General features: G+C 37.1%; 1 protein-coding gene across 1 annotated transcript; it reads right to left on the bottom strand.

The window, feature by feature from the left end:
- Nucleotides 1-36,089: 36,089 nt before the first annotated feature.
- LOC150081683 (uncharacterized) lies at nucleotides 36,090-59,208 on the bottom strand. The gene is made up of 3 exons (XM_090379550.1): nucleotides 59,106-59,208; nucleotides 44,609-44,662; nucleotides 36,090-38,118 (listed from the first exon to the last, which is right to left on the bottom strand). The coding sequence occupies exons 2-3, from the start codon at nucleotides 44,609-44,611 to the stop codon at nucleotides 36,130-36,132; spliced, it is 1,992 nt and encodes a 663-aa protein (XP_090235676.1). The 5' UTR covers nucleotides 44,612-44,662; nucleotides 59,106-59,208; the 3' UTR covers nucleotides 36,090-36,129.
- Between the last annotated feature and the right edge of the window lie 12,881 nt (nucleotides 59,209-72,089).

The following is a 72,089-nucleotide window of genomic DNA, read 5'->3' as shown; positions in this document are numbered from 1 at the left end:
GCACCAAAATGACTCTTATTCTAATATTTTGTAACTGTATTATATATATAACTATAAAGTATAAGGGATTTATCTGCCTTTTCACGAAATCTGCTGCGAGTCCCTTCTACAGAAGAGAATTGTTATTTTTTCCATCGGAGACGACAGCAGCTTTAAAAAGGCTTTAAAAGGCTTTTCAAATGGGGGTTGCGTTAGTCAGTCAGTTGTTGGGTGGATGTATAGTAATTATCACAATATTTCATCCACTCCTTCTAGGTAGGACAATTTCAACGTTATGTTTGTTTGTTTTTTGGTCCTTAGGAGCATTAGCAACTAAGGCCATATTGCTCCGGGGATATGCGGTGGTCATTCCCTGACCTTCCCGCATCCTCCGTATTTGGTGGTGACGGGCTCGAACCCCGGTCTAATCAAGAAGCGTGTGCTACGCACTGCTGCTCCTGCCCACCTGGTTACCGAGGCGCCTTCAACGTTATAAAGTGTAGTAAAAAAAAGTATTTTAATTTTTTCAATTACGTGTTTTTATTGGAAAAATGTATTAACGTTCAAATCACTATTAAATTTTCATCTGAGACCTTTCGTACCTGCGTAACGAAAGGACCTTTCGGCCATCAAATAATCCCGGTTTCATAAATAAATAAAAATCCAAGTAAAATTTTTACCTAAAATAAGTTTTGGGAGTTAACAATGCTGTGTTGTACTCTACTAAAACCATCTCTTAAGGAGGAGAGGGTGGAAACCCTTTTTTTATGTAAATTTTTATTCCCGAGCTTGGTAGACCTAATGGTCACCTGCCGACGCAGTTGAACAACCAGTTGATTAATAAAAATGGTTATACAGTATTCTTGCAGCGATAAAATCCTTTATTCCACACTCTACCTTAAAATGTCACCCTTTGTGTAAACCTTGGTTTTCCAATGAATGTGCTATGGATGTTCAAGATAAGAATGCTGCATACATATTGCAATTGGCTTGTATCCAAATCTCCAGCTTCATTTTCCGCTTACACCAAAGCTCGCAACAATTGTAAAGCAGTTATTAATTGGTCCAAACTGGATTTCGAACAGGCTAAGAGTAAAAAACTTGCTTCTTGTCCAAATGGTAGTCGAGCATTCTGGTCTCTGCCAAAGCTACTTGGCCGCAACTTTTGCCCATCTCTGCTCCCACCTCTGTCCAAACCAGATGGTTCTGTTGTCACTTCAGCCGAGGATAAAGCTGACCTGCTAGCATCCTACTTTTCTTCTAACTCATGTATTGATGATCTTGGTAAACCACATCGCAAAATTCCCAGTTCACTCCATTTAATGCCTCCTGTGGTCTTCTGTCAAAAAGAATGGCAGAAGTATTTCAACAATCTCGAAACTAAGAAAGGTTCAGGTCCTAATGGTATTTCTCCACTTATTTTCAATACTTGTGCTCCTGAACTTATTCCTGTTCTGTGTCACCTTTTTTTTTTTTTTTTGCAAAGAAGATGTTTTCCCTACTGCTTGGAATTTGCCCATATCCACCCAATTCCTAAAAAGAATGACAAATCCGTCCCATCTAGTTATTAGTATTAGTATTAGTATTAGTATTAGTAACGGCCGCATGGTGCAAGAAAGCCTATGGCTTATGCTGCACCAGCCAAAAAAAAAAAAAAAAAAAATCCGAACAAAACAATGATAAAAACAAAAAAAAATAATAAATAAATAAATAACTAAATAATAATAATTAATAAATAAAAAAAATAAAATAAAAAGGAAATTAAACCTATCAACCTATGTGCTTCCCTTACCCGAAAGTACTATCCAGATGACCTTTGAATTTCCCCAAACTGTCGGCCTCTACCACCCATGAAGGCAACTTATTCCAGTAATTTATAACTCGCTGGCTAAAATAGAACTTCCTGCAATCCAATCTAAACATTTCCCCCCGTAACTTGAATTTATGTCCCCTAGTTCTAGCATCATTTATAATCTTGAAAATTTTGTCCTCATTCATTTTACTGATGCCTCTCAGAGCCTTAAACACCTCAATCAAATCTCCTCTAAGGTGTCTAGTTTCCAAACTCTGCAACCCACATATTCGAAGTCTTTCTTCATAAGGACGCCCTTTTGCCGATCTCACCAGGCGAGTTACCCTTCTTTGCACCCTTTCAAGAAGCTCGATGTCTTTCTTCAGGTGCGGTCTCCATACTTGAACACAGTATTCCAAGTGTGGTCTAACATAAGCCTTATATAATGGGATTATCACGTCCATATCTCTACTTGCAAAAGTTCGATAGATCATCGATAGGACACCATGGGCCTTCCTTGCAACCTGTTTACAATGCTCAGAGAATTTCATGTCTGACCGTATCGTAACACCCAAGTCCCTTTCCTCCAGTACTGGCTTTAGTTGAACTCCACCAAGTGAATAAGTTTTTTTGGGATTACTGTTTCCCAGGTGTAATACCTTACACTTTGTTGGATTAAAGCACAGCTGCCATTTTTCTGACCATTCCTGAAGTCTATCTAGGTCTCTCTGAAGAAGCTCAGCTTGACAGTGATCATTAACTACTCTCCCAATTTTAACATCATCTGCAAATTTAGACATCACGCCCTCTATCCCTTCATCAATGTCGTTTATGAAAATTAAAAACAACAGTGGTCCTAATACTGATCCTTGGGGAACCCCACTTCTTACATCAACCCAATCTGAGGAATAGCCATTTATCACAACCCTCTGCCTCCTGCCCTGAAGCCATCCTTCTATCCATCTAAGGATTTTCCCAGTGATTCCAACCTGTTCCAGCTTATAAAGCAACCGCTCATGTGGGACTGAGTCAAAAGCTTTGCTGAAATCTAAATAAACAATGTCGAAATTATTCCCTAAATCCAGCTCGTGAGTGACCCTTTCGAAATAGCGAACCAGATTTGTTAAACATGATTTTCCCTTTACGAAACCATGCTGAGTATCCTTGAGAATTTCAATTCGATCCAAATGATCCTGAATTCCACCCTTGATCATTGCCTCCATGATTTTCCCTACTACTGAAGTCAGACTGACAGGTCGATAATTTCCAACTTCACTTTTAGAGCCACCCTTATGTATGGGAGATACATTTGCACTTTTCCAATCCAAGGGAATCTCCCCAGAGTCTAATGATGCTCGCATAATTAGCCTCAATGGTTCAATGCACTCGCTTGCCGCCTCTCTTAAGATTATAGGGTATATTCCATCAACTCCAGGAGCCTTACTGGTCTGTAGGCTCGAAAGTTTTTTCATTAAATAATCTTGCGAAATTTCAATATCATTAATTACATATTTTTTAACTTCGCTCCCACAATTTCCCTTTGCCACAAAAGGCTTTTCATTTGTAAATATCGATGCAAAATAACTGTTGAGTTCATCTGCAACGGCAGCTGGTGTATTTATTACTATCCCCTTTCCCTTACATAAAGGTCCGATCTGGTTTGTCCTGCTCTTCTTGGCATTTATATATGTGAAGAATTCTTTATCCCCCCTCTTTGCTCTGTTTGCTAGTGATTTCTCATAAACTGCCTTTGCCTGTCGAACCTTTTCTGTGGCTCTATTACACATCACCTTGTAGCTGTTATAGGCTTCAGTACTTTTTATTGTTCTGTAACCTTTCCATGCCACCCTTTTCTGCTCAAGTAATGCGGCAACTTCACTAGTCATCCAACTTGGAACCCTCCTCGTGGAGTATTTTTTTAATGGTATATACGCATTCAAGGCATCTGTGATTAATGTTTTAAAAGCGTACCACAGTTCAATTGTATTCATTCTCTGCGCGATATCTACCCAGTTTATAGAGGCCATGTAGTACCTTAAGGCATCGTAACTTCCTTTTCTGAAATTAAAACCCATTCCTTTGCCTTTTACTTCTGCTACCTCTCTCGTCATCATCCACCGTAGAACTCCGTGATCACTTCCTGCTACTGGTTCCTCTACTGTCAGCCCTGTTATGTCATCTGATTCATGTGTGATGATGAGGTCTAGGATATTCTTTTCTCTAGTATTTTCCCTGACATGTTGATACAAATAACAGTCATCTAGTTGATTTAAAAATTTTGTTCCCCATGTCGAGTTTCCTTCCCATTTACTCCAATCAATTAGAGGCAGATTGAAATCACCCATAATAAGGCATTGACGCTTACTTGCCCATTCCATTTGCATGTAGAGGCTTTTGTCATAATCTTCACAATCACCTGGTCTGTAGATTACTCCTACTCGCATTATACCTTTGTTTCCAACTATCTCACACCATACAGACTCTATAGTAGCATGTGAGACGTCTGAATCCGGGAAAGCTATCGTCGCACTCAGGCTGCTTCTGATAAGAAGCATTACCCCACTACCCCTTCTATCTAACCTATCCTTCCTAAATACATTATACAAGCCGTACTGAAACTCATCATCCCCAATTTCCGGGTGGCACCACGTCTCTGTAAGCCCTATTATGTCCGCGTTACTTGTTTTAACCAGCAGTTCGAATTCGCTCATTTTATTGACGACACTTCTAACGTTACTGTATAAACAATTAAGATTTACTGTTCTTGTATATTTAACAACCCTAACACAACCCTTGAAGTTTTTTAGGCTCTCTTCCCTGGCATTAGCTACCCGCACACGTGAAACGTTTGTGCCCCCAGAACATCTAGATAATACGTCCAGTTGGGGTAACAGATAAGAACTCTTAAGGTATGTGCAAGAGTTACATTGACCAATATTATCAGATAAACGCGTGTCAGTATTACCCACATCCCCCCTAACTAGCAGTTTCCCTGAACCTTTAAGGTATCCTCAATAATACTGGCAAAAACTTTTGCACCACCTTTGTTTAAGTGTATCCCGTCTCTACAAAACAAATTCCTTCTACCTACAAGTGTGGGCCATGCTGATAGAAATTTACCCCCTAAAGCCTTGCAGATTCCTTCAAGTCTTGAGTTAATCCACAAGGCTCTTAACATATAATCCCTCCTATCGTGTCTGGGCAGAATTGCCGACACATAGACATTATGGCCTAGCTCGCGACATTTCCTCAGCATGGTCCTGTATTTTTCCAACAAATCGTCAGATCGTGTACGTTTAATATCGTTTGTCCCCACATGAATAATAATATTTTCTTTACCCCCTTTAAAATCTGACAGTCTGTTGGTGACATCATCAATAGTTGCTCCCGGCAGACATACCCTGGTTCTCCTCCACCTATCTTTATTACAAAAAATGTTCCCCGTTTCCCTGACAATGGAGTCTCCTAATAATACAATGTCCTTTTTAACCAGAGTAGTTTGCACTTGGTTTTTCTGTTTTGAGGCTCGAATCGGGTGTGCATCACTTGGTAGATTGCTGGAGTTTTGAGTCCCTGACGAGCTCCCAGATGCATTATTTTCGAGGGCAAGCACTCGTTTTTTCAGGGACTCAAATTGTTCCCTCAGTGCACCAAATTGTAATTTAAGATCGGTGCACTCCTTACATCGATCACAAAGAAAAGAATCCCCAGGTGAGGTAGGATTAGTCACCAGGTCGACCTTGGAAAACATTCCACAGGTTCCACAACGGATTAAATCATGACTCACCCGTAAATCGCCATCTGCTATTTCCGTGTGAGTCACGATACCCTGTGACGTGTTTAAGGCAGATCTCGTAACTGCCATTATAAAATTAAATAAATATCAATGAAAGTAACTTTAAAAAATTATATCTATAATATTATTAAAATCAAACAGTTACAGGAAAACCTATAACAAAATAATCCAACAATATCTAAATAAATCAAATATTTAAAAGCACTATCCAAAAGTAAACCACTTAACTGAGGAGCCCTGTCTAAGCGCGTCCGCTCACCTGGAATGCCAACCTTATCGCCCCATTGCACTTACAGTATTTATATTCTTTCTAAAGCAATGGAGAAATCAATTAACCCGTTTTTGTAATTTGCCCATAGAAGGGAAAAACTATCTAAAAACCTTCCATCTGATCAACGAACGCTGGTATGGATTCCGTCAATGTCGTTCCACTGGTGATATTCTGGCTTATGTTACCCATCTACGGACAAATTTAATATAAAAGTTTGGTGAAACTCAAGCCGTTGCTCTTGACATCTCAAAGGCTTTCGATCGTGTTTGGCATAAAGATTTTATAAATAAGCTTCCGTCTCATGGTTTGCCAACTGTTTTTTGTAATTGGGTATCCAGTTTTCTGTCTGACTGCTCACAGCCTGTAATGGTAAATGGCTCTCTGTCTTCTAACTTCTCCACTAATAGTAGTGTTCCCCGAGGTTCAGTTCTTTCTCCCACTCTTTCCCTTTTGTGTATTAATGACCTTCTTCCATTGACCAGAAATATTATCCATAGTTTTGCTGATGAATCATTATCGATCATCCTTTGCCCTGCACAACTAGCTTCAACTTCTTGAATATCCACTACCAATTCCTTAAACGCTGATCCCCAGGTAATTATCTAGTGGGACAAAGGTAACAGTTGATTTCAATCCTTCTGAAACTCATTCCTGACTTATATCTCGCAAAAAGGATTCTTCTCTTTCTATGCTTACCTTCGATGACACTGATTTCTAGGCAAGGTCATATTCTCTATTGGGGATTACCCTGACTTCTAAACTCTCTCTCTCTCTCTTGGCATATGCCCTTTACAAATTTTGCTTCCTCTGCTTCTAAAAGACTGGGTTTTCTCTTTTGCTCTCAGCTTTTCGGCTTTACTTTTCTTCCAAACAGCTGCTCCTCTGTACAAATTGCAAATCCGCCTACCTTGGAACAATGTTTCCACATTTGAGGCGGTGCCCCCAAAATCTACCTCAGGCTTCTAGATTCCATTCAAAAGAGAGCAGTTAGGTTAATTAATGATTCATCTCTAACAGAGTCTCTCCACTCTCTGTCTCATTAACGTTCTGCTTCTGCTGCATGCCTTTTCTATAGATACTTCCATAGGCACTGTTCTTCTGAACAGTGAAGAACTCTGTTCTTCTATAATTCCTGCTCTCTCTCTTGCAAAGCAGTCCGAACACGAGCCACAACTAGTCAACATCCTTTTACTGTCGAACTTCAAACTCACAGAACCAACTTTTCTTCTTCCTCATTTATTCATTCAACTTCCGTTTTTTGGAACGTATTTTCTGAAAATTATAATCTACGGAAATTCAAGTCTAATATCAAGAAGTATCTTCTTTCATCTTCTCAACCTTCAGTCCATGCACGGTTAGTCGGTCTCAGACGAGGGTAGCATAGTTTTTTTCCCAACTGTGGTTTTTCGTCCAGCAAAGCAGAAAATCGACCTTAGAACACACGTAATTCACAGATAATATACACGGAGCAACATGGCCTAAGTAGCCGATGCTCCTAAAATCCAATAAAAACAACCATGCACGGTACTGAGTACTATAGGTTCTAATGCCTCTTGAGTTTGAGGTTTTCATTAAAATAAAAAAAAAAAAAAAAGAAAGGTAGACAACTGAAAAACTTGGCTATTGAAATATTTAAGTAAGAGTTTATTTTCCAGTCCACCGTGCCGAGAAGACAGATGAAATGAAGGACGGACCTAAGATCTTCATGTTTAAAAGATTTAAAAAAACAAACAAACTTGTCGATACACGTTGCATCTATAAAGAAATTAGGAATTCCTAACTTTACATAACCCCTTAATGCAGGTGCTAAGTCAAAATAACAATAGATATTAAAAACAATGGGCAAATAAAAACATTTTTATTTTTTTATTTTGTTGATAGTATATGAACTGTGTCCCACAATATTCTTGACAGTGTTCGCCTCCGGACTCCAAGACCACAGTCAGCCCTAAATATTAATTGCAGAATTATTAGGTGATTCCATATTCATAACTGCGTTCAAAAACACGTTTGAAGGAGTCGCCTCTCTTTCTGTGTACATGATCTAAAAGATTGCTTCAGGGAGGGATAAAAAAAAAAAGAGGGAACATCAGGACAAGCCCAAGCTGGAGGCTACCTGACTCATTTACTCGTTGGATTTTGAAATCATTTGTCTAAGTCTATATGATTGTAAAAGGGGTTATGAGCATTATAATGAAGCCAATATCCTAGAGTTTCTCAGAATGGATATTCATTAAGGTCAGTTTAAGTAATTCTGTTAGTTTCGAGAATTTTTTAATGAACCTATACATTAGAAACAAGCTTTATCAACCTACCGACACAGCTATAGTCAGTGTAGGATACAATTGAGAAAAAAACTAAATGGAAGAATTTAAATATATGTAGTATTTTATTACTTGCGAAAGATAAACAAAATCGAAATAATATCAGCTATCCTTCATTTGGACAAGTTTGCACAAGGTCTTGATTTCTACGTTATTCTATTGATCCACTTCATCCACGTTACATTAAGAGAGATCTGCTTCATCTGCTGAAGTGGGACGAAATAAGCAATGACAATATTGCATTTAAACTGTTATAATTCCTTTAAGTTTTGTAGATATTTTTTTATAGATTTTTCAGCAGTATATCACATAAAGATGTTTAATTATTCATCATACAACAATGAGAAACTTTTCATTTTTTTATTACTACTTTTTGGCTTATTTTATATTAGCTTATTTATTTTTATACGATACTATAATAGCTTTCAGTTCTAATATTAATATTAAAATTAAAGTTTTATGATAAAACTTCTTTATTGAAATGGCTTAAATATTACACGGTTATACGGTTTTCGTACTAGTGAGTAGCACAGTGTGGGTTCGAGTTCCGGCTTGATAAGAACTTTTGTGAGCATTGTTTTACAATGTGGCCGAGTCAGTCGGTCTCCGAAGATGATCGCATAATTTTTTTCCTTGGGGTTTCATTCATAAAAATAGATAAATTGACCAACGAAAATAGTTGCGCAAAATGAGATAACCACAAAACAGCCATCACATGGTTCGTTCTGATTCCTGCTGAAAAAATCCAATCTGTTTTATTTAAATAAAAAAGGTCTGTAAGCTTAGATCCATTATTGTTCTGTTTTCATATCAGTGATTTAATACTGTTCAGTAGTAAATCCTTTGCACAAATGAATTCGCTGGTCAATTTATTTATTTTTTTTTCGGATGTTTTCAATAGGGTAAAAACTATGCACTCTTTATCAGATACCGACTAACTCGGCCACAACTTAAAGCAATAATTTTCTTCAATGTTACGGCATGCAGATGACTTCAAATAATTTTCAGCAGTTTATACTGCAGCATAATGTGCCGAATTGACTTACAATGAAATTTACTTTAATTAAACGGAAAATTATTTAAATACATAAATTTCTTTAAGTTCTGATTTGCCGTTGTATGTAGCACAGTTGGTATAATTATCATCTTTTTCAAGTTTTTCAAGGTCGTGGAAAAGACCTGAGTTTGAATCCCATGAATGACACGAGGAATTTTTATGGGTCTTTAGAAGAAAACGTTCAGTTTGGCAATTAAATCTTCAATGGCATTAAAAAATTTGACGCATTTTAACCAATGCTGCCGTTGTACCATGAAAAAATCAAACACCATAAAATGACAATTATTTCGAATATCATTGTATATGTAAATTATGTTGTTGTTGTTGTTGTTGTTGTTGTTCTGTAAACTGTGTGAATTCTGTGGTCAATTTGCCGGTTCAGTAGACGTAAAACTCAAGTTTCTGTTAGGAAAACTATGCAAATATCGCCAGACAACGAGTAATTCAGCCACATTGTGAAAAAAGTCCATAAAAGTTCTTCGCGTCCTTGGCGCGATTAGAACTTAGGCCTTTTCCACCTGGTGTGGGAATGGGACGGTTATATATATTGTGCTACCCCGCGGTTGGATATTATGTACGTAAAATATTTAATTCATTTGGAACTGAATAGCTTGGAGAATAGAGGAATCATTATGGGACTGAGATTTGTACAAGAAAATCTTGCATAATTCTGCAAATGCAACAGATTTATTTAAACAAATAATATCTCTATGTACTATATAGGCAGACTTATTCCGACAACCCTGGTCTTTGTTAACAATGCCCCATATTTGCAATCACGTATCACGAATATGTTGATGAGCAACTGCGTCACGTCAGAAGTAAGCAGATGAACGAAATGAGGCGTTGAGCTTAGCGACTTCCAATGGGGAAATTGTCGTAGGATGTCATATTAGAAATCAATCTGTTCGTGTCATTGTAGGAAACGTGCAACACTCTAGATGAGCGGTAGCTGACATAACCACCAGAGAGAAATGTGGTGCTATTACAGCTGTGAAACGTTCATGTGTAGACCGCAGTAAATGACGGAAAGAGACCGGAGGGCCTCAGAGTTCAAGTACCATCGATGACGTCGGAAATTTCTATGGGCCTGTTTCACAACGTGGCTGAGTTAGTCGGTCTCAGGGGAGGGTAACATGGTTTTTCGTCCAGCAAAAATAGAAAATTGACCTCAGAACACACGCAGTTTACAGACAGTAATGTACACGGAGCAATATGGCCTTAGTCGCTGATGCAACTAACCCCCCCCCACTACTGCTGTCACTGGAACGTTGAAAGGTTGTTGTATGGAGTGACGGATTACCGCAGGTTTTTACCAAATGTGAAGTTTGTCAGAGATGCTGTCACCTTTGGAGTTGTTTCTCACGGTTTGGGATTGGACCATTGGTTCATTTCTAGAACAGTGAATGCTGTGCGATATATTGCTATTTTGAACAATTGCGCTCTTCCTATACTGGGGAAGGCGTATATGGAGGCTCTCTTATTTTTCTGCATGACAATGCACCATACCATATTGCATAACCTGTAGTGATTTGGTTTGAATCGTCCAAAGTTTAAATCCATCCTACAGACTTCGCGGAATGAATGTGTTGTTTTTGTGTATGTTAATCGCCAAGGTAGCTAAGACCATGAAGCAACATCGATACATCTGATTTCATTACACAATATTTGAAATGGAACTGATTATTTCTTGTATGGTTCGTGTAATTGTAAGGCAGAGGTGTCAAACTCAGAAGTGCTCAGGGGCCACAGAGACAGTTCTCAAGTAGCTACAGGGACACACAAGCCGTGCAATATTTCGTTGGGTTGTTCAAATCGCCGACCTTAATCCCATTGAATATTTCTGGGATGAACTGAAGCGTTGGCTTCGGGCACGTCAGTACCCTTGCAACCAGTAGCTGAATTGTTGAATGAGGAAAAGTCCAAACTTTCGTCTTCCTGTTAGTTCAGAATGTGCCAAGGAGAATATAGTGTGTAACTAAGGCCAAAGGTGAGCAGATATGTCATTAAATATTGTAAAAATTAATAGAGAAAATTTTAAATCAAGATTATTTCAAACATGGAGGTGTCGTGTCAGGTTACTTTTTTGGCAATATAGTGCATATTCCCCTATACGATTTTAAGAGGACACAATCTGTTTTTTGTAAATATCATACAGATTTTTGATATTATTGTTCTTTGATAAATATCTTTAAATAATATACTGTATTATGAAAAGTTTTACCTTTTTGGCTTACTGACAAAATTGTCAAGAGGAATGTCACATAAATTAAATGCCATTCCTCATTGAATTGCCTCTTCCTCTAATTTTTCGTATTTATATTGTCTGTCGTACTCATTTTATATTATTAAATCATTCATTTTTATGTTGTTAGTACAGTGTATAGGTTTTTTTAAAAATTTGTTTGTATCAAAACTAATAAAAATAAAATAATTCTAAAATTTTTAAAAAAGTTACTTTCGAAAAAAATGGCTTCTTGAATTTTGGGTCACCGTACTCAACTGGTAAAACGCGAGGGTACAGAAATTCACACTTCTCAGTTGACCATGGTTCTAGCTCACATGACTGCTAAATACGGTGATGTCACTTAAATGAGATACACATATAAAATTTAAATAAAATTCGTAAATGGTACAAACCTTCATAAATGTTAATGTTATGAGATGTGTTTTTACGCAATGCTGTTTGCAATCTAAAGCGACCCACGAGTCACTCGAGAATCGCTTGTGTGTCCCTCTAACTGCTCGAGAACTGTGGGTCCCCCTGAGCACTTCTGAGTTTGACACCTGTGCCTTACGATTACATGAACCGTACAAGAAATAATCAATTCCATTTCAAATATTGTATAATGCAATCAGATGTATTGATGTTGCCTCATGGACTTAACTACCTTGGCGATTAACATACACAAAAACAACACATTCATGCTGCGATGTCTGTACGATGGATTTAAACTTTGGACCGTTCGGTAAGATGGGCAGTCCCAGAATGAATTTATAAATAAAATAAATAAATTTTTTGTTTATAACCCACGACCACACAGTGCGAGAGGAGTTTTCATGATAGAGAACATAAGAACATTTCTTTATTTATGGGTTATGTAAACTGGAACGGCGGTCAACTCAAATGCGTGTACTACTGTACTCAGATACTGACCACTCGCTAATGTCATACTCCTAACCAACTGAGCTGTACTGGTGAATATATGTCAATAAACTAATAATAATATTAATATATTTTTTTGTTCTGAGCAGTATTGTATATTATTATTATTATTACTTTTAATCCCATCAGAAGAAAAAAATATATATAGAATACTGCTCAGAATAAAATAGCTTGATCGGTGGCAGCACGTATCACAGTGGGCATGTATTTGGTCTTTTATGGCCCTTTTGTAAAGTAAGTTTGTTATTCGATTGGGTTAAGTATACTAAAGTGCTAATTAGGAACGTTCGTCGACTGAAAATTCTTCAATAAAAGAAATGTAATGTAAAATTAAGATTTTCATTTGATTTGGCATTGTTTTTATTTTTTATTTTAATTCTCTATACTCTCTGTTCTTTCTCCGATTTTTCTTTGTATGAAATTTTATTTCCCCAAGTCATTAAAAAACAACAAAAAAAAAAGTTTTCAAACCCTGAAGCATAATATAGAAGGCCTCTGGGATTTTATTAAACCGTGATAATATTACTGCTAAAAATCCATTTTATAAATGTTTTCTAGATTGCATGACTCGTGTGATAGAAATGTTAGAACTACTTGCAGTAAGTCGTCTGCGCGAATTTTTATTCTGACCTTGGTTGACATTTGTTCATCGTTTGTGCATTTGGTTTATTTCCCAGTTCAGCGTTTTACTATTTCGATTTGTGGTACATTTGCTTGGAAGTCTTGATAGAGTGCAGTTCAGATATTTATGTGAAAGAAAGAATTCTAAGTAAGTATTTTATTAAATTATTATTTAATTTCAAATGCATAAGCTTTCTTTTAATAAATACGTAATATGAAAGTTTAGATTAAGAGATTTACATCGTAAAATCACCGATAAAAATTTAAATCGTAATTTCACCGATAAAAAAAAAAATATGCTTTAAAACTTCGAATAAGTTAAAAATAATAGAAAAAAGGGGTGCTATCTGCAAAAAATATTTCTTTAGGTATCCACTCAAGAAACATTTATCATAAATTAACGTTTGCTTTGCAACTTACCAAGGAAGTCTTATTCAAACTAGATGATTTTATTAGGTTGAGGGGAGGAGAGCGAGAAGTGGAGCGTTATTACCAGCAAAATGCGATTATTTTGTGCCTGAAAATAATTTTTTTTTTTTTTTTTTTTTTTGCATACTGATTTTTACGTTGCCTTCCGAAGAGGGGAAATGAAAATTGTTGCCTATAGTCCGAAAGATGGGCTAATCCAACCCCTGTTAAAAAAGTAACAATCTTCTAATTATTTATTAAAGAATGTTATGTTTATATGTATCACTGTGGCATAAGAGCACTGAAATGGTTGCTTATTTATTTTTAGTAGATGCTTTTAACTATGTTAGGCACTTTGTGTTTTTTTTTTCTCTTTCCCCCCTCTATGAAGTGATATTATTCAGTTAATTTGTTGCAATTCTTTAGTGTTCACCAATGCCGAATTTACATACTGCAGTTTGCTGGAGTGGATACCATGACGTCCTTAGTTGTTGGTGTTGAAACTATTCGGGTTCAAATACCATGTTCAGGACTTGGGTTTTGTTGTGATTTTTTCCAGTGGTACAGAATAATTAAAATAAATTTTTATTTTTTTTATTCTTTTTATTTTATAAAAAGAATAAATAAAATAAAAAATAACATATATATATACTATTTTTTTAGTATAAATGTAACTTTAATTAACTAAATTATTTAATACCCATGAACCATGGGTATTAAATAGTTTGAAGTGTTTTAAACTTTTCATTGATAAGATCGAAAATTTAAATTGGAAATTTGTACAATTAATTTTTTTTAATTAAAAAAATTCTAGGATTGCCTTCCCTTACTACGTCCTTACCGCTCAGAGATTTTGAATAGATGGTAACTTATTAGGCAGATGGTAGCCAAATCCCCTCCCCCCCCATAGATAACTTGTTTCAATTAGATGTTCAGATTTGCTGGCGGTAATCGCCGGCTTATTCTCTGAACCTACTTTTAGTCCTCTTGCATATTTGTGCACCACATGGCTCCTGACGTTTCTTTTTCAACTTTGTTATATTCTGTTTGTGGAATTTGATCTCGGTTTAATGTTGACACTATCGTCAAGCTGAAATCTCGTTACTATGTAAATGATGTTACGTTAACCTAGTGTTCTTGATGTTTTTTTTTTTTTATTTCCACCATTTCTCATTCACCTTATACCCGAGAGTTGAGCATAGGAATATGATTAGGCGTCAGTAACGTATGCGCACGCACACACACACACACACTCTCGTTCTAATTAGGAATACCAGGGTGAGAGCCGACCGGGCTAGCCGAGTGGGTAAAGTACCTGCCCGGCAACCCAAAGGTCGCGGGTTCGATTCCCGCCTCGGGCTTGGATCAAAGTACTGCAAAAACCGTGGGAGGTGTAATATGGCCACAGAAGCCGATGCGCCAACAACTACCAAATCAAAAAAAAAAAAAAAAAAAAAACCAGGGTGAGTACATGTACAATCGAAGCTCTATATAACGACACCACAAGAAATGGGAAAACGGTCGTTATATCGGAAGGGCGTTATATCGATTGTTCATAAAATAGCATTAGGTTAATGAAAAATTGGCTGGGACCAACCACATAGGACGTTATAATGTGTGGGAAGTTAAAAAGAAGTCACTATAAAGAAGAGCTTCGACTGTACTATTTTTTTTTTTTTTTTTATGGTTGCCATTTTTGTAGTGAACATTTTTTTTTTTTTTTCTTCTTCAAAGTCAGGTATTGTAACCTTTTCCTTTTGGATTAAATTAAAAATGTGGGTCAGTTCTTCTGAAAATAATAAAAATAAATTTTTCTATGCAGTGGCGGACTTTGTGCCATTTTCCGAGAGGGCGAGAAATAATTAAGCAGACTTTGGCAAATACAATTATTGCTACACAATGTCCGGATCCTTCCTCTGCACCCTTTTCAAAATCCTCTACTGTTTACAATATTCTAAGTTTTCTCAAAGGGTAAAAAAAAAAAAAAAAAAAAAAAAAAATTAATTTAAAAATTGTTTCCGGAATACTCTTTTTGCTTTCTGCAGATTCGGCATACTTCTGCTTATAATAAGAATTATTTGTTGAGGGACAAGTTTTGCCATTAGTGGGCCGCATTCGATTTGTTCCCTTCATAACGCACGTCTAGAAGATTAATAAAAACGTATAACAATATTTATTATATTGGCATACTGTACCATAATTGCTACGTTTTGTTTGATCTCATATCAGTTTTAAAATTATTTTATTTCACGTAGAATGCTGACTTTGTTCTATGTTTCTTAAAAAAAAAAAGAAAAAGAAAAAACTATTAAAAAGAAAATATAGAAAGTATGACCTGCTGCAGAATACTATAAGAAAACGTGAAAATAATAAAATCCATTTGGATTTTCCGTTTACTTTTAGACGCGTTAGCATCTGTGCCTGTTGTGTCTTCAGAGTGTCCATTCGTCTGGTATGTATCCATGTACCAACTTCATTCCCAGTGGACGGATTTTCATGAAATTGTATATTAGGCCTTTTTAAGGAGATTTGTCGGCCATTAAAACCAAATTTAAATTGGACCAATAGAAATCCGGCTATTATCTTTCTGTATATTGAAATAATTTTCCTCCTAATGATATTTATTCAGCCAATGGGAGAAGAGGGATGTAGGTTACGTGGAATACGTAACAAATACAAAAATACATAACGGAAGCTGCTTGTTTTACTGTGGTAAAACAGACTTCTCTTTAAGCGTGGTCAAGCACTATGTTTATCTAACACGACCACGCGGTACCAATCTTAATTTCCATATGTAACGTATTTATTTAAATAAACTAAATGCAACAAGGCAGAATATTTTAAGATTCTATATCTATATAATATCGGTGTAGATACACCATAAACAACTTTTAAAGAAAAACTACGATCATAGTGTGAAAGGCACACACCGATGAAAAGCCAACTAGCTTTGAAACGGTCCGTCTGGGTGATGGCGCCCACCAAGAATAAATAATAATAGCCTTGTAAGAACAAAATTCTTACACTTATACTAGCGAATGTTATGTTATAAATATTATAACATAACAAGAAAAAAAATGTATATATTAAATAATATTATGTACATAGGATGATTTCAGCTTAGATTGCGATCGCTCTGTACCATACAGTCAAGTAGGGGAGGATTAACGTAACAACGGGGGGTAGCAGGACGGTACACAAGACAATGGGAGCACTGTAAGGCCAGTTCATGGTCGCATAAACAGAAAGTGAGCAACTCTTTGGAAGGAAAGAACAAGGGAACCAACTCCCCCTTGTGGAGAGGAAGATTTTAAGAACTAAGAGGGTGAAGGAGACCCTGGATGTGGCATACACCTGTGGTAATGGCTAGCCGCTAGATGAAACAGACCGACTCCTTGAGCACTTATTAATTTCAAGGAGGGGTAGAGAAAAAACAGAGTGGACTAATAGCGGTAAGTGAATCGGGAATGATCACAAGGAAATATCTAGAAATTTCTAGACGCCCAGTAGTTCATCGAAGTTGATGGAAATTTCGTAAACAGGAAGTTACCCCAGGAGAGGGAAGGGCCAAGAAAAACGGAAGAAGTGGGAGAGAGCGAATGAGAATAATGAGATGATGGAGAACGAACGACGATTGGATCAAAATAGAATGAGCGGCTGAAACAAAAAGGAGATGCAAGACAGGAGAGAGAGGTTTTTTTTGTGGGAGAGTTGTGAGTTTTGGCAGTGTGGAAGTTTAGAGAGTTCCCGTGGAGATGCCTGAGTGATGTGCGGCTGGAAAGAAATCCCGAGAAGTGCCGGGAGAATCGCCAGAAGGTAGCGGACAGAGTAATGAGTTGCTGTTTAAGAGTTGTTGGAATAGGAAGGAGATAACCGTTGAAAGATGGAAACACCTATGCTGGAGCTGAGAAAAAAAAGGATCGAAAAGCCTCGGTATAGCAAGATAAGGAAGAGCTACATAGCCAGGCTTCTTAATAAAGTAGTAGGAAGAGTCCTGATAATTCTATTATGCTTCCCAGTTTCGTCGAACTGATCAGGCGCCCAAAAAGCAGGCCGGAGCAACTTATTTAATAGCCGTATGGAAAGAAGAGCGAGTTCCTGAACGTAGGAGAATCCCTGTAGATGAACAGCAGTACTTGGCCGATGAAAAATTCCAGTTGGAGCCTGATGATGCCCTATGCTGTTGATGATGGTCGCCCCTGAACTGAAAAAAAGGTAGTGTAAAGAGTGATTCCCTAAGTTATTATGTAAGTACGAGATAATAATTTTAAGCTAGATTTGAAGAGAAGGACTTTAGAAAAATGTTTATTTAGTTGATAGTAGATTTGGTATTGATTAGTATAAAAGGAAGAAAAGGGTTCATAGATGTATGTACTTCATCTCAAGGATAAGTTAAAGCAAGGAAGATTTAGATACATGTACTTGAGACTGGTATGTTCTAAGTTAAGAAGTAAAGGTGTTAAGAAGTAAAGGTGTTCTATGTACTTGAAACGTTACAAGATATTAAGATTGAATTATTTTGGAAGGGATAAATTAATGAAAGATTATAGCGGGGATTTATAAATCTAGGACAATATCCATAGAGGTGTTAAGCCCACTGAGGTAATTCCAGTTGGGAAGTTTAACTGTTAGAAAGTAAAAAATAATGTTATGAGATGTAACCTAAACCAGAAGGAGAAAAAGCAGAAAGACACGAAGAGACATATTATATCATTTGCTATTAAGTTTACATCTTAACACACATATAATGCCAGTTATTAACATTATACCAATTGATGTTGTATGATACAATTCTTTAATGTATATACTGTGATATAAACAAATTTGTATATGTTTATCATGTGTAGTATTGAGTCATTCTGAATACTCAGCCAGTCCAGAGGAGACATACACGAACTATTATTCCCCCAGAATCTGTGATCTTCTGTGCAGTATACAAGTCAGGTGTTAACGTGGAGGGGAGGTAAATTAAGGGGGAAATTTAATTGAGAAATACAAAGTTAAAAGAGGTGGGTCTGGAAGGCTAACGTGATTTATTATTAAAGAAATAAATAATAAATAATAAATAATAAAAGGAAAAAAATTATCCCCCCAGAATAACATCCCACAAACAACCCCCCCCACAGCCTTCTTTATTAGTGAAGTGTTACTTATTCTAGGTAGTGGAGTACTGCACCTGGTAACTCGTTGTGAAGGATGATCACAATATGAGATATAGATGAAATTATACCTTTTCATACTACGATCGTAGTTTTTCTTTAAGAGTTGTCTGTGGTGTACCTACACCGATATTATATAGATATCATAACGTATTTATGTATTCATAGCTGAGGAAGAGACACACAGTGTCGAAAGCTTCTGTAAGTATTCTATTTTATTTTATCCAAAGCAGCGAGCTGGGGGGGGGGGACGCGAATCACCCTATTCTCTCCGTACATTAAAAAAGTTTTCCTCCTGGTGATATTTATTCGAGCCAATGGCAGAAGAGGGATGCGGGTGACGTGTACGAGTGGTCGGGGGAATTACGTCACTACAAATGCGCAGGTAAATAATTACATAGGTCATTTCCTAATTAGATTTCGATCAGTGCGTTATAATGTTAGTATAATTACGAGAGGGGTGCAGAATATTTGACTCACTCCGTCATACCTCTACATTTTACGTGGCATAACACGGGAAATAAAAAATGTGTAAAGTGATTGAATAGCATCTCACCGCGAGATGTCGAGAGGTTTCATTTGAAATTATTGTTACATGTAGCGAAACGTCTAAGGTGTTTCGAAGACGTGAGAACTGTGAACATAGTGTGAGACTTTTCGAGAAGCCGCTCGAGCGGCCTGTCTAAGCAAATCGGTCGATCATTTGAAGGAAACTCTTTCCGAAGCGGCTTCAGTAATGATGCCGCGCAGGTTGACATTTTTTTGTATATTTGATATTGACTGGGGGTTAGCGAACTAAGCGAGCAGCGGGCGGAACCCCCTCTGGTTATTATTATTGTTATAATTATTATTGCTCTTATATTATTTCTCCCTGATTGTGGGTTCCACATAGCGACAGGTATTGCTACCAAGTACACAGGGTGGTTGCTGTTATGTCTGGTGTTACTGTTGGTCGAGGAACTCTCTGACTGTCTTACAGGTGTTCAGGATTGCGACTTTCTGGAGTTCCTTGTAGGTGTTCACTGGGAGACCTATTGCTGCTAGGCGGTTTGGCACCATACCGGTGTTTGACACGATGATCGGGATGGTCGTTACTCGTTGCACATACCACATCTCTTTGATCTCCTGTCTTAGGTTTTTGTGCACTTCCTGATTGTTTCCTCGTGGATTTTCTGAAGGTTGCTAGTGTTGGGCACTGCTATGTCAATCAGATAGGTAGCCTTTTCCTTCTTGTCGACAAGGGTTATGTCGCCATAATAATGGACATGGAGCACATGTCCATTATTATGGCGCGGTCCCAGTACAGCCCATGGGTTGGGGTCTCTAGTACTGCCTGGGGTTCGTACTTGTAATACGGTACACTTTCTTTGATCAACTGGTATTTTCTTGCTAGCTTCCGATGTGTTATCCTGGCTACTTGGTTGTGTCTACGAGTGTACTCAGTCTGGGTGATCACCTTCTTGCACCCTGCTGTGATGTGTTGGATCGTTTCTGAGGCCAATGGCATCGTCGACATGTGTCATCTGACACTCCAGACTCCTTTGCGATGTAGTTTCTGGTGTTGATTACCTGGTCTTGGATGGCGAGCATGAATCCTTCAGTCTCGGGGAAGAGCGTTCCTCTCGTGAGCCATGCATTGCATTGGGAGTCATTTTATCTATATGATCTTGATGGAGGTCATTGTAGTGTCTACTATGGAGTGTCTTCTTTGCCCATCTTTCGTTTGTTTGTTTATTATTTATTTATTTATTAATTAAATCTATTTATTGCTATGCTCAAGAGTCACCCCCATCGACAGCATTCAGAGATTAAGGCAGAGACATATGTCCGGGGGTTACATGGAGCACATCTATGCTTAACCTGAAAGGTACAGAATTTACATTTTTTTTTTATTTTACCTATTTGAAAATTGTGGAATACAGAAGTGTCCCAAATTAAGAAGGATATTATTTTATCAAAAAGTTCTGTACGAAAACATGAGAAATATGTACAAAAATATAAAGGATTGAGGCCACTGGTTTTTGCCTGTGGTATCTCTTCAATCTTGACTGTCTTAATGCTCATTGCCAGGCATGTTTGGAGTAATAGATGCCAAGAGAGGGAACCAGTGACGGCGTCACTTTATTTTATTATACATTTATCGTGTCATGGGAAGCATTGTCGTGTCTTGGCAATTTTCCTTCCGGTGGTCTGTCATAACTGTAGATTTATATGTATCCTTTAGCTTCTGGCTGTAACTGTTGAGCCTGCATCATCCCCAGGTATTTGTGGGTCTCTCCCTCTGTCATGGCTTCGATCTCTTTTCCAGTTAGCATTAGCATTAGTAGAGGCATATGATGCAAGGAAGCAAGCTTATTCAGCATCAGCCAAAAAAAAAAAAAAAAAAAACCCTCTCCCATTTCACCCCTCCGTTCGTTCGAAATACCTGTCCAGTTGAGCTTTAAATTTGTTTAGGCTATCAACTTCAACAACAAGTGATGGAAGTCGGTTCCACCAACCAACCACCCGCTGACTAAAGGCAAATTTCCGCACATCTATCCGACATCCGTCCTTCCTCAATTTGAATTTATGCCCTCTGAGGTGATTATTCTGAGAAAGATGAAGAATCCCATTGGCATTGAGCATGCTCAAACCATTCAAAGCCTTATACACCTCTATCAGATCACCTCGCCGGTGCCTAGTCTCCAGACTCTGTAATTTGCAAAACTTAAGCCTTTCTTCGTAAGAGCAACCATTTGTTCCATTTACTAATCTTGTTGCCCTTCTCTGTACCCGTTCCAGCAGCTCTACATCCTTCTTGAAATGAGGCCTCCAGACCTGTATACAGTACTCAAGATGTGGCCTAACCATTGCCTTATACAAGGGAATGATCACCTCCTTATCCCTGCTAGAAAAACTCCTGTATATCATTGACAAGACACCATGAGCTACTCTTGCAGCTCGTCTGCACTGCTCAGAGAACTTCATATCTGCCTGCACAGTTACCCCCAGGTCCTTTTCATTCTCCACCACTGTCAGTGTAGTACCTCAGAGTTGATACATTGCTCTGAGGTTACTGTTACCCATATGTAGTACTTTACATTTGTCAATGTTAAACTTCATTTGCCACCTCTCAGCCCATCTGTTCAACCTTTCCAGATCCGTTTCCAGACAGCATAGCGTCAGTAGTGTCCTTAACGACCCTGCCAACCTTTGTATCATCTGCAAACTTAGACATTAAACTTGATATCCCATCATCAATATCATTCATAAACACCGAAAACAACAATGGACCCAACACTGAACCTTGAGGAACTCCACTAATAACATTAGTCCACGTTGAGCAGTGTCCATTGATTACCACTCTCTGTCTTCTGCCACTCAACCATCCCCTTATCCATAGCAGCAATTTGCCTCCAATGCCACACTGCTCCAATTTGTGCAGCAGTCTTCCATGTGCAACAGTATCAAAAGCCTTTCTAAGATCCAAATATATAATATCAAAGTTATTCCCTGCATCCAGTTCTTTTGTGACTACATCATAGTATCCAATCAAATTGGTCAGGCAAGACCTGCCCTTAACAAAACCATGCTGCGTCTGAGCTATAACTGAATTCTTGTCTAGATGATCCTGCAGTGCTTCTTTAACCAGTGCCTCCATTAATTTACCTGGAACAGAAGTTAAACTAACAGGTCTATAATTACTTGTGTCAGCCTTTGATCCTCCTTTGTGAATTGGGGTTACATTTGCACATCTCCAGTCTATGGGTACCTCCCCTGAGTCCAAAGAAGCTCTCATAATTATGCCTAGGGGTTTGCATACTTCCTTTGCTGCCTCCTTTAATATAACTGGATAGATCCCATCCACCCCAGGTGCCTTTTTTATGTTTATCCTCAACAATCTCTCCTCCACTTTCCTCTCAGTTATTACAAAATCATCCAGCTCACTGCCAATGTTTACTTTACCTACATCATTCTCCTTCCTGAATAACTCCTCATGCGTGAATGTAGATGCAAAATACTCGTTTAGATTGTTAGCCACCTGAGCAGGATCCTCAACTGTTGAACCATCAATATCCAGTGGACCAATCTGATTCATCCCTTTCCTTCTCGAGTTCAAGTATGTAAAGAACTCCTTTCTGTTTTTCTTTGCATCCTTTGCCAAGGATTTTTCGTAGTCTGCCTTTGCCTGCCTAATCTCCTTTGTGACTTGGTTACAGACCAACTTATATCTATCATAGGCTTCCATGTCACCCATTAGTTTGTATGTATCCCATGCATTTTTCTTCTCTGCCACATGTCTCATTAGTCCATCTGACAACCATTTAGGCCTAAACCTTGAACAATATTTCTTAGTTGGTATGTAAAGCCTGGTAGCCACCAAGATTAGTTCCTTGAATGCTTCCCATTTTGAGTTTGCTGTTGGTAACATCATCAGTTGGTCCCACTGTATAGAATTTAAATACTGTCTCAGACCATCATAGTCGCCTTTACGAAAACAAAAACCCTTCCCTTTACCTCTGATGGTAGTTACCTCCTTGAGTAAATCCCACTTCAACACACTGTGATCACTGCCACCTAGTGGTTCATTTATCTGCAGGTTCTTAATGCATGAAGAATCACTACTGATAATCAGATCAAGAGTATTGCTCCCTCTTGTTGCCTCACGAACATGCTGATGTAGAAAACAATCATCCAATAAATCCACAAAAGCCTTGCTAGTGTGCGAGTGACCAACCCACAAATTCCAGTCAATATCTGGGAAATTAAAATCCCCCATTATAAGACTCTCTGATTTACTGGCCCACTCTATTTCCCTGTACAATATATTATTATACTCATCAGAGTCCTTAGGCCTATAGCACACTCCTACTCTCAATTTTGATTTCCCTATGCTTATGTCACACCAAACTGACTCGACACTGCCCTGTCCATCGATGTCAACTGGCTTCACTTCCTTTGACTTTATGTGTTTCTTAATTAATAGCATAACCCCTCCTCCCCTCCTGGCCTGTCTATCCTTTCTATATACATTGTATTCCCCAAATTCCAGTTCCGCATTACTTATATCTGTGTGACACCACGTCTCTGATATCCCAACAATATCTGCCTTTGATGTTTTGAGCAATACCTCAAATTCATCAAATTTATTTACCAAACTCCTACATTGGTGTACACGCAGGTATACATGCACCTGTTTCTATTCTTAGCTACCCTAACACAACCCATGTGTTTACTTGTAACGCAATGACTACCAGCAGTCTCTGAAATATCCTGCATCTTGTTTTTCAGACTTCTGCTCATTTGAATAGAAGCAGTGCAAGAATCACTTCCACCTCTGCCAGTGGCTACTGTTAATCTATTAGTCCTTGTATCCCCCCCAACTAGCAGTTTTCCGACCCACCTAACACTGCCTCGACAGCATCAGCAAAAATTCTTGCACCCTTTCTATTTAAGTGTATCCCATCCCTGTAGAAGCAATCTCTCCTGTTAACAAGTACAGTCCAGGCTGAAAAAAATTCTACCCCTTGAGCCTTGCACAATCCCTCCAGGGCCGAATTGATCGACAAGGCTCTCATCATATACTCCCTCCTATCGTGTCTGGGCAGAATTGCAGACACTTTCAAGTTCAACCCTAATTCACGGCTTTTTTTCAACAGTGACCTGTACTTGCTAAGTAATTCCGCCGGTCTCCTACTCTTAATATCATTAGTGCCAACGTGTACAACTATATCACCTTTTGTGCCCTTAAAAGATGATATCCGCTCTACAACGTCATCAACCTTTGCCCCTGACAGACATACCCTGGTCCTATTCCACCTATCCTTTTTATAAAGCATGTTCCCCGTTTCCCTGACAATAGAGTCACCAACAACTACTAGTTCCTGTGGGACCAGCGCATTCTGCCTAGGGGGCTGCCCCTGTGTTGCCTGATGACCAAGTGCAAGCTCTGGCGTTGATGTTTGCAGCTGAGAGCTTGATGGGCCCCTCAATTTATTTCCTTCGAGGGCATCCACCCTGTCCTTCAAGGTCTCATGGCCCATAACAACGCTGAGTTGTCGCCTGATTTCCTTGCACTCCTTACATCGTGCACACACAAAGATATCCCCCTTGGCAGTATCATGTCCCGTACCCGACTGCTCCGCAAACATCAAGCAAACAGTGCATTTTAATAGACTGTGATTCAGAGGGCAACTGCCCCCCCCTCAGTTCTCCCCTGAACCACAGCACTCCCATTAGCTTGAGCCTTTTGCTTTGCTGCTCTGGTCAGAGTCATGATTCCAATTTAATTCAATAAAATTTAAAACAAAAATTAAATCCTTAAGTTATATCCCAAAACAGTTATGTTATATATATATATATATATATTTTTTTTTTTTTTTTTTTTTCGGTATCTAGTGTTCCCTTTATACAACTTCCGTATCACGTGTACCACTATAGTTATGTATTAATTATTTGTTACGATTAAGTCGTTATATATATTTATAGAGTTAAAAATACAATTTAATTGACAATAAAGTTTATCAAGATTAATAGATTTACTGATTAATTGACAATATTATATTATGAACTTTACTACACTAAGCTTATGCTATCGTGTAAAAATGGCGGGAATTCACGAACGGTATTTCTACGGACTCGTAAGTATTGATTAGCTTCGAATTCTCGCTATCTCAATTTAGAATAAACTAAGGATCCTGACTAGGTCTATAATCTACTTATAGAAGATAATTTGATATAACAATTGGTTAATAAATCGACTAAATTTGGTTAAAAGACCTCTCGTTCAATTTGTGACACGTGGATTTGATACCGTTACCGATACTAAGTAATATCTACGAAATCTCTGTCTAAGTTAAACTTTAAACTAAGTATCGTAACTAGGAATATAAAGCTACTCTAGAAAATAAGTTAATATGACAATTTAAACTAATAAAGCAGAAAATAAATCAGGAAAAACTTCTCTGTTTGAAGAGCTTTAAGGAGCAATGGCTGCACAGGCTAACCTCCAGTTGTGGAGAGAGTGACAATAGCTCGGAAAGGAGGAGGAGGAAGGGGGGGGGTGATTGATCTCATCGAGCAAGCGGCATACCCCACCCAACCTAAGTGAGGAGTCCCTCCCGCCCAGACGGCACAAACGAAGCTGGGTAAACCGAAGTATCTCAAATTAAGAAAAACATTATTTTATTAAAATTGCGCTGTACAGTATTATGAAAAATATGTACAATAATATAAAGGATATCTTTTATTGAAGCAGTTCATCACTGGTTGTTGTCCATAGCATCTCTTCTTTCCTGACTAACTCTGCTCAGGCGTCTTGTGTGATAGATATCAAGGGAGGAGATCAGTAATAGCTTCACTTTTATTTTATTTTATATTTATCCTGTCATGGAGGAATTGTCGTAGCATGTTGTTTTCCTTCTGGTGGTGTTCTTGAGAGTAAAAAAGATAGATTTGTGTATGTGTCCATTAGCTTCTGGCTTCCGCATGTATTCTGCTGGTAGAATTTATCAAGATCGATGGCCAGATTGTTGGTTACATCTACGGCGTTTCCTGCAGACATCCATCTCAGTCCTTTTAGGTTGTTTTAAACTGATTCTCAGTGGGAGCTTTGGGTCCACTTGACTTCTTCCAGCAATTCGGGGAGTTTTAATCAGGTCTGTGTTATCAGGGTCTTCTAGGCGTCCTGTGATTGGTCTGGCTAGTGCAAGTAGGTTCGCTGCCACAATCTGTTGTTCCCACGGTAACTTCGAGATTGATGAAGAGTTGATCCCTGGAAATAATGTATTGGTTTCCAGTTTGCCGGTTTAGTAATTTCAGGAGCCAATATTCCAGGCTGAAGAGCTTGTTGAAGTGTGTTGTAGGGACAGAGGACCAAATAGTTGCTGCATAGAAAGGTATGGGATGAGGCATCGAAGTACGTATTTCTTTACCAATTCAGCGTCACGAATCCCTGTTAATTCCTGGCTGATCTCCCACATGGCAGAGTATATTTTTGATTTTGTGATATTGTAGACGAAGCACCGGATATTATGTTTGTAGGCATACGCTGGTTGGAGGAGTTAATGGGCAATGCTGCGGATGCACCAAAACGAAATGTTCCCGCATAAAAGTCGTTGAATTTTGCTCTCTTTTTTTTTTTTTTTTGAATTATTACTATTTGCTAGCATGCCTGAAATGTAACGCACTGCATACATTAACGAACTTGTTTAAAAAAAAAAAAAAAAATGGAACGTATCACTGATTATTTTTTACTTGTTATATGAACGGAAGCACAATGAATAGTGTTTAATGAGCTAATTACCTCGACTTCTGCTATCTTAAGATACGTTCGTGAGAGTGTTCGCAAAATTACCAACTAGAGCTTATTTTGATTATCTATTATGTCCATATTTTATTTGATTATCTACTGTCCATATTTAGCTTATCTACTTGTCCAAGAAACTTCCGGTTTCTTTGGTTATTGTTATTTAAAAATGTTGGTTCGAATTATCAAAAGGAAAGTTTAGTAATTGTTCTGTATTTATGGTTGAAATTTATGAAATATTTTAAAGAGACGCAGGGTATAAAACATTGGTAAATTTCTGATATCGCGCATTAATATTTAAGATAATATTGCTCTGCTTTTTATTTTTAATAAACGAGTGTGTGTGCGCATGCCTGTTTGCATGTTGTGGGGCTAAAAAATCCGGAATACCTTACATAGAAAGCCCGACTCCCTCTGCTGAGATCGGATAACTATAACCACGATTGAAAAGGCTTAACCTTTATTAGTCTCCGGCTGTTATTCGCATGCGGATTATTAGTGGAACTTTTGAAATTGAATATCGGAAGTACGTTCCCACTTGCGAATAGACTTTCCTCATTTAATTTACCAACACTTCAGCGCCTTATAAACCTCAAATTTCGAAAAGAAATCTTAAATGCATGAATGTTAAAACTGTGCTAAAGTTAAAAAGGAACGTAGTTCCGGTTGATAGTTTACTTAATGCACCAGAGCATTCCAGTTATTAAATCCTACACTTTATGAATATTTGCTCAAGTATCGTGGACCGTATTAAAGGCAGAGGGGAAGTAGGCTAGCCGGACTTAAAAAAAAAAAAAAAAAAGCGACGCACGTGCCGGATTTATGCATTATGTTTCTTTAATAATTTTCAAATTTCTTCTCATTTACTTATCATAGACCAAATCACCAAGGTGTGTTTCCGAAGTGTGGTGCTCGCCTCACCTGGGGCACCTTGGTTTTTTTGGAGGAGAGGGGACTTGTTTACACGAAGCACTTTTTTTTAACGAAGTATGGACAAACCATCCCACTAATGCAAGTACGACCCGTTTTTTTATTTATTTATTTCTATTATTCGTATTTTATTTCTTTGAGATTAAATGTATTGTAGCATATTAATTTATAAAATTGTGTGTATTCATAGCTGAATTTTAAATCAAATCTGTTTATAATTGCACTTGTTCTGGAATATTAGCAAAACGCCTTGGGCGTCAGAAGAATTTATGAAGTTCATAAAGGCGTGGGCTTTGATCAACTTCATAAATGATAAAGGGGTACATCGCTCCGAAAGCTACTTTGTGTATATTTGTTTTAACGCCCTTAGTCTTTATATTTTTATTACTTTTCCGTATATTTTCTTGTTTATACTCCGGCACGACAACCAGGTCAGATGAGTTTACAATAAATTATCAATTCAAACATTAATCGTAAGTTTTAGAAACAATACATCTCTAGCACTTTCGGAGATTTTTGCAGCTTGCACTTAGGAAATGCAATTCGGTTCTTGTTCATCAAATCCTCACTGAACGTTTATTGCAACAGCGTAAGCGTTTTAAAAAAATCTGAAATTATTAATGAAAATTTAATGCTGGCCAAAATGGGTGTCTTAAATTCATTGACACCCATTTTGGTTGAATACCATACCCCGCACGACAACCAAAATACGACACGTCACCTTGCACACTTGAATTAGCTTAATTAATTTAAACCCAATGTTGTTGCCAAGTAGCGAGAGTAAAACAGGTTTAAATGTCTCAGTGTAACTATTTAAATTTTCATTGAGGCTGAAAAAAAAAATTGCATGCATTTTTAATTTATAATATTTGCCTTAAAATGCTAGTGTTTCATAATAGTTTCTAATCACATTTTTGTTATTATCTCAGTTTCTAAAGTGACTATCCAAAAATCAAGTTTTTGGGTTTAAATGATTTATATTTAAAAGAAGGATCCCATTTAAGGATATTGATTCCACTGCCGATCATACGTCAATGTGCCCATTTTGACTGAAAAAAACAAAACAAAACGTTTGTGCATAATCCATTTTTAACGGTCAGTACTTATTCAGCCCTTATGATTATACTATAGAAGTGTAGGGAATTTTTCTATGAATATATTTCCTCGTGGTCGAAAGGTCGATGACGTCAAGTAGCTGTTGTTTACTTAACACTTAAAAAAACATAAATAAATACGTTTCTGTTTATACTCTGGGAAAACCACGTAAGAGGATTTTACGGGATAGACAAAATACAATAACATCAGCGTATTTAGTATTCATGCGGGCTTGAACCACGGCCATTCGATCGCATGCGCGTCTGTACACTCTCTCTTCACCGCTCGACTACGGTGGCCGTTAAAATTTCTGTTTATATTCCGCAGCGGCCACACAGGGTCAGGGGAAATCAAAGATAGAAAGAATACAATAACAGCACCGTATTTAGTAGTCTCGGGCTTGAGCTACGGTCACTCACCGCTCTGTTTACGGATATAGGGGAAACCCTGGATGCCGTCATTAACTTACAATTCACCGCTCTGTGTTTGACCACTCAGCTATATTAGGTTAAGGGCGTTGGGATGTGTTGGAATCTCACGGTCAAAAGTAACCCCGTGGTCTATCTACCGGTTCACCCTTGTTTATTATATTCTCAGATGTATGAATGAAGTACATATGGTACTTTAGAGGAAAAATTGTCAAAAAATTAAAAAAAATAAAAAATCCGCATGCATTTTTGTGGGAAGTTAAGTGTTCTTGCTCATTAAATAGGTAGTTGCAAAAATTCTAACTCTGAACATGAATAAATAATCTTCAAAGTGAAAATATATTTTTGATTCATAGAATTATAAGCTATTGTAACTGTGACTTTTTTTTTCTAGTTTCGGCTCTTAACCTAGTGTACAGTGTAGGGTATTCTAGCTTAACCGGCTCTCCCTTAACCACTCCACAGCTTGACTGTCCTCTTTATGTGGACCTGATTCTTGTTCGGTCACATGAAGTTTATCCACGTGTCATAAAACGATTATCCTACCTAAATTCCATTTCTGCAGACCATGTATTTAGTTTACATAATCCGATTATAGGAATTCCTAAAAATTGTTTGTTTATTTTTAACGTGCAAGTCACTGGATGTGCTAAAATAAGGACTTTTTTTTTTTTTTAGTGGTTTGGTTTCATTCTTTCAATATTCCTTAATCCGCTTGTGACCTACATTCGAGTTCTGATTTTAAAATGGTTGGATTTTAAATAAGAAATCGTTTTTTGGTAGCTGCATGTTTTTAATTGACCGCTCTGTACAAGTTCTTCGTGGCAGCTTAGTCTGCACGGTACGTCGCCGTCATCTCGATTGTCTGGGTCACAGCCCTTCATAGACTGAAGGAATTCTACTCCTCTTCAATTGAGTATGCAGTTAGCCGACTTCAGGCGGTGAGTGGTTCACCCATGGGTTTCCCCCACATGAGCAATTCCGGGTTTCCAATCCTCACAATATGCAAATTGGCCCGTGTACAATAGTTATACGAAAAATACACCATACAGATACGCATGATAAGCATCCAGTGCCTTAAAATAATCATTGTCGCTGCCATAAGTATACGTGGACACACTACATTGCAAGGAATGGATTGTTACCTACGTGAAGAGGAAAACATAGGTTGTTTATTTTTATATAATATTTATCTCTTATTTCTGTTATTTATTTTTACTGATGGAATTATAATTTTTATTTTATTTATTTATATATATTTTGGCCAGTGCCCCCTTATACTACACAATTAGTACGTCTTCATCGATAAAAGTGGTTAATTTCATTTTCCCGATGGTAATTGTCCTCTGAGCTATTCAGTTTTTAGATCGCGGAATATTGCAATCAGTCCCAGAATACATTTGTACAGATAATGCACACTTAAAGATTTCATTTAGTACTACATGAACTAGTGTACCATAACCAGAGTAGTTGATGCACCAAGGAATTTCAAAACAGCTAAACCGATTGGGATGACGCATTTTAATATTTCCTACTTCAAAGGATTGGTGTTTACAACTTTTTATTCAGTATTTATAAACTGTTCTCTATGAAACAGAAACAAAAGCGAGTGTAAACTTCTATGAAAAAGAAATTAAAGGCGTTATTAATTAAGATAGTTGATTAAATATTGTTTTCTGTGCGTAATAAATTAGTTTTGTCATCATTTGGTGGTAATTAACAATAATAATTTAACCAATTATTATTTTTAACTGTACATTTTATTTATTGCTTCTTGGAAACGTAAACAAAGGTAATTCTAATTAATAACTTTCTCCTCTATCTTTTTTATGTTCAATTGCGAATTTCTTTTATTTGTTTAGCAGGTTAGGTCCTATGGCTATTGGATTTGCGATACTTTTCAGCAGCTTGCAATGCGCCCGTCACACCCTTTACGGACCGGCCCCATTAGCCCACCAGTAGCCAATGTCGAAGCCTCAAAAAAAAATAAATAAATAATAAATAAATAAATAATAATAATAAATAAATATCGATAAACAAGTTTCCGAAATGCTTTCAATCGCGGCAGAAAGTAAAGTTGCCCAAAGAGATTGCTTTGACAAAATAAAATAAATAAGTTTAACTTATAAACGCATTGCTGGAACTTTGTAGCTATACCTCGTATGGTCATTTCATTTCCAAGTGTATAGGAAGTTAGACTTTTATATATGAAATTGCTTTGCAAAAAAGAAAATATCTTTATTCTCGCGGCTTTGCGATCGTGTGAAAAAGGCTGGATTCGAATTAGGTAAAGATGGGTAGCATTTTTATGGTATTTTTTCAAACAGGGGCTGAGTTTGCCCTCTCGGATGAAGCTCGTGCTGTTTTTTTTTTAAATAGAAACTTGTTTTTATTCATAAAAACAAGCAAATCATCAACCATAGAACATACCTAAGTTGCTTTGTAAGGAAAAAAAACGTCGTGCAACGCAGTGGTCAACAGTGTGTACCAAGGCAGCTATGGCAGCAGAGCACATGACGTCACTTGATATCGGCATTTTTAGTGCAGTGCATAAGATGCAATTTTCCCCGTAAGAAGGGGTGTTTGTTTGGAACATTAGTAACGCCGTATCCAAATCATTTTTTTGCAATGGCAAGAGACATTCGTTAGCACCAAGAATTGCATTTGCGTTATTGATGGACATATAAAAATGTCAAATGCATGTCTACACGAACAAGGTGGACACTTTCTTAATACATTCGGTAACAGATTTAATTAAGTTCTGTATTCGTTTTTTAATTGAACTTGGTTGTTTTGCGAACTGGTTTCATTTAATCGTATTATTGCAAACAAGTTGACTCAACCCGGCGTTATCCGACATGCCTTGCATGTCGATTTTCTTTAAAAAATACTAAACATATAACTGTAGTACTGACTCCTAATATTTAAGCAGCACACATTATCGAATATCTTCCAGTAAAGTCATATTTTCAGAAATGTTTTATTACCAAATTAAAGATATGCTTGTTCGAAAGGTTCTGGCGCCCTGATTCTTCGTGTAAATTGATGCCAGAGATGTCTTTTTTTTGATCACCATCTGTTAACAGAATTTATAAATCTGTAAAATTGTTATGCTGCTCGTTCAGCCTCATTTCTGTGCCATAATTCAAATTGTATGGAAAGTGGAATTACTCGTTATGCTTTACGATTGACTCAAGTCTGTGCTTTAGTGACTAGTTTGCGCTGTCTAAAATGTTGGAAAACTGGATCCTAAAATTTCCTTCTCTGTCATACCAACATCGTCTTGTTCATCATCAAACATTCTTTTCTTGGAGAATTCTTGTTGCTCAAATTCAAGTTCATTTAAATTGCCAACTTTTTTGCAGTTGCAAAGAAACTTTATGCAATCTTCTGCAGAGTTTAAGGTATTAGATTAATTTTGAAAGCCGAAATTTGCGCTCTAATTTTCTGTATCGAATTCCTTTTGGAAACTTTACCTTATTTTCTCTTGATTGATTGATAGTAATGTATTTTTTTCTGTTGCTATTTCGATTTTTGGTTTCCCCCATAACCTTCGTCTTGCTGAGCCAATGCTTTGACTCGGCTCTTGAAGTTTAGTTTTATTTTTAGCCCTCGTGTGTAGTCTGAGCAAGAGGTGGAATGCCATCAGCATTGAATTTGCTTTATCCATTCCAAGCTTTAAATATTTCATTGAGACCTGCTCGCAGGTTCCCAGTCCCTACTCGTTGCAGTTTGCAGAACTGAAACCATTCTTGGTAAGATTACCCTTTCGTTTCCTTCGCTAATCTCGTTATTACGCTTCTCTGCACCCGTTCTTCCAGTAGGTCTACATCTTTCATGAAATGGAGCCTCCAGACGTGTATATAGGACTCAGGATGCGGTCTAACAATTGCTTTATACAATGGGATAATCACCTTATCTCCTGCTTGCTAAGTTTCTGAAAATCATTGATAAACCCCATGAGCTATCCTAGCTCATGGGGTTTTGCCGTCTGACTGCACAATAACCCACAAGTCTTTTTCATTCTTCACTCCCCTAAAATCAAGCCTCCAGATCTGCAGTACTCAAGATGCTGTCTGATTAGTGCCCTATACAAGTGGATAATCATCTCCTTATCCTTGCTAGCTGAGTTTCTGTATATTATTGACAAAACCCCACGAGCACTCCTGGGCTCAGAGAACTTTATATCTGACTGCACAATTACCCCCAGGTCTTTTTCATTTTCCATTAGTCGCAGTACAGTATCACATAGCTGTTAGATTAATTCGGGATGACTGCTACCCATTGCATTTGCCAATTTTAAACTTCAAATGGCATTTCTCAGTTGGTAAACTTCAAGGTACATTTTTTACACTCGCACATCGACTACTTCCCAGAAAATCTAGGTGTGTTAGTGAAGAATAGAGTGAAGTTTCTCCAGGATATTAAAGATATGGAGAACCAGGGGAGGTAGAATGTCAACATGGTGGCTGATAATTACTGGATGCTGAAGAGGAACTGCAAAGTAGAAGAACCTGCAAGAAAATCAAAGAAACAAAAAATTTGACCTGTTGTAGATCAGATTTTAGAATGAAAGGCGAGTGTTTAGTGCACTTTTTACAGCACTACCTTTTTAATAGTGTTTTCAGCATGTGGGTAATATAAGTGACCGGGGTTCAAGTCCGTGACTGCTAAATACGGTTCTATTTCTTGTATTCTCTCTATCATGTGAACTCCTCTGACCGCGTGGTCGTCCCGGAGTATAAACAGAAAATTTGTTTCAAGTCTTTAAAAGTAGCATTTTATTATAATTTCAGTGCACAATCCAACTTCTTGGTAAATCCAAAGGAGGACTGTGAGAAAGACCAAATAATTAAATGAGATCCACAATGAGACAAACAAATATGCACATTACATTCATAATTAAAACTTTATAAAACTATTTACATCACTTCCTTACATGACTTCATTCATTATCAATAACAAGCAAAAAATATGTGAATTGCAATATCGCAAACTGACACGAGAAATTACTCGAGGGCTAGATGTTAGGGAAGATTTGTGAAACAAAAGTGGTGTGATACTGTATATTATATAATTTTTTTTTTTTACTGTATTTAGTATCATGGAAAATTAATTACTTCATGTTATTCATATTATTAATGTTATTAATAAGACTAGTGGAGAATGTGCAATGTAGCTTTTAAGACACATTTTATTACAACTGTGTTGCTCGTTAAGTCTTAAATTTTCTGAGGGTTCCTACCAGGAGTTTCAACCTTTTGGGGCCGAAGACATCATTTGTAATCTCTGAAATTCGTTATTGTGATTCTTGTGGCATACCTGGACACTGATATGCCTGTGGTGCAAGTTGAATTTGTGGCACCACCAAAAAAAAAAGCACTGTTCAGTGTTAACTGAACAATGAAATTATAAATTCAATTCTACTGGTCAGCGTGCAAAATATTTACTACGTCAGAGTATTGACAAAAAAAAAGTACCTTTGTTTCTGGCCCCACCCTTGAAGGCATTAATGTGAAACGCCACCTTTGGTCCGGGAACCTCCGACAAGTACGTAACTTTAAAAAAATAATAATAAAAACAAATTTCCATTTGTAATGGGTAGCACTTTAAATAGGTCAGCCATTAGAACTAAAAAAAAAAAAAAAAAAAGTGGTAAAAAAAAAAATGGCTGCGCTATGACCAGCAAGTACTGAACTTAGCGCTTAGTATCATTTCAAGACTTATTGGCACCAAAAAGGAGTACGCTGTGGTTCTAGACGAGCATTAACGGTCCTCACAGAAAGCTTCATGAAATGCAGATGTGCCTTGGGTTGAAGACTCCTGGTATACGCCCTTGATGCAGAAATGGAAAATCAGTGAAGGTTTTTCGGTCCAGCCGATTACTTAAAACAGATAAGACTATAATAAAATTTACATTTGTATCTATCTATACGTATATATATATATCTGCAACTACAGGTGTCTCTCGAGTTACGTGATTAATATTTTCCTGGAAATCGTAAGGAGAAAAAACGTATCTCGAATTTTATATTTCTATCGAAAATAATGTAACAAGACTGGGTAACGTTCTGGATCAGCATTATTATTATTTCTGCTTCTCTTTTCAATGATGTACCTTTTCATATTAATGCTTTATAAACATTTTACGTTAGAACACGGTTAAAATTACATATGGAATCATTTAATGTGTTAGGTATATGCCACTATTCAAAAAGATGATGCAAAAATAAATCATACTCCCATAATTATGGGGTTTTTGTTATTGGGTTTGTGTCTGTTACGTATGTAAATGAAAATGACATAAAATAATATATGCACTTTAAACGCGAAGAGTATCAACACTTAAAACTGTTCGTAGTAGTTCAAGTATCGTTCGCAGTGTGGGTACACTCCGATGTCGCGAGACTTCTGAATATCAGTAGATGCTTGCTGTCTAACAGATGCTCTCTTGATTATATGATACTGCCTTATGGTGGTTAATGTCATCTTTAAGCATGCACACATTCGGAGTGGTATAAAAGTGTTTGTGTAATTCTTGACGTTTCTTTAAAGGAATACATATACTATACGTATGTACAAATAGTTTGCGAGTTCTGAAAATTCCTTAGAATCCTGGTGGACGAGTTCATTATAGAGTCCCTTTAACTGTGTCACTTATATTGAAAAAGGTTCCAAGATTGCGATTCACGTATATGCAAAATTAGTCACGAAATTCGAGGGACACCCCTGTGATATACAGTGTTTATTTGCGAGACCCGTGAATCACTGTTAGTGTTAACTGTAATTAGTTACTTTATGTACATTGTGGTATTTTCATTCATCTTTGGAATCACTGTCAGAGAGAATTCGTGGACGGGCCAGAGGTAACCACGGTCTACCTGCAGAAGAATGTTTTGGAAAAGTTGGGAAATACTGATGATTGTCATAGTAGTCTATTTCTTCGTTGTCTATGGATTCTTCCGTTTCTGTATCGCTTGCAAGTTTTTCATAAGAAGGGGATATTTGTTCGCGTATTTTGTGCGCTGCTTTATACTCATCCGAAGGTGGATTTTTTGGTGTTGTTTTTAGTTCCGCACCTTCCTTGGACTTCTCATTATCTGGATGTAAGTACACATGAACTGGTGGTCGCAGCCCTTGATATATAATAATCGGCGGTTTTCGATGTTGGGGAGCTGCTGTAACAGCTGTTGGTGGAACTTTATAATTTACTTTTGGATAGTCCGGATCATTGTCTTCGTTTAATTTCAGTAAAGATGGTTTCGTTGGAATCGGCTTTGTCGCACTTGCAGCTGGTTTTGGTTCGAAAGTGACCTTTTTCTGAGTCGTAGTTGCGGTAGTTGGCTTCTTTTCAATAATATTCTTTATTTCCTCTGGGAGATCCTTTAAGTTATAAGCAATATGATCTGATTCGTCTTCTTCATAAACTTCGACAGACTCTGGTCCATAAAGTTGAACTGGATATGCTGCTTGATTTCCATAAGGTGTATAGTAGGCGAAGGCTTTTGCAACTCCGGGAGGTTCAGAAGATAATGCTGTGAGGTCTCCTAAGTTCTGGTTTCCCAACCCGCTGAATAATCCATATGATCTGAGGCCGTAAAGAAACTGGCTAAGTCTGTTGAATGGCACCATGCCATAGTTCAAAAAACTACCGAGTGGTGCGCTCCCATAAGCTATCGGTACATGTGAACTTCCGGCAGCTAAACCGCCAAAGTTCATTGGTGCATAAGCTCCAGCCCCATTAATATATCCAGGATTACCTTCAATATAGGCAACCGACTTAGGCTTTCCTGACTGCGCACCATATATGAATTGTACTTGATTGCTGCTGCTCACCTGTTGATCAAAATCTATTGTCTTAGCACCAACAATCTTTCCTGAATAACCTCCTGTAGTGGGAGGAGGCTTCACTGCTTTGCTGAATACAGGTTGCCGTATGCTTTCGCCACCTTGTGGGATGTTTCCAAAATTGAAATTCAGGCCATGAAGCGCAGACCCGTCAGATATGCCTGAGTGCGGGATAAATTGAAATGGGATGTGTCCTGTGTAAATAATATGAGGATGAGATGAATCACCTTGAAGGTTCGAATTTTCACGAAGATTATTACTTTTCGGTCTTGTTCCTTTATCACCATTGGCATTTGCTCTGCCGTTGCCACTTGCTCTGAGAGGTACAAAAATTGGAGTTGGCTGTGTTGATGCAGTTATGATGATAGGTTGTGCATTGAAGAAAAGCGGCGAATTTCCACCACCGTTTCCAGGTTTAATATTATTTTCTGTCGCCTGTACATAATTTTCTTGAAACTTCTTATAACCGCTTTTATTTTTCTGACTTCTCCCACGTTGTCTTCTTCCACCACCCGAACGAGGATTATTATTGTTGAAAAACCTTTGGTCTCGACCACGTGGAGCTCTGTCACGAGAACCTCTTTGTGAAGGATATCGAAATTCTTTCTGCTTAGAACTTGCTACTTGCTGTTCCCTAACTTCATTGTCGCCGTTCTGTACATTCTGGTCTCCATTGACAACATGAATTGGTGGATGATCTTTAGATTGGTATATTAAGATAGGCAAGTCGTGATAAGGATATGGCACATACTCAATAGGCCTTCCAGGGGAAACTTTTATTGGGCTTTTCGTAGCTTTGGAAGCATCTGGAAATAACACAACTGGAGGTGGAAGACCGGAATATACCAAAGGTCCTAAGTATTTTACTGGCGGTTTCGTTTCTCCAATTGTGGTAGCAGTTCCAGTCTCCGAGTAAACAGATATAGTCTGAGATAGGAGAATGTTGAACAACAGCAACTGTAAAAATAAATATATGAATGTAAATAGGAGCATATTAGTATGAAAATACTAGGTTATTCATAAAACACGTCATGTCTCTCTCTTTCTTTTTCACACACAGACACACACACCAGATGCAACATCCTTTAGCACGTTTGTGTGGATCGGCCAACTTTCCAACAGACATTAATCAGTAGTAATCGCTTGCAATTTACTGCATGTCAATATTCTGGTTTACAGACGAAAAGGAAACACGAATAGCACGTAATCAGAATTCGGCGACTAAAAAAAACGAAGAAAGTGCGAAGTACAGAATGGTAATGTACATTTTTTTTAACACTCCTTGGTGTCTTCTCTTTTCAATAAATGGGTAGGGGGAGCTCCTCCCATCTGTAACGCCTTGTTGCATGCAACCAGAAATTAGTCTCGCATGATGAAAAACGCGGGTGGGTACGTACCGTATAAAATTAGAAATAATTATTAAAATGTCAGGACTAATAAGCCTCACGGTAGGAATAGCAGAACTGTCAGTTATATAGGACACATAGTTATTAAGTTTTGACCTAGAGGTTACGGTGTAGCATCAAAAAATATATATGTAGAACGCAGCGAATTCATTTTCATTTGACGAAGTCGAATACATTTAATGACTAAAGTAATTAATGGAGGTAAGATGCTTTTGTCTGCCAGCAGGATGTTTTATTAGAACTAACGTAGTTAATCTATCCATACACCACAACTGTGGTTGTGAGTAGAAAACAGTTTTCCCTTCCTTTCAATAGACAATTCTCCATCTCATTTCCACTGTCCTAAATTGGATGACTAGTTCAAGGCTATAATTGGCCGATCTGGGTTTTTCATCCCTCCTGAATAGCACAGTTGGTAGAATCGCCGTCCTCCTCATACCTGGTGAAAAAGACCTGCGCTCGAATCGGTCGATGTGAGGAATTTTTATGGGTCTTTTCACAACGTGGCACAGTTAGTTGGCCTCAGACGAGGGTAGCATGATTTTTTCTCCCGGAAATTCGGGTGTTTTGTCTAGCAAACAGAAAATCGATCACAGAACACACGCAATTTACAGACAATATACTGTAAACGGCGCAATATGGCCTTAAACCCTTAAACCCTAAAAAACCTTAAACCCTAAAACCTTAAACCCTAAAACCCTACAACATATAAGGGTGTTGCAGCCCTCACAACATCTCTGATTAAAGATGCTTAAAGGATTTTTTTCAGTCGCTGACCGGACTTGAACCCAGGCCTCGCCCAACGACAAGCCACAGAACAAAAACTTTGGGCGACTTATTAATAGTAAGTTCAAACTGTATGCAACTAGACTGGTGTATTTTTTTAACCAGGTGCTAAAAAACTCTTCTAATTATTCCTCGGAACGCTGGCGATCTGAGAACATAGCCCAAGCGTTCAACGAAATGTTATACCAAAAATTGGCTCTTATCTACTTTTTAAATATTTTTATGCATTTTAAAATAAAATGTATTCGATATATCTACAGTTGTTGTTGGGTTTTCGGCGCATCAGCACCTTAGGCCATGGTTAGCCGTATATATTACGTCTGTAAATTGCGGGTGTTCTGCGTTTGTTTGCTGGACGAAAAACCAGTTTCCGGAGAAAAAATGTTATCGCCTGAGACCGACTAACGCAGCCACGTTCTGAAGGAGACTCATAAAAATTCCTCGCTTTAATGATGAGATTGAACTCTGGTCTTTCCTACCCGGTGTGGGGAGGACGGTGATTATACCAGCTGTGCCCCACGAGGGCCGATACAGTATATGTAAAGTTAATCCTCACTAGTTTGAGGGTTCTTTTGTATTATTTGATTACTATCTTGTTATAAAATATTATATAAATAAATATTAGATAAAATATATTATTATTATTATTATTATATATTTTATTTATTCAGGAAGGAGATAATTCATTGGCGAAACTACCATACCGCGAGATCCGCCACTGTGGGGAAAGGGGTCAGGAGGGCCGAACGGCTGGTTTGGTATCATTGTTGAAGATCTAATAGGGGTCGTTCGGTAATCTAGCGGAGGGGAGCAGAATTCGTTTCGCTCTGCAATAATTCAACAATACAGTATCGAACTTATTTCAGTGGTTTCGCAATCCCTTTGTAAAAGAACTGAAATCATTTAAAAGTGAAATCTGAATACAACTGAAGACATTGACACTTTTTTTTGTTAGATAACGCCCCTGCACACACACACACACACACACACACACATCCTCTTCATGAAATTTTATTGAGCGACAAGGGTAGTATCAAGAATACAAGTTAATTATTTAAAAAATATATTGCTATTCTATTTTCTTATTTTCATAAAATTTTCTTTATAAACATGAAGGTCGTCGTAGCCGAGTGGTCAAAAAAAAAAAGTTCACATAAACATGTCCGGTTCTGAACAGTTATGGAGCAGTGACTGTATGAATTTTATGGAAACGACTGGAGTTTTTAATAGCAAAAAATTATAAAATAATAATAAAAAAAATAATGATTAGGGGGTTGCGCTTGCTTCTTTTGATAAAATAAAATACTTATAGAAGCTTTCGACACTGTGTGTCTCTTCCTCAGCTATGAATACATAAATAAGTTATATATGGAAATCAAGAATGGTACCGCGTGGTCATGCTAGATAAACAAAGCGCGTGCACCAGGCTTAGCTAGCATGATCACGCTAAAGCAGAAGCTTGTTTTAACACAGTAAAATAAGCTTCTGTTACGTATTTTACTATTTGTTACGTATTACCACGTACCCCCGGTTCCTGTCCGTAACCGAGTGGTTAGGAGCGGGACGCAGTAGCACACGCTCTTTGAGTAGACCGGGATTCAAGCCCCTGACTGCTAAATACGGTCGATCTGCCAATCCGCACTGGACCAGCGTGGCAGATTATGGTCCATTTCCCTCAACATGAATCGTTGAAGAGGCTTCCATCCTGCAGTGGGTTGATAATGGCTGGAGTTTACTTTTTACTACGTACCCGCATCCCTATTCTCCCATTGGCTGAATAAATATCACTAGGAGGAAAATTATTTTAATGTATAGAAAGATAAGCAGACAGGTACCTATTATGAATAAGTATTTTATTAGATGTGTCTACTTACCATAATCATATTTTATGTTTATTAATTTTTAACAGTTCAAAACTCCATAAAATTCAAACAGACATTGCTCAAAATCATTCAAAATTGGGCACCTGTCTCTATGAAGTTTTTTTTACTTGTTTTGGCGTAAAAAAAACCCCTAGATATTGGCGTCATATACCACTAAAGAAACTGTCTCGTTTATAGTTCTAGGCCAAAACTTACGAATTAATGTACTGTATCTGTATTTTAGAGAAGGGAGTTCACGGAATTTTTAAAGTTAAATTGAAAATTTTTAATTTAGATGTTTAAAATTATTACTGATTTATTTGCTGTTTATATAATTTATTAATTATTATAAAGGCTAAAATTATTATTTATCCAGATACAGAATAGCCATATTTGGGTTTCTAATTGGGTGTGCAACTCCTCCTGGATCTGCAAAAGTGTTTTAGTATGAATCCGGGAAAAACCTCCTTGGACAAAATTCCTTCAATTAAAGTGCAAAGTAGGATAAAAATCCCCTTGGGACAAATAATAAAACAAAATTTTTAAACGATAATTTTTATTCTTATTATTTGTAGGTCTTTAAGAATGAACACTTCTCTGAGATGTAAAATAATACATTCATTATATCGTAAGCAGTAAGTAAGGCATTATAAGTATTGTAGTGTAGCGTACATTAACACTTCCATTATAAATTTATAGCTCATTGTTCTACAGGAGAACAAAATTTACACAATAATAAAAATTAACATAAAAAAAGGAATATTACACCGTATCTATGAAAAAATCATCAAACAAATAAAGGACAATATTGAAAATATCATTAAGCGTAAGGTTCATTTTACGTTCATTAAGGTTAATTAATAAGTTTCATATCATAATAAGGTAAAGTTCATTTTACTTTCACCCGATGCTGTGACTTACGTCATTCAGAAATTCCTCGAAGTTGTTGTTCCTCCAAGTTTGTTGAAGGACTGGAAGGACTAATGGACTATTTCAGTAGCACCTAAGTGTTCGGCACTTGCCATCGCATCCACTTACGAGTTCTTCCTGACGGAATACTTCCTCCAGTATGCATGAGAACGATTCCTTCCCTGTTTCCACCACAGTTATGGAATGTCCATCAGGCAACCATTGATTAGGAGGATCGCACCAACAACCTATGCGAGAGTTGGAATCTTGCTTTCCATGGGCTTGTGGGGCATGACCATCGGCCATCTGGAAGGCCATTGAAAGTATTAGAAAGGTTCAGGCTCTTGTATCAACAGCCCTGATTAAGGATTCTCGTGGTGAGCTTCCAAGAAAAAGAGTCAAACTTTCCACAAAGGAGTTATCAACAGCGTTTGAAGAACCTGTGTCTGGACTATGTGAATGACAGGAAGACCTTGGAGGAATTTCTGAATGGCGTAGGTCACAGCATGAGGCGCAAGTAAAATGAACTTCACCTTATTATAATATGAACGTTAAATGAACCGTAACGCTTAATGAGATTTTCAATATTGTGCTTTATCTGTTTGATTTTTCATAGATGCGGTGTGATGTTCCTTTTATTATGTTCATTTTTATGATTGTGTAAATAATTTTGTTCTCCTGTAAAAAACAGTGTGCTATAAATTTATAATGCAAGTGTTAATGTATGCTACAGTACAATACGTACTTATAATGCCTTCCTTATTGCAGGCATATGATATAATGAATGTAATATTACACATCTCAGAGAAGTGTTCTTTAAGTGTTCATTCTTAAAGAACTACAAATAATAAGAATAACAATTATGGCTTAAAAATTTCGTATTACTATTTGTCCCAAGGGGGTGGTATCCTACTTTGCGCTTTAATTGAGGTGGTTTTGTCCTGGAGGGGGGGGGGGGGTTGTCCTACACCTGTCTTAGTAGCTGCGTGAGCTAAGATTTTGATTTATGAATATTTTAAAAATAAAACCATTACAACATAATGATTTCCTAAAATTAAATTTATGCAAAACGTAAATTGGTAAACATGATGTCGGAACAATAATATAAAAGAGATTGTTACGGTTAGGAATCCACGAAAAAATTTTAAATGAAAAAAGTGGGTCTTCAGGTCATTAAGAGCATCAATGTTCTATTTCCTGAAGGGAGGCCTGTGATACCATCAGTAGCCTGGTTTTCTTGAAGAGTAACTAGGGAACGGACTACCCGCATTTTTAAGTGTTGGCCTCTGAGTGCAGATTTGTTCATCTTGTGGCACAAATCAGCCTTCACGAGGCACACCACACCTTGAATTCTCATGCGTGTTCTTATCAAAATAAGCTTCACCTACTTGGCTACAACACGAAGAACAATGCATCATACTCTCATATTCCTGAAAACGGGGGAACATTGGTTTGTGTTTCTTCCTCATCCGACTGCAGCCTTATTCAAGCGCATTGATCTACCTTCATAAACATAATTCAAGGAGGTACTTGCTGCACGAACTGGCACAATCTCTATTCACCATAACAAACTTCCCTTTTGAATGGTGATTTTTACTTGCGAGGGCGTGTACACGAGTCCGTACACTCTTGTTACACTACTTTTTTACAAGCCCACGTAAATAAAATTTATCTAAGCATTAAAAAAATTTAATTTCATAAAACGGAGCGATCAATCATGTCATTGATTGAGCGATCAATCAATGACATGGGTCTAAGCTCTAGATCGCTGACAGGGATCCCGTTGCAAGAAGCTGGTTGAAGATGCTCAGTATCAAAATCCGCGTTTAGTTTGCTTGGAAGCATTTTGAAATTATAGGAATTATTTCTAAGAATTGTTGGTTAAGGCAAAGCATGTGAAAAACACAGGAACAGTGCACGAATTTCTTATAAGATAACAACTGGGTATTGAAATCTTTAGACATTAAGTTGCAGTTGGCGAGTTTGTGCATTTTTTTTTTTTTTTTTTTTTTAATTTCTTCCTAATGGAAAATGTTATTTTGAGTTATGAATCGTTGTAGCTCATATCTCGCCTGCTTGCCAATCAAGGTTTGGCCATCCCTGACATATAACTGCAATAACTAAATAAACTAGAAAAACTATAAAGTTTTTCTAGTTTATTTATTTTAATAAATTAATTATTGCGTCTTGCTTCAATCCCGACAGTTTTCAATTAGGGGTCCCTTTGTACCTATTTGTACACTACAACAGGTAATTCACATACAGAAATATACATTAAATAATATGAGCATATATTACATACAAATCATATATTACCAATGCACACGAATAATATAGCAAAATAACACTGTATTCCTATTAGCACCTTAAACATGAATTTATATAATATATTAACTCAAACTGTTATAGAATTGTTCATTTGGAAATTGATTTTGATTTTAAAAAAGCCAATTACTCGAAAAATAAATAAATAAATATCCTTACCATCTTATCCCTCCTCTGCTCTTCTCTGTTTCAAGAATTGTTGCACTCGCTATGCTAAAGAAACATTGCAGTTTAGTATAGGTCAGTATGTTGCTTTATTTATTTAGAAGTATATTATTGTGGCCCTGAATCTTTATTTTATTTATTTTTTTAAGGGTGATAATGAAGTAATCGTAAAACTTATGCTGAGATATTTTATTAAATGGTACGAAAATGATTCATTTACTTCCTTTTATGAATACCATTTAACAAAATCATGCGAACTTCGGGTTGCCATTATTGCTATGTATAAAAGTGATGTACTATTACTACTTGCACGATATTATATAAGAACTATACAAGAGTATAACAACAAAAATTATTATGTTCTTAATCAACGTGAGGAATATGCCATTGAGTTGAAAAACACTGTACTAGAGGAATTGGTTTTCATGCGATATCCTCCTTGACATCGTAATAGTTTTTACCTTTTTTACTCGTTTAGAGAGGTCTGGATTCTAGTCCCATCACAAGCTGGAGGAATTTATATTGGGCCCTTCAAGTTATTCGACCTCGGAATAACTGTATATGAACTGTATATGAACAGCACTGTTTTCACAGTGCTGTTCATATACAGTACTGTGAAATGTAGCTGATGCACCAGATATAATGTTTGTTGCTAATTGAGGAAACGAATAGGCAATATGGCGAATGCACACAAACGAAATGTTCTCTGAGAGTGGTGCGCGTATGAATGTCGTTGCGTTCTGAAGAGCTCGTTTTTTTTTATAATTTTACTAAAATATTTATCAATAATTGTTGTTAGATTATTATATTAATCATAGCAGAAATCTTAAAAACGTTATGCACACTATAAAAATATTTTCAGTTAACAAATATTACTTTTATATAGTAATATTTGATCGATTGTTAAAGATAATTAGTCATTAACTATTCTGATAATCAGAGAAAAATTTTAAAAATCAAAATCAGTTAATTTAAGAAATAAAAATTGAACTGCCTGAAATGTAACTGCAAGTCAGAATAATTGTGATATTTGTAAGTCTATTTCGTGGTGTCATGTGGATTCGAGCACGCGGTGAGCTACTGGGAGTTAATGCCTGACCGTGTGGCTGCTGTCGAGCGATGAGATGCTATTGTGCGAATAATAAAAATCTGTCTGTACTTCCTTAGGGTCACCGTGGCTATAAGGGTTTACAATTTCTTTGTTACTGTTTTATTACGGTCGACATACGAGTACAATCGTAGTTAAGAGTGGGCCGTACTTTTTTGAGGCATTGTCCATTACCGAGAGAACAACCAACAGTCAAATATACCTGAGGTCTAATAAGTCAGTAGAAAGATGAATCTGGGTAATTGTTTTATGCTACAAAAGTATTATTAGGAAAGCAACTTCAGAAACTGCAGTATTGTTCACAGAGCATTTTAGAAGAAATGGCTTGTTAGAGCTTGTTATGAAAAACAGGAAGTATATAATTTGATTGCTGAATCTACTTGCAACGTGGGATGATCTCTCTGAAGGGCAACGAAAGAGACAAATAGATCACTGCCTTCTTAATTATATATTACCAGTCAAGCTAAGAAATGTGAGTTAACTTCATGTGTGTGAGTGTGTTATACCCTCAGGAAAGATGTCTAGGTCAATATAACAAGAAGGAAATTGTTTCCTTTTATAAACTATATTTTGTTGCAATTATCCAACGTTCCTAATATCCGAAAGGAGAATCCTGTTAAAAAAGTATACTCCTGTTTTGCTTCTCGAAAACCTCACAATAATTTATATGTGTGTGTAATGTATATGTCTATATATGCATAAATCATTACTTACAAGTAGTGTACTGTATTGTACTGTAATATAATAAAATATATCCAGTGTTTTTATATTTTCACATTTACACTTTATCCGTACATTTTATCTGATATTGTCTTTATTAAAATTTATTATTTAACAGCGCGTTAATTAATAAATTACTTATTCATTACGAATAACAATCAAAGCACGCGATACTATAAACTGGAGCCAGTATTCCTGTAGCTGGTAGAACAATTTTAATTATTTGATCTGACTGATCCTTATTTCTTCAGCTTTCAAAACTATTCGAGAATGCGGAGTTTCCTTCTCTATGTTTAATTAGCTCTCGATACACACATACACACTCTGTGTATGTGTGTATCGTACTTTTCATAGCTATACATTAATTTCAATGTCATAATCACCCGATCAGACTGGTATATCGTAGTCTATTTATTGTAGATTAATGACAGTAAAAGGTTTATATGTATCATCTTAGATAATACATATAAATTATTTAAGAGACATTTTAATTACGAAAAAAACTTCTATTTTTATTATTTACAAGGAAGCTTTGAGTATGAGGTTTTCATCTATTCATCCGACAGAAAGTGTGGTATACTAGTTTGCACGGCATCATCACTAGCCGTTTAGTGAGGTTAAACCTGTTTAAAATGTTAATCCTTCTAAATTCCTGCAGCATTATTTCCGTGCAGGCACTCTGCTTGGGAAACTGGGATACTTCCTGGTTGCCCTTGCTCTGTAGATGTTTATTATACGTGACAAACGCAGGGTCAGAAAATAATCACGGTGACCTTCCTTGTGTTTAGTTAGCAGAATTTGACTTCACCGAAGATGTTAATGTCGAATGCGAGTAGGGAGCGGACAAGAAAAACGAATGAAGATTGTTGCAAATATGTTGACAGTGCTGATGTAGGGGGAAGCCCTGCCCACTCAAATCTTGTTCTGCATATGTTTATACAGCGTGTTGCACCACCGTGCAGAGGCAAAACTACCTAATGGCTGTTGAACTCCAATTTACTGTGCATTGTTCCAGCAAAATCCACTCCTGGTTGTTACTCCACCGTGAATAGATAATAATAAAAAAAAGTGAATTTCAGTGGACCAGTTCGTGAACTCTCAACAGCATTGTCAATTATTCATTCATTATTCTGAAACGAATATTTCGAATTATTAGTCTAATTATTAACTATAATTAGTTGGCTCATTAATTATTATTGGGCAAAACGTATTAAAGGACACAGGACACATAGATAGTAGCTGTCACATAGGAATTCCAGTTTTATAAATGTAATTTATCTTCCAGAATATTTCACTTGAATTTAAGTGGATCCACCCTAAGTACAGAAAAAGTGAATGGGATACACATAAGATAATTTTTAAATTAATTGATCAGATTAATAAAAATTTTATTTAGGGAGCACAATAGCTCACTTTTCCCCCTGAAATTTTTGTATATACTTAAGTTAAAGCATTTTTAAATCGTGAATAACTGTTCCTGAAGGCTTTTTTTAATATTTCCAAAATTCCCTTTTTTTTTTTTTTTTTAAGATGTACTTAATTTCTATAGTACGAGTATATAGTTTTCTTCCATCAGGAATTTAACAGGAAGTAATTACGGCGCCATCCTAATAAGGCACGATAAAGACAAATAATAAAATAAAAAAAAAAAAAAAAACAATGGTTATAATTCTGAGCAGCATCTAGTTATAATTAGGATCTCCACTCAGAGATGATATCAACATCACGTTTATGATTGTAGATATTAAGGTCATAGGAGCGGAAGCTGTTACGAACGACAAAAATATTTTAGATCCTTCCCTAATTCGAAGTTTTACTTTGTGTAACTTTCAGGATGGAGTTCATTCCTCTTTCAGACCTGTTCTTTATGTTCGCAGTTGCGAACATTTGTTGCTGCCCTCTTTTCTAGTGGTATTGCTCCCTTCTTTTACCTTATGTTGTATAATGAGTCTTCTTTGACAGTATATTGGTTTTTCCATTTGTTACTCGCTTGGAGAGGTCTAGGTTCGAGTTCCGGCGTAGACTTCAGGAAGTTCTGCAGGCCTCTTCAATTGGGGATGTAGTTATTCGACCTCAGGCGGAAAGAGTAGGGGTTTTCAGTCCACACAACGTGCAAATCGGCAAATGACACACTTGTAGAGACAATACACAATGGCGCAATATGTGCTAACTCGCCTAAAAACCAACAACCAAGCTTAATCTATTGTTCGATAATATTATTCTCTGCTTAATGTAGTTAGAGAAGGATATTAGGGTGAATAATATAGACTTAATTTTAAGAAATCACACTTTTCTACCAATGAACTACTTTAAATCATATTCATGTGGTAAAGTGCGATTTCTTAAAACTTTTCCTCGCTTACCTTTGTTATTCAGAATTCCTTCAAAATACATTAATTTATAGCAATAGCTATGCATTCATTATTACTTTAAGACCAAAATATATGTTCTATTTCTTTCCTTACGTCAGTTCCCGCTTAATTTTCCTGAGTGCAAGTGGATCGAATGGCAGCTTTTAACAGGTAGGACGGACTGTGCTTAAATATATTTTTTTCCCCCCGTTATAGCAGGGTCGATCCCATGACTCTAGGTGAAACATATGCAAAGAGAGAAATGCCTCCTCCAAAATGAAATCATTTGTAATTTGAAATCATTCAAACGAAATCAAGTCATTTGTAGAAGACTGATGATAAAGGATCCATCAGTTATCCACTGCCTATGAACATTGCATGTGTTTTATCCATGGACAGACCGGCCCTGCATACCAGTATTTTATAATTTTATTTATGTAGTTTAGTAAATTCATGCTATAAAAATCACAAAACTAAGCACGGAGTTTTTATATCAACTGCAATATAGTGAATAGGGGAATTTTAAAGCAAATAAAATAAATAATACAAATAAAAAAATAAAATAATAATAAATAAAATTTAAAATAATGAAAATAAATAAAATAAAACATAAATAAAAAGATAAAATAAATACTGTAAATAAAATTAAAAACATAAATAAAAAGAAAAAATCAAAATAAACAATAAAATTAAAAAGTAATAAATTTCAAAGCAAACTTAATTTGTAGTCAGTGAAAGGGTTAGACTTAATTTTTTTTCCAGCAATATCAGGTACAGAAACCCAAAGGTAAGTGTTCTCTTATTTTATTTTATTTATTTGAAATATTGTATAGTAAAGAGGAATTTGCTGTTTTATTACAAACACGTCTATTGTTACTATTGGGCAAGTGCTTAACTGATTTTCGGAACTGAGCGTTAAAAGTCATGAAATTTTGCTCGCGCTGTTTAAAGTGATGTATTCAGAATTGAGAACAAGAATTACTTTTATATTTTCATTCCTTTTTTTTTTTTTTTTTTAGTTTTTAAAAATACCGAATATTTTAAGTGAGGCCCCATGTACAAAGATGACTTATATTAACTCTGTTACGTATTTCGTCAAACATTGGCACTGGTGAAACATGACTAAGTTCAAAAATTAGGCAAGCGTCTTTATTCATGGGTTATTTTATTTTTTCATTTCTTGTGTTATAATTATTTCATATGTTATGTTTCGGCTCCACTTCTATTAACTATGTGCTTCTGATTTAATACTGTATTCTTGATAAACAGAAGTTACCGTTGTTATTAAGAAAAATCCTTGTAAAAAATATATATAAAACAAATATTTATAAAGTACATAACCGACCGCAGCATTTTATAAAATAAATTTCATCCAGCCCATAGATGAATAAAGGTTCCTCGTCCCTGGTTTTTACATAACGGGATACCAGAGGTTTCATTTTTAGTCTGGCGCTATCATACGCCGAACTGATATGATCTGGTATGCTACCAGAATTCACGAATACCATGCATTACACAGAAGTGACTTGTAAAAGTTAAAAAATTTATAATTTTTCTCGTACATTCCACAATGAGAACTTGCAGCAATTTTTTTTTTTTTTTCCAAATCGCATATGCAATTCATAAAGCATAAACTGAGTTGTTAATTGTTACAGTGACATCAAATAGGATGCATTTAAAACGATGGACTTTAACGCTTCTAGAAATAAACCAAAATAATAATATAAAAATTACATTAAAATGAAAAGTATCAATTTTTAAATGTCTTTAACAGATGTCTATTAAAATTTTTAAAATTATAAAAAAAACCACGTCCAAGTCAAGATGGTTTTGCGATTCATTTTCCTATTAAAAACTGGTAAAACCAATAATATTTATTTATATTTTTGTTTTGTTTTGTTTTGTTTTTAATGATTATAAAGTATTTCTCAATGTTCGATCTGTTTCTTGGTTAATACCATTTTTCTGGTATTCAATAACAGAATCGATCATCGAGAAATTAAATTATCGCGTAGGTAATTTAATTCGATCTTCATTTACGTAATTTGAATAAGGAAGTTTTCCTGTATCTTCTTGGGGGGGGGGAATTGAAATTAATGAATTGCAGTAGTGTTTTGTTGTTATAAAGAGAATTTCAGATTTTGAAAAATACTCAAAGATCCAATAGTGACTTTCGAAAACGATCAACGCAAATAGCTGACCCCTCTTTTGAAAGCTAATTAATGCGGTTAAGGTTTAATTGTAATCAAAGATATCGAGAAAAGTTATGCAATTTGTTACGTAAATTTCGATTAGAAATTCACTAGAATTATGGGATTCCGAATGAATGAGTAATATTCTAATATTAGTAGCAGTCATTTTATGAATTTTTATTAAAAATTTACAGTTATTAAAATTCCAGAAAATTCTTTTAATTAAACCAAGTTGTTTCCTCGCAAATTACATATGATTTTTGTAGTTTCTTGATTATAAAATGTCGCTCCAAAATAGCGGAAAAAAAGAGGGTTCTAGAAGTAGAGATAGAGCCAAGTTTATAATCAAATACTCTAGTGATGTACGAGTATTACAATTCTCGTATTTGTGAATATTATAAAATAGAACATTTATATTTATAGAACTTGTAAAATGATACAGTAGAAAATTTGGAAGGATTCAGTCGTTATCTTTTAACCGTTTACCCAGTAATTGTAAATATTTATTTGAGTAATGAGCAGTTATCTACGTAATTCGTGTTATAGATTTTAATATCGTCTGGAAAACTTAAAATTTTGATTTCGTTATACTTTATTGCAATGACTATGCCGTTTAGTTTGGTTAAAAATAGTAAGGGGCCCCAAAGGAGGTAACTGGAGTACTTCTCGTTTCACATTTAATAAGAGGCGAAAATTTGTTTATCAATTTAATTCTAATAGAGAGATTTAACAAAAATCTTGTATGGTTGGTGTTCTTTATTTAATGCATGCGTACAGTACGCTTTATTTTTACAAGGTATACAGAAATGTACTGTATAGCACAATAAAGAATGAAGTGTAATAGTATTATGCTATGAGTGGTAGAATAGGCGACGCAGCTGTTAATACTTTCCAAAATAAATACAGTACCACATTACTAGAAGCGAGAGTTTTTTTTTTTTTTTTAATTTTTTTTTATGACAATTCTTAGTGCTAATGGTGGTAAAAAAAATAAAGAAAATACTCTAGTAGCAACACTAATTTTACAAAAGAAAAAATTAACTTATATTGTATTCGACTTTATGCATAAATATTGGAAGTATCTCATTCTTTTACATTCAGAAGATCGCGTCTTGTGGAATTGTTATCGAAGTTCAACAGAACTTCTTAAGGAAGATTGTATCAACCTCTCATTTTAGTTTTGTTGTTCTACAGCCGACCTGACTTATCAATATTACTGAGTACTTTTATGCTTGTGGGTATTTATTATTTCCATTGATACTGCGAATATAAGTAATAAAAGTTTCCAGTGAGATTTAACATGGGGTGCACCCATGGCTTCAGCTGCTGGGCTTCACCCCCCACCTCACCCAAGAGATTCGATCAAAACGAGAAAAAAAAATTACACTTTGTTTTAGGTCAAAGAAACACCTCTGATCCTCAGCCTACCATCCACTCTAAAGAAAAATCCCGAGTGCACGTCTGCTTAATGATTAGAAAGAACTCCCCAAATGTTTGATTTGCTTCTTGATTAATACTATTTTATGATATTGATTAACAAAATTGATCACCCTAAAATTAAATTTCTGTGTAAGGCAGTAAATTCGACTTTTCATTTAAAATCAAACTTTATGAGGAACTTTTTGACCGGTAATCGCAAAACCAGCAACCAGTGTTCTTTTATTGCAGCGAGGCACCGTTCGCAACCGTAGTCCACTACCAGATTGGTTCTGTGGCATCTATTTAATCAAGTAGATGTTCTTGCAGTCCTCCATCATTTGTACTGCATTTGAATACATGTGCGTGAGATGCTGCTGCCGGAATTAATGGAAGTTTCGAAAATCTACCAGCATCCATTTGAAACAAGGGCATAAACCCTTGTTAGAGTTTGATAGAGGTATAGATAAGAGATAAGAGGTATAGATAAGAGAGGTATAGATAAGATAATAAGAGCCTGCAGAAATCACTAAACGGAATGAAGGATTTATACTTTTACCGGTGGGCGAGAGAAAACCAGGGGGAACAAATACAATTTTTGGGACTAACAGCCTTCTTTGGGACTAACGAACTCCTTTAGGAGTTCATATATTTAGCAGTGAAAACTCAGATGGCATCGCCAGCTTTATTGTGCAAATCGCAGGCGTGTCACCTACGTATCAAATTACATAGTTATATTTTACTTTAACTCTACTGTTCGTTTTCATTTTTTTTTTGCATTTTTAGCGAAGCGTGACATGAATTTGTGAAAAAGGTTTTATTATTATTTTTTAAAATTAAACCTCATGCCTCTTAAATGTGGTGGATATTATTTCTGTTGCACAGTGGCAGTGCCAAGTAAGCGCTAAAGAGGCTATAGTTCCATCACCCATGATAAAAATAATACGAATTTTTTTACTGTTATATGATGAAGTTTGATGATACTACAGAAAACTGCTTTAGCCACATCCTTTAGAAAATCCTGAGATCGTTACTGCTGCTTTATACGTACCAATAGCAATAAAGATTAATATATACAGTATAGTATGTATATTCTGAAATGTAGGTATTTCTGTTAATCGAATAATGGTAGTATTTATTAAAAATAAAGTTTTTATTTTATCTTCTCGTTTTACGAGAACAATACTAAGTTTTTGTTTTACAAAAACAAAAATATGTGCCATGTCTACATCCTTTCTGCGAGTATTTGCGTCTGACCTGTAATTGCCTTATGTACCAAAAAAAAATAAAAAATAAAATAAAATAAAGAGGCTATATATATATATATATATATATATATATATATCGTCAGAGTTGTAAAAAGCTAAAAGATAAAATTTAGTTGTTTTATACTATATTACAATACTCCTGGTATTATTATATGTAGTAATACAAGGAGTGTTGTAAATAGGGGTGATCATTTAATTCGCGGACTGATCCAAGATCTTATTTTAATCTTCTGTGGATTTCTCCTTCTCAAAATTCTCTCCCTTGAACTTTACACACTTTCGCCACCGTCGTACCCACGCATTAAATGTTTCGTGCAAGCCATTTTTCAAAATACTGCGAAGTGCCTCCGTTGTGGCTCTGTGAGCATTGTTGTCGGACGCGAAACCCTTGCCTTTCAGAGCTTTCTTCAGAAAGTAAGAAAGTAAGTTTTCCTGTCTTCTGAGGGGAAAAATTGAAATTAATGAATTGCAGTTGTGTTTTGAGCGAATTTCGGTGAAGTCCAGTCGTTCGGCGACAACCAAATTCTCTGCTTGCACCTTCCCGATGGTGGGACTGTTAATAATCCTCGTGTGCAGGTTCTGAAATACTGCATTTAGTATACTGGAGGTTGTGGGATTTTTATTATGTCACGCTAACCCCTTTCTGGGGTTAGGATTGATACTTGCCATGCGGGCTTCATATGGCACTCCCATTGGGAACATTTGTCTCCCATGACTTTTTTTTATCCTCCTGGGACCAATCCCCTTCCCCACTCTTCCCTGTTTCCATCTCTAGCAGGCCCCATTCTTCGTGGACTGCTCTTTTTTAACTACTTTGTATTATGTTTAAGTACTTTGTATGTATTTCTGGTAACAGAATATTTGATCCAGCTGATAATGAGTTTCAGCTCAGAAGTTCAAGTACTGGCTGATGCCCTTAAAAAGAACAAGAGACAGATAATGAAGATGAGAAACTTCAATCTGATGTATCCATGCCAAGTTGTTCTACATCAACAGAAACTCGCCCACTGGTGTTTAAAAAACGCAGCAGGTAGAACTAGAGGAAATCATAAAAAGGTATCAAAACAAGAACAGCGTAAATCTAGAATTCCAAAAAATTTGTAGTGATACCTAGACCATTTCTGTAATAATTAACGCTTAGGCTGGTCACAGACATTCTCTTAGGTACGACAAGCTAGGGCTTGCTATTTGGGAGTCTAAAATGCTGAGGGAACTCTTCAGGTAATACTTGAGTCAAGTGGAGCGAATTTCGGAGAAGTCTGGTCGTTCGCCGATAACCAAATCCTCTTCTTGCACCTTCCCGATGGTGGGACTGTTAATAACCCCCGTGTGCAGGTTTCACTAAAGGTTTCCACCTTTCTTCACTATTTCCTTACTCGCTCCTTCCATACTCTTTTTTTTTTTTTTTTTTTTTTTTGTGTGTGTCTGTCAGGAAGCTCAGGGGACCCCGGCAGAAGCCAGCCAGAGTATAATGGGCAGCCTGGCTCACCTCCCAGCGGTGGTGGCGAGCAACGTGGGGTCCCACTAGGGGCCCTGCGGCCAAGCAGCCAGACCCATAACAACAGAACATAACACCATTCTGACACAAACCAGATACTACACTTTTCTGGCTTTTACAGAAGTTCTGTAATTCTTCACAAAGTACCATGGCACAGATGTGGGGAACCACTGGTGGTGCCCTCCACAAAACACTATGCCACTATACTGGAGGTGACCACTCAGGTATGAATCAACGTAAACAGGGGTTGAAGGATGGCTTTCACACCACACAAGAGGAATGCCTGGCAACACAGAGGAAGATTCTCTGTGTTACTGGGCAATTTTAGGTGGTAATGAAGCTCATCAAAGCTTACCACTTTGCTTATTGTAGGATTGAAGTGGTGAAACCCATGCTCAGTCTTCCCCATCTTTTCCGTCAAACATGATTGATGTCTTTTGAGGTTATGTTGGGCATCATGGCGAGTCCGGTCTTCCTTACATTAGCAGGGTACAGCACTAAAACTGTTAGATGTCCACCGGACCGAACCTGGCGATGACTCTCTAGAAGGCATACGGATCAGCTAATGTATAATCTTGCTGTCTCTACTCTGCCAGATAGTGACTGGAGGGAGTCCGCGTAATGTGTATGCTGGGGCAGGGTTGCATTTTCGAAGCCACGTTATGTCAAGGAGATGGGTATATTCTTGTTGTGTCTGTATGCCATATCCAAAAATTTCATTCATACATGCCCCCCACCTTTTCTTTACTGCTTAATACATTAATAGAACAAACTTATCTGCATAAAGACCTAAACTTTCCAAATACTTCTTCGTTCATTTCACAAATATTCTGTTTTCCATGCAGTGTAGACTAGTGGCTAGGAAGTCACATGCTGTCCTATCTGTGATATACACTGAGTGATCACTGAATTATAACCACCTACCTAATACTTCGTAGGTCCTCCTTTTGCCCTCAGTACAGCAGCTATTGCTTGATACCTTCCGGACGCTTCTGTTCGGGGGGTATGGCCAACCAAGCTGTGTGTAATGCAATCAGCAATGCAGTTATGGAGGTGATTGGTATATCCAGACGCCTGATAGGCCTTTCCATAGTGTCCCACAAGTGCTCTATGGGATTGATATCGGGGCGTAGTTCGGAGGCCAATCAATATGCTGGAAGTCAGAACTGTGTTCCTCAAACCATTCCTGCGCATCAAGTGCTCCATGGCACGGCGCATCGCCATTCGGGAAAAAGTGTAACATAGCGGGGTGCACACAGTCAGCAAGCAGTTGACGATAGTGGAGACCAGTGATACGTTGTTCCACATGCACCAGAGGTCCAAGTTCCTACCAGTGAAACATGTCCCACACATTACAATCGCCTCTACCGGCCTGCACTTTTGATACCATGCATGATGGATGAAGAGCCTCACGTTGTTGATGCCAGATCCGTACACGACCATCCACGGTGTGGAGTAAACGTGACTCATCGGACCAGCACACCTTCTTCCAGTCTTCTAACGTCCAACCTACATGCTCTTTGCACCAGGCGAGTCTTTTACGCCGATGAACCTTGGCTAGGAGAAGATGCGTAGGGGTCGTCTGCTGGTACAGCCCATGCGTGCGGCGCATGGTCATGCCAGATATTGTTCCGGGTTGGCCCATGTTGTATTGGGTAGCCAACTCTTCAACAGTGCTGCGCCTGTACGAGTCGTCGGACCCGGCGCTCACCTCTAACATCAACCTTTCGTTGACCTTGCAGTTTTGCTGTCGGATCATTGTTTGACCATTTTGACGCCAGTCTTGGTACACTTTAACAACGGCGGCTCTCGAACGCCCCAACAGTTCAGCCGTTTGGGAAATCGAGGCATTAGCTCGTCGAGCTCCCGCAATCTGTCCTTTATCAAAGTCCGATAAATCCTTCCTTTTACCCATCACGCTCGGAATTTTACTACCTACTGAACCACTGACACCTTATCTATGCTACGTAGGTCGACTAACTGCGCACTCTCGTACCTCACGTGGTCAACAGGTCGCAGAATATTGTGTTCAGGTCAGGGGAATGCACCTAAAAAAAGACTAATTCAGAAAGTATTCAAAGAAGGGCAATCTATGTCCACATGAAGAACGGCTTAGAAGGTGCGGACTGAAAAGCTTTGCAATTAGACGTCTTATGGGGAACCTGATAGAGGTGTATAAGGCGTTGAAGGGAATCAGTGAAATGAAAGTGGTAGGTATTTTTGACTGGTGAACGAAAGAATCAGGGGACACAAATACAGAATTTTGGGGAGTAACAGAAGATTGTATCTCATTAAGGTTACTTTCGGGAAGCGTGTTATATATCACTGGAATAAATAAATTATTTGCCATAGTGGTCCAGGCAGGTTATTTGACAAAGTTCAAAGCGAAATTAGATAGCCGCTTGTTGCGACGGAGGGGAGGCGGTATGAGTGATACACTTGTTGCTTTATTTATTTTATTATTATTTTTTATGTGATGCCGAAGAAGTCCGTTTCTTTTCGGTATTAGACATTACAGTACCGCATTTAGCTTAGGTAGTTCCTAAAGCATATTCGAGCTCCTGCTGCTACAAAATTTTGTATTCGGATGCATATTTAAACTTTTTGGCATTTCTCCATATATGGAGAAATGCCAAAAAGTTCAATATCTTCAATATATTGAAGATCCTAAACGTGCGCTTCTGAAGCAATGAAGGACTCATCACCCAATCGTAATAAACTGAAACCACATTTTGCTTTTCTCCTTCATGGTTCCGGACGCCACAAATCGATTCTCACAATGTAACCTTGTAAGGTTCGTGTTTAGTTAGAAGAGATTTGGTTACGCGAGAAATATTCTATTCACTGGTAACGCAAACCATCCGTTAGATCAACTCAGTGAGGTTGAAATTCTAAAATGTGTAATCATGACTTTATCGTCCTAGTTATTCTGACCTTGACTGCATGAGGCTTTAGCACGGTCTTTGTTTCCCCCTACTCGCACCCCCTCTAACGGCATCTCTTTCTCTCTCAATTTTGACAAATTCAGAATTCCAAGGTTCATTCTTAGATTTCGCTCTCCTAAAATCATTTTCAGTTATAATTAAAGCCCTTCTCAAACTGAATCTCAGTCTTTAAAGATATTTGCTTTTTAATTGCATGTTTATTTTTAGTTTCGACGTCTGTGAATTTCCTCTGTTTCCAAAACTCTTGGTTTGGTTAAATGTACCATAAAGTTGAATATCTCCCACACCAAGTGTCTATTTAATTTCGCTAATGAACTTCATGAGATTCACAAAACTGTATTGTTATCTTAGCTGTTTTCCCCTAACAACAAAGTCTGTGAAACTTATTGTAGATCTTCTGTTTTTGCTGTAAATATTTTGCCACGACTTTCATTTGGTCTTCATTGGAATTTTAGACGATAAAGCCATTGCTTTGCAATTGGATGTTACACGCTCATATATCATATATATTTCTGTGTTTATGGACAGAATGGATAGCCTAAATACTTTTAATTAATCTTAATATTAGTCTCTCAGAGCGCTAAAATTTTAAGCCAACATTTCAATAACTGTGTATGGCTAACGACAGCTTTGTGAACCCACGAATATACAAATTAATTTTCAAAAATCAAAATTATTGGGAAGGAATAAAAGGAAAGTAAAATCTACGAGTTTTATTACACGAACAGTCCTCCATTTACATTATTGAAGCCTCCGATTATAATGGAGGAATGTGCAATGAAAAAAAAAACTCATAAATTTTGTTTTCCTATTTCCCTACCCCCACCTTCCTTTCCATCTTTGCTATCAAACCTTTTCTTTAACGAAACATTATATATGTAATATTTATTTATTCTTTCCTGCACTGTGTAATAATTAACTTCATTATAATAATGATCAACCAACAGTTAGGTTTAAAAATAGCGCTGAACTTTCTTCAAATAAAAATATTACCTGTTTCATCGCTTTCCCGCACACCAGGAAATCAGCACTCTCCGGCAGTATCCTAACGACCAAGATCTACGCGGTCTTGACCGACTTCAGCCTTTTATATCTTGTTCTTTCTTGAAATGCAGGTCGCCAGTTCGAGGTAGGACAGGACTTGACTGGCCATTCACAGCTGTGTAAGACACATCCTTTTTCTGCTCTTGTGCTGCTCTACGATTCCGGACCCCACTGGACCTCAAGCACTTTACGGGAGATGGGAGGGTTGCGCTACTTTATAAAGATTGGATAACATTCGTGACGCAGGTGATTCACTGACCTTTACCCGCACCTCGAACCCCCGACCGGTTTGCTGTTTGAAACAGACCACAAAATCACGACCTTGACTTTAATTTTCATATAGATTTGTGTGTGTGTGCGCCGAATTGAATTAAAGGATATACTTTCTTTAAAACGAATCTCTCTCACACACACACACACACGCGCGCGCGCGTTCAAAAACGCGATTGTGTTATGTACTCGCGCATTGAAATGAATTTTATTTCTATAAATATGATTTATTTGAAAGTCATTCCTAATTAATGTAGAAGGTAACACATTCTGTTTAGGTTTATAAAGAAATAGTGTTAGAACTACAGTTTTTTTTTTTTTTTTCCTTAAATTAGCAATATGTTGAAAAGAATTTTCCACTTTTAAATCTGGAGATTTCCAAATTATTAAATTAAGATACATCTACATAATTATGTCTGCGTAAGATTTTTAAAATCAAAGATATTGCTAATATATTAAATGAGCTGCTTTGGTGAGGTGCGCACCAAGGACTTCTTTGGCAGGTGTGGGGGGGGGAACTAAAGATAGTCATTGGCACGACCTAGAGAGTTACGATAACAGCAGCGGAGCTGTACACCGACAGCACTCTCGCCCCCAGAATGTACCCTTCACATCGGCTAACTGTATATAATAAAGAAGAAGAACTCTTTATTATATACAGAAGGCATATTGCTGTATATAACTCCCTTCACGGCTATACAACCCAGGGGTTTACATAAAAGAAATAACGCAACATAATAAACAAAGATAAAATGACAAAAAACAAAAACAGCATTATGACTCCAGAAAGGTTTGAACACTGGAGTGATGGATCCATGGCGGTGATGGACAGGTCCTCGGAAGCAGGTTCTTATGTCCTATGACGTGATCCTGGGAAGGAAGTCGACCGAGTACGTTCTGCCTATATTTCTTATCTACTGCGAACTTGTAGAGGTCGCCGTCCATGGAGTGTATGTCCTGCAGCATTTGCACCGGTAAGAACCGATCAGATAATTTTAACCGGTTTGGAATGGCCTGATGGATTGGATTAGCCCTAAGGCTTGGGACCAGGATCCTCCATCTGGTACTGAAATAATGCCGACCATCATTTTGATGGCAAAGACGAGTCTTCTCTCGTGAATGATGGCAGGAAGACGTCTGATGTCGAGAGCTGCCGCCATCTGGGTGGTCCTTGGTGTAGGGGGAAGCCGAAATTTCCGTATGGCCCACTTCAGTAGCCAGAATTATATAGAAAGAACAAAATTAAACAGAGCAGAATTAAACAAAGCTCGTATGGCTACTCTCCTGTCGGTTGTGCAGTTTTTTTTTTTTTTTTTTTTTTCCCCCTTATTGGCTTGTCGATTGCTCAATAGCGCTAGTTCAATGGCTTGTCATATTGTAATGTCTGTAAAAGTTGCTGTTTACGAGTCAATGTTGTGCAGTTTGAAGAACACAGACTTCATGGGGGATTCAAACCCTAATCATCCAGCCTCTGACAGTATTCGAGCTTGGAGTTTCTTTCCATTGGGCATATGGTTATATTCTTTTTCCACTAATCCCCCCGCCCACCTATCCCATCAATAAGGAGTAATACTGTCTTGAAAAAGTAAAGCGTTCTGTGAAAAACATGTTTACTTTTTATTATTTTTATGTATTTTTATTATTCTTCATTACATTTTACTTTTCTTTAAAAATTATTGGCCTTTGTGACACAGCTTTATACAAAGCACTGAGACCCATAATGCAAGCTAGACTCTTGCTATAATTCTCTTTGTGATCAGATGGTCAAAGAGCCGAGGGCAGTTTTTTTTTCTATACGAATACGCATTTTCTATGCGTATTCGTATAGAAAACTGTATATATATATATATATATATATATATATATATATACACGGAGCAACATGTCCTTAGTCGCTTAGATGCTCGTAAAACCCAACAACAGCCTCATGTTGCTTTCTCCAAATGCCAATACGCCCATCAGCATGATAGAGTTGGAAACAGGATTCATCAGACCAGGATATAGATTTCCACATGTCGATGATCCAGTGCTGATACTGACGTGTCCATGCAAGGCGCAGTTTCTTGTGTCTCGCAGTGATCATGGGTACCCGTGATGGTCATCGATAGCCTATACCAGTTAGTAATGTCTGGAGCATACTTTATGGGAACGCTGGTTTTCTTGCTATTCCTATTTGGAATGGATGAGTAAACTGGGCCACTGTGCTGCGTTGCTGCTGCTCTGTTACGAGATGAGACAACGACGCTCACCATGAACGTTGACCACATGTGGCTGTCCCACGTGCGATGTTTCGCTGGTTGTTCGACCACTGTTGAGCCAGTCGTGGCACCATAGAACGGGAACACTATGTTGCTGTTGTCGAGATATTGACACCTGCACGTCTCTCCCCACCCCACAATCATTCCACGTTCGAAGTCAGAACGATCTCGACGCCGACACTCAAAAACTGATCGTCACAATCTTTTATCACCCGTTCCTGACTTTGAGGCTTCATCAGCGTCACAGACAAGTTCATTACTGTACAAGGGGATGTTGCCAATGCAACTTCAAGACTTGCCTTTACAAAGTCATTCTGGATTCCTTTAGGATTCCAGTCTTATAACGACTTGTGCCTGTGTATTGTGTCTTTAACCATAGAAGTGAACTCGGCGATCAAACAATTCTCAATATTGCTTATCCCCTCTACCATCTCATGGCGTAGGGTGACATTAGCGCTTCGCCGGTCTAAAGGGGTAATAATCCTGATCCCGGAATATAATAACTATATCATTATCATTCCTAAAAGTTTGATTCAGATACTAAATCTGTATTTTAATCTAATCTCGCTAGCCCATTGTCATCAGACGAAGACTTCTACATAGAGAAAACTCCATTGTGAATATTGCCTATTTCCTATAAAACTGAAACGTAAGTTTCCACATATATCAGGCTTTGTTTTTTTAATCTACTTTTAATTTTTAATGAATTTCAGACTTTGAAAGCCGGAGTGAACCGTAATAGAAATAAAAGGATAGTTAAAGTCTAGTGTAACTTTCAGATTAGAGAAAAATTCTGGAAAAGTATGATATTGGAGAGACGTTGTGTTGAGAATTCTGAAATTTTTTTTTTTTTTTGTTCTTTAAGATAAACAAATAATGTACCAGATATGTATGTATGTGGGGTACTAAATGTGCAAGTATATACGAATTATCTTTAAATCAAGCATTATTCAAAGCTCCTTCCTATTTTAAGTCCTAATTAAATTGATGGTAATTTTAAACTATGCTTTTCCCTCAGGAAGTTGAAAGCATCATATTATTTTAGTTTGGTGGAACAGGTTTAACTTGTGTACTCTGTTCATAAATGGTGTCAATAGCGGAATCCTCTTCCTCCTCTTTCTGATAACCTTGCTAACAGCTCAAGACAAGAGGGCATTCCAGAGAAACAAGCTTGACACTTTTGGTAAAATTAGAACACAAGAAGAGTATTCCACTTTGTAAGCGGAACCTTAATTAAGAAGCAAGACAGAAGAAATAGCACACGGTCTCTCTCTGAGCATCATTTGACGAAACTAGTTTACAGAGGTGAAGAGACCTAAGATCTAATTGTCTAGGAAAGAACTGCCCCGAAGAATTATGACAAGTTCCTTTCCTTCTTTCCTATAACACAAATACTGCATAGGATTTAAGAAAAATGTTTATCTACATTATAAAGACCGGCTGCTTATTGTAAGGAACCTGTTTTTGTTAACTTGGGTTTAAATCTCACCCTGTCGTATTCGGAAATGTATGAAACAGTGACCGCATTTATATATATTTGATTTGCTCGGAGAAGTACCGAAAGTACGTGGACAATATGAATTCGTTGAATACAAATTTATATTTGCTCTTTTTTATATTTCTCGAGATGTTCCAAATTTCATTAAAATGGGACAAGTAGAAATTGGGCAATTATTATTTCCATACATTGTATTGAAAAAAATAAAATAAATAAAAATAAAAAAAGGAAAAACAAATTTACAGATTAAATGTTAGTTTTTACTTCTGCTGTTAATCACAAAAAAAAAAAGAACAAAAATTCAATTAATTTAAGAAAAAAAGCATTCGACCGTGTCTGAAATGAAGCACACTGCGTACATTAACTAACTGTTTTCAATGTTGATAATTGCAATTTTACTGGCGTTGAATACAAGATGTAAACAGATATTATAGTGATGTTGACCAATTCTTGCAATATTTCAAACCAGACCTTGCTTGGCGCCTCAAAATCTAGATTTATTGAAAATCGTGAAGGCCAGTGAATTTATTCTAAATCAAATTTATGATATTAATATCAATTTAATGAGCTAATTTTTAAATACGAAATGAAATACGTAATTAGATGGGTTTTGCCCCCATCAAGTGAACTAATTGACCTTGTAAATGGGGGTACAGTGTTATACGTGCAACGATAAGAACTAGTAGTGTAATGGATAAATTGGTTTCAAAGGCGTTTTTATTACAATTTGATAGAAAAATTAAACCAAACGATATACATGAGAGATTAATAATAAAAAAAAGCATGTCATTGGAAAGGGAATATACTTTTCTTAAATAAATTAACCATTGAACGTTAAATTGGAACCTATATAGTCAGATGCGGATTTAACGGCGCGCGCCCTGGGCCCCGAATTCTGAAGGGCCCACGCATAACCCCAACAAATTAGTTGAACATAATAGTTAAACTAATATGTTCAACTATTAGTTCAAAACTTTGTGATTATTATTATTATGCTATTATTAATTATATTATACATATATTATATTCAAATTTTATTGGAAATAAAACATTAATAGTACATAATATTTTTTTATTTATTTAAAAAAATGGTTAGCATGTATTTTTATTTTCCCTGTCTCTCTTTTTTTTAAGGGGCCCAATATTTTCTTCTGAGCCCGGGGCCTCAACCGACCTTAATCCGCTCTTGTATATACTACATAGTACTAACTCTTATCATTTACAGCACCCATTCTAGAATATCTTTGAATACTATTGAATTTTCAAAACATTATTACTAAATTCAAACAATAATTTAAAGGCATTACTTTATATTTAACCTGACAGTACGTCGGGTTAGGTTAACTTGAACAATACAATTTTTATTTCATCATAAAAAAGAAAACTGTTTTGGGTATGATTTTTTAAGGAAAAATAAAATTTGTCTTTTATGTGGACATGTGTTTTTTCTGCACCTAGAACGTCTGTTCAACTCTGCCTCGTGTCACTGTGAAGAGCAGAATCAACTGTAAAAGGGCCAGAAATGTGTAGGTTTATGTGTGTTCTGTTCTGGCCGCTTGGCTACCCAGAATCATCAATCACCTGGAAAGATGATTCTGGGTACTCTTCCACACCACAAGAAGGTGGGCCAGTCTCAGTAAAGCACGTACTGTTTCAAAAGAGACTGACCCACCTGGTGTTGCCAGCAGGTGGGCCAGTATCCTCTGGGGTCCCATTCCAGAGGGACAGATAAAACAGAGAAGAGAGAAAGAAAAAAAAAAAAAAAAAAACCACCCGTGGTGCAAGTCGTGAAATAAAAATAAATAAAATAATAATAAATAAATAAAAATAATAAAAATAAAATAATAATCAATTAAAAAACACTGGAGTGGCTGACTCCAAACAGAACACGAGGGCGAAAAATTTTAAAAAATTAAAAAATAATAATTTACACCAGAGAGAGGGAAACGGGAAAATAAATAAAATATAATAAATAAATAAAATAAAACGACGGAGCTACACTTGAGGGAGAAAAAAAGGATAAAATAACTGAAGAAGGGGAAAAAAAAACTCCCATCTATCTAATCCACTTCAGGCCCAATGCCAGGGGTGTTGACCACTCTCTATGATCTTCTCCTTCGAGCAAAGTTGTGAAGAGCAGATAAACGTTCAAGGGTTAGGAGTAATTGGTCTAATTGATTTTCAGATATTGAGATGGTGTTCACTAAATGTTGCCTGAGATTTTCGTACAGAATACAGTCAAACAGGAGGTGCCTCCAGTTTTCCTTGGCTCCGCAGTAGTATACAGATCAGTCGTGCAGAGGCCTAGTTGGTTCAGTTTTTCATTAAGAGAGCCATAAATAAAATAAATAAATAAATTTTCTGTTTATACTCCGGCACGACAACCAAGTCAGTAGAGTTTACAATAAATCGTCAGTACAAATATTTATCGTATTTAGTAGTCACGGGCTTTAACTCTGGTCTACTCAAGGAACGCGTGCTATGCACTCTCGCTCCTGACCACAGGCCTAAATGTCCTGTAATCAGGAAGGAAGTCTCCATTGTGAGGGAAAGCCAGGATTGGGCAGAATTAGAGGATGTAAAGGTGACGTCAGGAAGGAATCCTCTGGTAACCATCCCAACCTGGGACGTATTCCAGCGGGTCTGCCAGATGTTCACTGACTCATTGTAGCATCTGGCTTTCTCAGCTTTTGAGTCGGTGTCAAGATCAAGCTCGATGTCAAGGAACTTAGCAGGGATGTTATTTTTAATTCTAAATATTAGTCCTCTGTAGGCGGCATACAGATCCAGAGGAAGAGTTCCAGCTATGACCTGGATGGCTGCTGTAAATACTCTAAGGGTTGCCAGTAGCATTATGCGTTGGATGGAACTCAATCTGTCTCTCATCTTGACAAAGCCAACTCGGTGAAACCAGGCTCCCGCCGCATATGTGATGATTGGCAGGAAGACTACTTTATATTAGAGACGAAGCGTCCTCTTGTAAAGGCCCCAGTCATTCCTGGAGATACACGAATAATGGAGCCAGAAAGCTTCTTGACTTTTGATCTGAGATGGGTGAGATGTGGCAGGAAGCTCAGTTTGTGATCAATAACCATTCCGAGAATTGGTAGCTTCAGTTACTATGGTTGATTCCAGAGATTTTAACCAATGGTGGACGCCTGAAGTCTAGCTTGTGCTTAAAGAGCATCATTTCGTCTGATGGCAAAATCCTGTCCGATTTTGCCCAGGAGACGAGATCGGACAGGACATGATTGGCGTTGTGTTCAATGGCACTCCTAGATTTTCCAAACACAACGAGCGTAAGGTCATTGGCAAAGGCTACAACTTTGGTGTTCTCAAAGGAGCGGGACAGCCAATCCTGTAGAACCATATTCCACACAACAGGTCCCAAAACCGACCTCTGGGGGCATCCCCGAGAGAAAAGCCTGAGGACATGTTGATACTTAGATTTTAGGATAACAGTTCTTTCAGAGAAGTAGCTAAAGAAAAAAAGCTTATATAGTTGATGGGAACAGGAGGCAGATCGGAGGCGCTCCAAGGTACTGTCCCACCAGATAGTGTCGAACGCTCCCTCAAAATCGACAAAAATTGCCAATTCAAACTTGGCCTCGCAGTTTTCTATATGTAACATCAGGTCGAAAAGGGCCTCTTCACAGGAGCGTCCTGGTGTGAAACCATATTGATGTGGAGAGATTAGATTTTTTGCCTGGAAAAGCGCAGAGACCCTTAGGACCATGAGACATTCGAGAATTTTCCCTAGATTTGCCAAGAGTGCAATGGGACGGAAGGATTGAGGATCTGAAGTTGGCTTATGTGGTTTCTATATTTCTGATAAAGATAAAGAAAATTTGTCTATATTATAAAAGTGAAATTTTATAATTTCTTTACATCGCAGGTGACACTATTTAAAGATATGAAATGTTAAAGCACTTTTAAACACCACAATAAATATTTCTTTTTGATATTCGTATTTATCGTGATGTTTAAAGTGTAATGGTTTTATTTCTTGAAAATAAGATTTCTTGTCAGGCTTGACATATCCAGGAAAATGTAGTCATAAAGTCAATTTACCGATTCGGTTGTGTACGGGGACACAACCGCAAACGTTGTGTAATAACACAAAGACGGATTCACAACCGCAGGCGTGAATCCGTCTTTGTGTTATTAGAGGAAGAGTAAGATGTAAATGAATAAAGTCTTGGTGGTTATAAGTGAAGTGTAATTTTATTTATCAAAGGCCGATGATAGGAGAAGTAAGATACATGTGGCATAGTATTTACATCGATGTTTCTTACAAAGGTTAAAGCTATACAAGTGTTGCCCGGAGTAGTGGGCGATGTAGAAATGTACTTCAAGTTGAACTTTTGAATTTTTATTTCCAATGATATACGTTTCTTACATTTGTGATCATATTTCCTTTGCAATTTTTTCGACATTATGAAAATTTTCTTCAACTCAGCACAATTATCGGCTTATAACTTTAAAAATTTTATTTTATCGGTTATTATTGCTAAATAATATTGTAGATCCTGTTATTCTCTACAAATCGACACCAATTTCAACGTCCTATCTCTTCGCAATCCAAAGTTACACTGCCCAAACGCCGCGCGTCGTCGCCATTTTCAGTGTTCACGCGCAAGCGCTACCCCTCCCCCCCTTACCGCTGCACACCCCCACTACCCACTATTTTAGATACGGACATAATCCCTCTATCCAACAAAATTTAAATCATTAGATTATCATTTATAGTTTACGAGATAAGCGCGACAAATCTTGCCATTTTTTTGGTCGCTAGAGTTTTCGTAGAGACCCCCCCCCCCTATACCGGACCGAATTTAAAGACGCATTCACGTCAAAAAAATAAATAAATAAGAAAATAATATTTTGTGAATATTTAAATTTAATTTTTAGTGTTTCAGTGGAGAACAGTATATGCGTTTCCATTCACTAACGAAAAGTTTGCTTCGAGGAGTGAAGTGGCGGATCCAAACCTTTGGGTAGTTTTAATGCCCTTTAAAAAGCTGGCCTCTTCGTTCTGGAATCGTTCATTCAGAACATAAGAAAACTGAGTTTGTAACTGAGTTTGTATCGCCTTTTGGCCCTTAAACAGATTTTTGGGTACTGATCAACTTCACTGAATCCGAGGTTTTTAAAACTTAACAACTGGGGATTCATATCAGTTCGCACACTGTTATGCTTCTGCTCCACTAACTGGAATATCACAACAGTTCGTTTTGTGACACTCCTGTCAGATTTACTAATGCGCATTAGTTACAGGTTGGGGTGAAGTCCCGGAATAATACAATTATTGTTGGTTGGGCTCACCCTTCAAGCTTATTTATTGGGCTTCTAAGATATATGGGCCTTGACCTGGACTATCTAAATCCGGTATTGGCAGTTCCTACCTTGTTTTGTGTACGTCGTTCTCAATCCGCATTGAATGATTTGCAGCTATAGAATACTGAACAGTGTCAGGCGCGATTTTCCCCATACTCTGCTCGAAGCCTCTGATGAATTTCAAGCCCTTTCAAGCCTTCTTTGGAGAACTTAATGCGATGTTCTACTGAACTAGAAAGATTTGCTGATCCATTTTATTTTATTAGTTTGGATTGTTTTTAATAACCAACCAAAATATTTCATAGAACTATTATAACGAAAATACAGACCAACTTTTAATGAACTGCGTTAATTATTTTGACTGTTGCGTTTTGTTAACAGTGACAAAAGAATTGAAAAATAATTTATGGAATGTCAGCTAAATTTAATAGGTACGTTATATTATGATGCAACAGTAGTGTGTGAACACACGTGTCTTTCGTGTAATTTTTGAAATATTCGCATACCTCGTGGGCGCCCCATTTTATTTTATTAGCTTTGTTTTTTATAACCATCTGAGTAATTTTAATAATTACTCAGACCTCCGAGCGAGGCTGGAGGGAGGGACGCTCACCCTCTCTCAGTCCATTTTGGTGGAACTTTGTAATGATCAGTGTTCGGCAGGTTTGTTGACTATGTAAAAGGCTTCTTTAGACGCCGGGTACAGGTTTCTCAGATAGGGCGACCTACCTCCTCGTGGTAGGGACGGTAACTCGTGATGGAGTGGAGACACCATCCCCACCGCGAGGTCAAATGGTTGTTCCTGACTTAACTAAGTGTCATTGAGTTAGTTAATTTGTGTTGTATTTTGTATAATATGACTAATATACTGACTTTAGAAAGGTTATGATACAATCGTACCTGAGAACTAGTTGTATGTGGGCGAGAGCTCGGCAGGCAATAGGATTAAGTGTTGATATAAATGGCAAATGACCGTGGGCGATTTAGTACGCAAACTATGAACCGTGATGGATACATTTTTTGTGGACACAGTATATTACAGTAAACTGTCGAAATAATGGCACCCCAAAATAACGGAACATTCGAGCTAACTGCACATCGAGATCGGATGTTTAGTACAGCTCAAATGTCTTGCAGTGCCGAAAAAAATAAAACGGAAAGTCACGTGATTACTGTATTTGTTTAAGTTCGCAATTTTTTAAGTGAATTCTGTACTGATATCACGGATTATACCGCTGTTTTACATTTGTTTTAAATTAAAAAAAATCCCTCAGTATGGCTCCTAAAGTTAATAAACCTCATACAGAGAAGAAAAGAACAATATTAAAGCTTAGTGACAAACTTGATATAATAATAGAACGGGCATAAGTAGGAGTGTATTAATGGCAGAATATAATAGAATATAATATAAAAAACAAACATGTTGAATCGTCAACATGTTCGTTTTTTATGTGCAGTTAATAAAATTGCATTCTTAATCTCTCTATTTCTGCATTAAATACATTAAAAATGAAACTTTCTAGATAATGGAAATATTATCTAGAATAACGGCACCTTGTATCCCCGAAGGTGCCGTTATTCTGAAGTCTACTGCATATTGTGTTTCTACTATGGATTAAAACTAGAGCACCTTTTAATGAATCTTCATATTGATAACCAAAAACTAAAGCTAATCTTGAAGTTTACATGGAAGGACGGAAGAACCAATTGCCACAACTCTCCCTTTCCTATGCTGATGCGCTGAGGAAACAACCAGCGGATAAGTCTACCTTGCTAAAGAAGACCTTGCTGAAGAAACACACCTCGTCTTATTATTAAAACCATCAGGAGAATCTACCAATGAAACTAGTGAGGCACTGAAGACCGTAGTAGAAAAACTTTCCAAGCACTTGAAAACTACACCTATCAAATCAAAACGCGAAACATTGGTGTGCTTATAGCAGGGGTGGGCCGTTCCGAGGTTGAACGGCCCACCCCTGCACCTGACATACCCTAGGAACTCCCCTGGCTTATAGAGACAGCCACTGCCATGAAGCACAGTCAGTCATCAACAATCCAATTGTTTCCTCCATTGGTCTAACTGCTGAAGCCTCTAGGAAGAAAGGGCCACGTATCATCTGTAATGTGGACAACGATCTTACACCGGAGGACCTTGTACAAGAGATCCATCAATGCAACCTTCAGGGCGAGAGTAACTTCCCAAATCCCATTCAAGCGGTCAAACCCAGATAGAAAAACAAAGTCGAGATTGACTAACTGAACAAAATGGGTCATTGAATTGTCTTTACCTACCTGACAGGTACAATTGCAAAATGACACGATTTTTTTTTTAGGGTGGGGTAGCCATCGTTTGTGGGAGGGTTGTTTTTCTTACTTCTTTATTTCAATTTATATATCCCTGTATCTTAGTATTGCCGTCAATGGCAATAGTGTAATTATTATTATTTTTTTTTTGTGCGACCTTAAGCTCCTGAAGAAATATTATCAAAATTTTCCAGGAGCTGAGGGATTCTTTTTTTTTGTTTCCCCATATAATGTATTATATTATTTCTGTAATCTCTACGTATTCATGAGCAAATGGCACACAACATAAAACCAAGACATTTATTATACAAACTATTTACAGTATACACATTAATGGTATTCATTCAGACAGGCAAATCAAGTAAGAAATAATATTATATATATACAGATAAGATGGTCAGTCAGGCATAGTTAAATATGAAATTTACTTATTTTCAGTGATAAAACTCTTAATAACCACACTGCTACTAATATATCCATCATATTCTATTCTCAGATCTTCCGATCAATATCTGTTATCCCATTTCCCCCCTCCTTTTTTTTTCTTATCTTTAAGGTACTATCTATTACAAACAAATAAATTCACATTGACTTCATACCTTAAAATCCTCCAAAAAACTCTAACATTTTAATCATGTATAATTGTTCCTTTATCTCCTTTTAATTCATAATAGTCCTACACTGCTTCGTCTTATTATTCATCATTTTTATAGCTCGTTCCTGCTCAATATTACTTCATTTATATACATTTCATACCTCTAATAATCATATTATTCACATTCCATCAACGTTACACATAGGTCTGGTCAGTTCTGTTCCTAAATTTAATAAAGTTCCAAAATCTCTGATCTGAGGACTTACAGTTATATCTTCGGAGCCTTTCCTGGAACTCATCAACTATTCTGTGATCTGCATTCCTGCTGAACTAAGGCTTTCCCTTTTCTCTTCCTAACAGAATTCAACACCCTTCCACACCCTACATTTTCTCTCTTCAAGCCACTATTTGTAATATACTGTACTTTACTAGCTAGCATTCTCAATCACTACATCCCTCCTGTAGTACATCGAATTCCGCAGCCTTCTATCATTCTCCCTCTCATCATTTTTTTTCTCTCCAACATTTATCACACTTTCACAACTGCATTGTTTCCTTTACAACCCCTCCCACTCTACATTGCGTGAGTAAATCTTATATATTTTCCTCCTATTCACATAACTCCGCCAATTAATTCGAACGTTACCCAATCACTACGTTATTTCTTAAAC

Source organism: Mastigoproctus giganteus, chromosome 8 (assembly GCF_048544385.1).
Source record: "Mastigoproctus giganteus isolate SK-2022 chromosome 8, ASM4854438v1, whole genome shotgun sequence".
NCBI lineage: Eukaryota > Metazoa > Arthropoda > Arachnida > Uropygi > Thelyphonidae > Mastigoproctus > Mastigoproctus giganteus.
Note: the sequence above shows the minus strand (reverse complement) of the source record. Positions and strands in the feature narration are given on the sequence as shown.